The sequence below is a fragment of the Pseudophryne corroboree genome, unplaced genomic scaffold (genome assembly GCF_028390025.1).
Source record: "Pseudophryne corroboree isolate aPseCor3 unplaced genomic scaffold, aPseCor3.hap2 scaffold_1782, whole genome shotgun sequence".
NCBI lineage: Eukaryota > Metazoa > Chordata > Amphibia > Anura > Myobatrachidae > Pseudophryne > Pseudophryne corroboree.
This window is the reverse complement of record NW_026968420.1, coordinates 10,699-82,787: the sequence shown is the minus strand read 5'-3', so window position 1 is coordinate 82,787 and position 72,089 is coordinate 10,699. Positions and strand designations below refer to the sequence as shown.

The following is a 72,089-nucleotide window of genomic DNA, read 5'->3' as shown; positions in this document are numbered from 1 at the left end:
AATGCCTAAGGCCTTAGCCCAAGTTAAATCCATAAAGTTTCCTGCAGCTCCACTGTCAACAAAAGCCGACACCAAAGAACTGAGGCTGCCAAAGGAAACTTTAACTGGGACTAAAAGGGAGTTATTCGAGGAGATAAGCTGCAGACCTAGGTGAACCCCCTCACAATTCACCTGGTCAAAGCGTTTCCCGACTTGTTCGGACAATTACGAGCAAAATGTCCCTTACCCCCACAGTACAGACAAAGACCAGAATTTTGCCTTCTGGCTCTTTCTTCAGGAGACAGCCGGGAGAGACCCATCTGCATGGTCTCCTCTACGTCTTCAGGAATGGAATATACACACGGACTTGACCTTACAGGTGCTCCTTTTTCAGCCCTCCGCTCTCTGAGACGACGATCAATCTTAATAGAAAGCTCCATGAGTTTATCGAGAGTCTCAGGAGCGGGGTACTGAAGGAGACTGTCTTTTATAGACTCTGATAAGCCGAGGCGAAACTGACTGCGCAGGGCTGGGTCATTCCAGCCACAGTCGTTCGACCAACGGCGAAACTCCGTACAATAAACCTCTGCAGGATTTCTACCCTGTCTGAGAGCGCGCAACTGACTTTCAGCGGACGCCTCTCTATCAGGGTCATCATACAAGAGCCCTAAAGACTCAAAAAAAGCGTCAATTGACAACAATGCCGGATCCTCTGCTCTTAAACCAAATGCCCAGGTCTGAGGATCCCCCTGGAGCAAAGAAATAATAAACCCGACCCGCTGAGATTCAGTACCCGAGGAAGTCGGTCTTAAACGAAAATAAAGTTTACAGGATTCTTTAAAATTAAAAAATCTCTTTTCTATCACCAGAAAAACGGTCAGGCAAATGCATCTTTGGTTCAGGGACTACCCTTGGGGAAGCTCGCAAAAGATCTTCCTGCGACTTCACCCGAAGAGAAAGATCCTGAACCATCTGAGTAAGTTCTTGAATCTGGCTGACTAAGAGCTGACCAGGATTTGGCCCTAAACCTGTTGGATTCATGAGGCAGATAAACTCTCACAAAACTGAATGAGAAAAAATTAAACCCCGTTTAATTTTAAGTTTTGGTATGGCCGGTAATAATGTTATGATTCCAGCACTCTGGTCAGAGAAGATCTTATGGCAAGGACTGGAGCACTGGAACGGAATGCTGGGGAAGGGAGCAGGACAGGAAAATAGCCCCCGGCGCCCTAACTCTGTTGTCTCACCCGTGTTGTCAGAAATCCCCTGCGAGACTATGGTTTCTTGAGCCCTTGGCAGCCGCGTTTGAAGGGCGGATTATGTCTGCCCAACTTCGATGCCCCCCGGTCTTAATGAGAGACAAAGGGAAACCTGAGACAGGGTGATAACAAGAGGCCCTCTAACTAAACAACCAGGCCAGGGGCTAAGCAAACTCAAAACTATAATATGTGCGGAGAAACCGCCAGGAAAAAGGACAACCAAAATATCCACTTGTCCAATTCTCCTACCCGGCACCGCCAAGTACCAGAGAGGACTTGTGGAAGCGGAACTCTCCGCAAATGCTCCAAACACAAAATATAAAAGGTAAAGCGGCTGAGCCGCAACACACGGCAGAGCCGCAACTCACGAACACCACTGGATATAAAACGGTGATCAGTCAGGACTCCAGGGAACCAAACGACCTCTTGGGATGAGATGATAACTCCCGAATACCGGACTTCTGCGGACTGGAATGACCGGATACAGCAGGACTGGAAACAGACTCTCAGCAAACAAAGGCAGCATGCAGGAAGCTATTACCGGCGTCTGTGAGAAGCCCTGGGAGTGTATTTAACAAGGAGTCCTCCAATCAGCTGCTAAAGGCTGATTAGAATAAATGCCGTGCAGCTGCCTTGCTGCACGGCCAGAGAGCAGGTGAATATCTTAATTTCCTAAAGCCTAGCAACGGGGAACGCGGTCCGCCAGTGGCGTCCCCGTTGCTAGGGTCCGTGCGGCTCAGCGCGCCCGGCGTCTAGCGTTGCTAGGGAGCCGGCGGCTGTACGTGCACGGCGTCTCTAGTTGCTAGGCGCCGGGCCGCGCAGACCATCAAGCGGACCCCGGCGCCTAACAGTATGACTCCCAAAAACAACAACCGCGTCATTGGGACCAACTGCGATTTTGGCAAGTTTAGGAGCCAACCATGTTGTTGAAGAACTGTCAGGGAGAGTGCAATGTTTTGCACCAACTGGTCCCTGGATCTCGCCTTTATCAGGAGATCATCCAAGTACGGGATAATTGTGACTCCTTGCTTGCGAAGGAGAACCATAATTTCCGCCATCACCCTGGTGAAAATCCTCGGAGCCGTGGACAGACCAAACGGCAATGTCTGAAATTGGTAATGACAATCCTGAATTGCAAACCTTAGGTAGCTTGAGGCAGTGGCTAAATGGGAACATGTAAGTAGGCATCCTTTATGTCTACCAAAACCATGAAATCTCCGTCCTCCGGACTGGAGATCACTGCCCTGAGAAATTCCATCTTGAAATTGAATTTCTTTAGGAAGAAATTGAGGGATTTCAGATTTAAGATTGGTCTGACTGAGCAGTCCGGCTTCGGGACCACGAAGAGGCTTGAATAAAAACCTTCTCCCTGCTGACTAAGGCCAATTTGAACAATCGGTGAGGGGGAACGTCTTGAAACCCCAGTTTGTACCCTTGGGACACTATTTGTAAAACCCACGAGTCCAGGTCCGAATGAATCCAGAACTGACTGAAGAGTTTTAGACGTGCCCCCACTGGTGTGGGCTCCTGCAAGAAAGCCCCAGTGTCATGCAGTGGATTTGGCAGAAGCAGAGGACAATCTCTGGTCCTGCGATCTTGAAGAGGCTACAGACCTCTTCCTTTTCCTTCCTTTACCTGCAAAGAAAGGGGAATCTAAACTTCTTGCATATCTATTGGGCAAAAATGACTGCGGTAGATAATGATGCGTCTTCATCCGTTGACAGGGAACATAGGGCAAGAAGCTTGACTTACCATTGAAATGAGGATGCATCTTGCTGCCTTTCCAATGAAGCAAGTTTAATTTAGTAATAGGTGAAAAACCATCCTTACAAAGGTGTTAATCAGAGACTTGGCTTTGTGGACACTTTTCAGAGAACAAATTTGTTAGCATAAAAATAAAGCCAGAAAATGAAGAGCTGTTTAATCACTCAATTGGATTTTTCTGCCAGCATATTTTTTTTCTCTGCAACCCACTGCTAAATTGTGCTTTCTAGCTGTTTTTATAAAATCACTGAATCAAATCTAACTCTGATTACATCAGAGAAGGCCAGGTACCCTACACCATAACAGGGGGTTTGAAATTTTGACTTGTCTACTTAAAGATCACCAAAATCTGATAACAAGGTCAATTAGGTCCCTGGGTGGGATTGAACCACCAACCTTATGGTTAATAGCCGTACATACTAACTGATTGCGCCACAGAGACACTTTGCAAAAGTCCATACTGACAAAGGCTAATAAGCATTCATCTAAAACGTTTCCTAGAAAAACTTTAAAAAGTCAATAATCTGGAGAGTTTTAGTAAGATGTTTCTTCCATCAACCAACGAAGAAACACATTGGTACTTTCCCATGATGAGTGAGTGCTTCAGGATCTCTTGCACTTACATGTGCAGCAGAGTACTGCAATGGAAGCATGCTGGGCCCATAACCCAGAGGTAGGCAGATTGAAACTATCCTCTGCTATATGCATTTTTTTTTGTTAATTAAAGTAATCCAAAACTGGGATTGATATTTTGTCTCTTTTATTTTTACTTAAAGTACAATAACTTTTACCATTTTAATTTGTTTTAATAGTATATTGACAGTATTGTTTTCTTTCAAAAATCCACTTCATTTTCTTTACCCTATTATTAAAATGGTAATTGACAAAAACAAACTACATTGTCACCAGAAGAGCAATACAAAATGTACAAGTGATATATTAAAATCATCTTTCCAGCTTGAATTTCAATGATGCATTGGGTCAACAATTTTGTGAGAAACGTCTTCACCCTTAAATAAAGATTTTCTTAATTCCTTATCTGTGTGCTAATTAGATATCACCTTGTTTTAACATTAAACAGACTTCCACATGAGAAAGCAGCAAGGATGCAGTGGCGTTAATGTTTCCTGGTGTCAACCTGTATTATTTCAGTAGACATTGAAATGAGGATACATCTTGCTGCCTTTCCAATGAAGCAAGTTTAATTTAGTAATAGGTGAAAAACCATCCCTACAAAGGTGTTAATCAGAGACTTGGCTTTGTGGACACTTTTCAGAGAACAAATTTGTTAGCATAAAAATAAAGCCAGAAAATGAAGAGCTGTTTAATCACGCAATTTGATTTTTTTGCCAGCATATTTCTTTTTCTCTGCAACCCACTGCTAAATTGTGCTTCCTAGATGTTTTTATAAAATCACTGAATCAAATCTAACTCTGATTACATCAGAGAAGGCCAGGTACCCTACACCATAACAGGGGGTATGAAATTTGACTTGTCTACTTAAAGATCACCAAAATCTGATAACAAGGTCAATTACGTCCCTGGGTGGGATTGAACCACCAACCTTTTGGTTAATTGCCGTACACACTAACTGATTGCGCCACAGAGACACTTTGCAAAAGTACATACTGACAAATGCTAATAAGCATTCATCTAAAACGTTTCCTAGAAAAACTTAAAAAAGTCAATAATCTGGAGAGTTTTTGTAAGATGTTTCTTCTATCAACCAACGAAGAAACACATTGGTACTTTCCCATGATGAGTGAGTGCTTCAGGATCTCTTGCACTTACATGTGCAGCAGAGTACAGCAATGGAAGCATGCTGGGCCCATAACCCAGAGGTAGGCAGATTGAAACTATCCTCTGCTATATGCATTTTTTTGTTTGTTAATTAAAGTAATCCAAAACTGGGATTGATATTTTGGCTCTTTTATTTTTACTTAAAGTACAATAACTTTTACCATTTTAATTTGTTTTAATAGTATATTGACAGTATTGTTTTCTTTCAAAAATCCACTTAATTTTCTTTACCCTATTATTAAAATGGTAATTGACAAAAACAAACTACATTGTCACCAGAAGAGCAATACAAAATGTACAAGTGATATATTAAAATCATCTTTCCAGCTTGAATTTCAATGATGCATCGGGGCAACGATTTTGTGAGAAACATCTTCACCCTTAAATAAAGATTTTCTTAATTCCTTACCTGTGTGCTAATTAGATATCACCTTGTTTTCACATTAAACAGACTTCCACATGAGAAAGCAGCAAGGATGCAGTGGCGTTAATGTTTCCTGGTGTCAACCTGTATTATTTCAGTAGACATTGAAATGAGGATGCATCTTGCTGCCTTTCCAATGAAGCAAGTTTAATTTAGTAATAGGTGAAAAACCATCCTTACAAAGGTGTTAATCAGAGACTTGGCTTTGTGGACACTTTTCAGAGAACAAATTTGTTAGCATAAAAATAAAGCCAGAAAATAAAGAGCTGTTTAATCACTCAATTGGATTTTTCTGCCAGCATATTTTTTTTCTCTGCAAACCACTGCTAAATTGTGCTTCCTAGCTGTTTTTATAAAATCACTGAATCAAATCTAACTCTGATTACATCAGAGAAGGCCAGGTACCCTACACCATAACAGGGGGTTTGAAATTTTGACTTGTCTACTTAAAGATCACCAAAATCTGATAACAAGGTCAATTACGTCCCTGGGTGGGATTGAACCACCAACCTTTTGGTTAATAGCCGTACATACTAACTGATTGCGCCACAGAGACACTTTGCAAAAGTACATACTGACAAAGGCTAATAAGCATTCATCTAAAACGTTTCCTAGAAAAACTTTAAAAAGTCAATAATCTGGAGAGTTTTTGTAAGATGTTTCTTCCATCAACCAACGAAGAAACACATTGGTACTTTCCCATGATGAGTGAGTGCTTCAGGATCTCTTGCACTTACATGTGCAGCAGAGTACAGCAATGGAAGCATGCTGGGCCCATAACCCAGAGGTAGGCAGATTGAAACTATCTTCTGCTATATGCATTTTTTTTTTTGTTAATTAAAGTAATCCAAAACTGGGATTGATATTTTGGCTCTTTTATTTTTACTTAAAGTACAATAACTTTTACCATTTTAATTTGTTTTAATAGTATATTGACAGTATTGTTTTCTTTCAAAAATCCACTTCATTTTCTTTACCCTATTATTAAAATGGTAATTGACAAAAACAAACTACATTGTCATCAGAAGAGCAATACAAAATGTACAAGTGATATATTAAAATCATCTTTCCAGCTTGAATTTCAATGATGCATTGGGTCAACAAATTTGTGAGAAACATCTTCACCCTTAAATAAAGATTTTCTTAATTCCTTACCTGTGTGCTAATTAGATATCACCTTGTTTTCACATTAAACAGACTTCCACATGAGAAAGCAGCAAGGAAGCAGTGGCGTTAATGTTTCCTGGTGTCAACTTGTATTATTTCAGTAGACATTGAAATGAGGATGCATCTTGCTGCCTTTCCAATGAAGCAAGTTTAATTTAGTAATAGGTGAAAAACCATCCTTACAAAGGTGTTAATCAGAGACTTGGCTTTGTGGACACTTTTCAGAGAACAAATTTGTTAGCATAAAAATAAAGCCAGAAAATGAAGAGCTGTTTAATCACTCGATTGGATTTTTCTGCCAGCATATTTTTTTTCTCTGCAACCCACTGCTAAATTGTGCTTCCTAGCTGTTTTTTTATAAAATAACTGAATCAAATCTAACTCTGATTACTTCAGAGAAGGCCATGTACCCTACACCATAAGAGGGGGTTTGAAATTTTGACTTGTCTACTTAAATATCACCTATAAGAATGTACAAGGGCTGCAGCAGGCTAGGTCTAATAGACATCTTTACTGCAGCTCCATCACTCCCAGCGGCGCAGTATACTCCCGTGCCCTGGTTGCTGGGTCACTGCAGCGGAGGCTCCGGTTTCTTCCTAAGGTCAGTCACACACACACCGCCCTCCGGGATCACGAGGCCGCTGATGAAAGGGAGGTAAGGGGCTTCTGTGCCCACACTATACCGTGATCCAGCATGGCTGTAGGGGGCGGGCCGTGTGCGCACTGGCGTGGACACTGATTACTGGGCAGCCGCTCCACTAGCCACCAGGGACAGTTAAGGAGCACAGCTCTGGGGGGTTTTCTCCTATATTAACCCCATTTTGTACTACCTGCAGTGCATTGTGATAGGTAATAGAGCCTGATTCAGGTTGGATTGCAATCACAATAAGCAATCCAACTGCAAAAATTGCTAAGAGCATACGCATGCGCCTGCATTTTCTGTGACTGTCAATCGGTGCGGGGGGGGGGGGGTCAGCAACACTCCATTTCAAAGTCGGAGATGGAGCGGTGCGGGGGCAGGGCTTCAACGGAGAAACAGGAGGCGTGGTCAGAGCGGCTGCATGACATCACATGCAGCCGTTGCGATCACAAAAATGGTGGCGGCTTCCTGCGCACACGTACAGTCTGCACCAACAGGAGGCTAACTCATTTTTTATGATCACGCTGAACTGCACTGAGACTGCAATTTCAGCGTGGTAAAGAAGGGAGGCGGCATGCTGGGTGGCCATGCCCTGTGATGGGTGGCCCCAGCATGCGAACCAAAGGATTGCAAATTCTGTTACTTAGCAGAATTTGCAATCCTTACTGAATTAGGCCATTGATTACAAAATTGTAAACAATATTTGAAGTTTTTCTTCAGGGACTAACACAAAAGATGCTTGGGGCTACTAACACATGGGTAAGCCACGTAAAGCTTCCCATGGGTCAGTGGCATCACAACGGGGTTGCGGCACACACCCGAGTGTCACCCGCCAAGTGGGGTGACACCAAAGTGCCGGCTATTCTTCAGTGACAGAATATGGGTGTTTCACTGTGACATTACGTGCAACACCCAGTTTCTGTCACTGTGCAGGAGCCAGCACCACTCACACACTAGTCCCCGGGTACAGCCCCCAACCCCCGGGATACCCGCAGCAACAAAATGGTGATTCAGGCCACGCCCCTACCTATGAGACCATGCCTCCTTTTTACCATTGCGCTGCTTATCTGCGCGCACTGCATTACAATCTCCCTCGCCGCCTCTCTGGGTGTCACCAGTGATAGTGACACCTCTGCCATGCTTGTAGCAGCTGGTCCTAAGATCTACGCCTCCAGCCCTGAGTGTTTTCCCTTGTGACTTGTTGATCATCATAGCGAAGCAGATGCTTACAGAAAACTGCAGGGGTTTAGATTGAAAAGAAAAACATTGACGAACCCATCATTTCAGCGACAGGGTCTGCCACACGACTGACTGAAATGACTGGTTGGTTTGGGCCCCCACCAAAAAAGAATCAATCAATCTCTCCTTGCACAAACTGGCTCTACAGAGGCAAGATGTCCACCTCATCATCCTCCGATTCCTCACCCCTTTCACTGTGTACATCCCCCTCCTCACAGATTATTAATTTGTCCCCACTGGAATCCACCATCTCAGATCCCTGTGTACTTTCTGGAGGCAATTGCTGGTGAATGTCTCCACGGAGGAATTGATTATAATTAATTTTGATGATCATCATCTTCTCCACATTTTCTGGAAGTAACCTTGTACGCCGATTGCTGACAAGGTGAGCGGCCGCACTAAACACTCTTTCGGAGTACACACTGGAGGGAGGGCAACTTAGGTAGAATAAAGCCAGTTTGTGCAAGGGCCTCCAAATTGCCTCTTTTTCTCCACCATTCTTTCAAAGGTGACAGAATCATATGCAGTGACAGTAGACGACATGTCAGTAATCGTTGCCAGGTCCTTCAGTCTGGACCAGATGTTAGCACTCACTCCAGACTGCCCTGCATCACCGCCAGCGGGTGGGCTCGGAATTCTTAGCCTTTTCCTCGCACCCCCAGTTGCGGGAGAATGTGAAGGAGGAGCTGTTGACGGGTCACGTTCCGCTTGACTTGACAATTTTCTCACCAGCAGGTCTTTGAACCTCTGCAGACTTGTGTCTGCCGGAAAGAGAGATACAATGTAGGTTTTAAATCTAGGATCGAGCACGGCGGCCAAAATGTAGTGCTCTGATTTCAACAGATTGAATCCTGGTTAAGCAAATTAAGGGCTCCATCCACAAGTCCCACATGCCTAGTTGAATCGCTCTGTTTTAGCTCCTCCTTCAATGTCTCCAGCTTCTTCTGCAAAAGCCTGATGAGGGGAATGACCTGACTCAGGCTGGCAGTGTCTGAACTGACTTCACGTGTGGAAAGTTCAAAGGGTTGCAGAACCTTGCACAACGTTGAAATCATTCTCCACTGCGCTTGAGTCTGGTGCATTCCCCCTCCTTTGCCTATATCGTGGGCAGATGTATAGGCTTGAATGGCCTTTTGCTGCTCCTCCATCCTCTGAAGCATATAGAGGGTTGAATTCCACCTCGTTACCACCTCTTGCTTTAGATGATGGCAGGGCAGGTTCAGGAATGTTTGGTGGTGCTCCAGTCTTCGGCATGCGGTGGCTGAAGGCAGAAAGTGGCCCGCAATTCTTCGGGCCACCGACAGCATCTCTTGCACGCCCCTGTCGTTTTTTAAATAATTCTGCACCACCAAGTTCAATGTATGTGCAAAACATGGGACGTGCTGGAATTTGCCCAGATGTAATGCACGCACAATATTGGTGGCGTTGTCCGATGTCACAAATCCCCAGGAGAGTTCAATTGGGGTAAGCCATTCTGCGATGATGTTCCTCAGTTTCCGTAAGAGGTTGTCAGCTGTGTGCCTCTTATGGAAAGCGGTGATACAAAGCGTAGCCTGCCTAGGAACGAGTTGTCAATTGCGAGATGCTGCTACTGGTGCCGCCGCTGCTGTTCTTGCTGCGGGAGGCAATACATCTACCCAGTGGGCTGTCACAGTCATATAGTCCTGAGTCTGCCCTGCTCCACTTAACCACAGACAAGTGGACATTGGGTACAACTGCATTTTTTAGGACACTGGTGACTCTTTTTCTGAGGTCTGTGTACATTTTCGGTATCGCCTGCCTAGAGAAATGGAACCTAGAGGGTATTTGGTACCGTGGACACAGTACCTCAATCAAGTCTCTAGTTGCCTCTAAATTAACGATGGATACCGGAACCACGTTTTTCACCACCCAGACCTGAGTTATCCGCTTTGCAGCAGGATGACTGCTGTGATATTTCATCTTCCTCGCAAAGGACTGTTGGACAGTCAATTGCTTACTGGAAGAAGTACAAGTGGTCTTCCGACTTCCCCTCTGGGATGATGATCGACTCCCAGCAGCAACAACAGCAGCGCCAGCAGCAGTAGGCGTTACACTCAAGGATGCATCGGAGGAATCCCAGGCAGGAGAGGACTCGTCAGACTTGCCAGTGACATGGCCTGCAGGACTATTGGCTCTCCTGTCTAAGGAGGAAATTGACACTGAGGGAGTTGGTGGTGTGGTTTGCAGGAGCTTGGTTACAAGAGGAAGGGATTTAGTGGTTAGTGGACTGCTTCCGCTGTCATCCAAAGTTTTTGAACTTGTCACTGACTTATGATGAATGCGCTGCAGGTGACGTATAAGGGAGGATGTTCCGAGGTGGTTAACGTCCTTATCCCTACTTATTACAGCTTGACAAAGGCAACACACGGCTTGACACCTGTTGTCCGCATTTGTGTACAGGATGCATACCTTCATGTCCCCATTTATCCACCTCATCAGGCGTAACTCAGATTTGCGGTACAGGACTGTCATTGCCAATTTCAGACGTTGCTGTTTGGTCTCTCCATGGCCCTGAGAATTTTCACCAAGGTAATGGCGGAAATGATGGTGCTCCTGTGCAAGCAAGGTGTCACAATTATCCCGTACTTGGGCGATCTCATAAAAGCGAGATCAAGAGAGCAGTTGCTGAACAGCGTATCACTTTCACTGAAAGTGTTACAGCAACACGGCTGGATTCTCAATTTCCCGAAGTCGCAGTTGATTCCTACTACTCGTCTGTCTTTCTTGGGCATGATTCTGGACACAGACCAGAAGAAGGTTTATCTCCTGATAGAAAAGGCCCAGGAACTCATGACTCTTGTCAGGAACCTATTGAAACCAAAACAGGTGTCAGTGCATCACTGCACTCGAGTCCTGGGAAAGATGGTGGCATCATACGAGGCCATTCCATTCGGCAGGTTCCATGCGAGGACTTTCCAATGGGACCTACTGGACAAGTGGTCCGGGTCACATTTACAGATGCATTGGTTGATCACCCTGTCCCCCAGGGTCAGGGTATCACTCTTGTGGTGGCTGCAGAGTGCTCACCTTCTCGAGGGATGCAGATTCAGCATTCAGGGCTGGATCCTGGTGACCACAGACGCAAGCCTCCAAGGTTGGGGAGCAGTCACACAGGGAAGAAATTTCCAAGGTCTTTGGTCAAGTCAAGAGACTTGTCTTCACATCAACATCCTGGAACTAAGGGCCATATACAATGCCCTACGTCAAGCGGAGACCTTACTTTGCGACCAACCGGTTCTGATCCAGTCAGGCAACGTCACCGCAGTGGCTCATGTAAACCGCCAAGGCGGCACAAGAAGCAGAGTGGCGATGGCACAAGCCACCAGAATTCTTCGCTGGGTGGAGAATCACGCAAGCGCACTGTCAGCAGTGTTCATTCCGGGAGTGGACAACTGGGAAGCAGACATCCTCAGCAGACACGACCTACATCCGGGAGAGTGGGGACTTCATCAGGAAGTCTTTGCACAGATTACAAGTCGGTGGGAACTGCCACAGATAGACATGATGCCGTCCCGGCTCAACAAAAAGCTACAGAGGTATTGCGCAAGGTCAAGAGACCCTCAGGCAGTAGCTGTAGACGCCCTAGTGACACCGTGGGTGTTCCGGTCGGTATTTCCTCCTCTTCCTCTCATACCCAAGGTGTTGAGGATAATAAGACAAAGAGGAGTGAGAACAATCCTCATTGTTCCAGATTGGCCACGGAGGACCTGGTATCCGGATCTGCAGGAAATGCTCACAGAAGATCTGTGGCCTCTCCCTCTAAGACAGGACCTGTTGCATCAGGGGCCCTGTCTGTTCCAAGACTTACCGCGGCTGCGTTTGACGGCATGGCGGTTGAATGCCGGATCCTAGCATTCCGGTTGAGGTCATCCCTACGCTGATAAAGGCTAGGAAGGATGTAACGTTAAAACATTACACCGTATATGGCGAAATTATGTTTCTTGGTGTGAGGCCAGGAATGCTCCTACGGAAGAATTCCATCTGGGCCATTTCCTTCACTTCCTACAAACTGGAGTGAATTTGGGCCTAAAATTAGGCTCTATTAAGGTCCAGATTTCGGCCTTATCCATTTTCTTTCAAAAAGAATTGGCTTCTCTTCCAGAAGTTCAGACTTTTGTAAAAGGAGTGCTGCATATTCAGCCTCCTTTTGTGCCTCCGGTGGCACCTTGGGACCTTAACGTGGTGTTAAGTTTTCTAAAATTACACTGGTTTGAACCACTTAAAACAGTGGAGTTAAAATATCTCACATGGAAGGTGGTCATGTTATTAGCCTTGGCTTCGGCTAGGCGAGTGTCGGAATTAGCGGCTTTGTCACATAAAAGCCCATATTTGGTATTCCATGTGGATAGAGCGGAATTGCAGACCCGTCCTCAATTCCTACCAAAAGTGGTCTCATCTTTTCATATGAACCAACCTATTGTGGTGCCTGTGGCTACGCGTGACTTGGAGGATTCCGAGTTACTTGATGTGGTTAGGGCTTTGAAAATTTACGTGGCCAGGACGGCTAGAGTCAGGAAAACTGAAGCGCTGTTTGTCCTGTATGCAACCAACAAGATTGGTGCCCCTGCTTCAAAGCAGGCTATTGCTCACCGGATTTGTAACACGATTCAGCAAGCGCATTCTATGGCTGGATTGCAGTTACTGAAATCGGTCAAGGCCCATTCCACGAGGAAAGTGGGCTCTTCTTGGGCGGCTGCCCGAGGGGTCTCGGCACTACAGCTGTGTCAAGCTGCTACTTGGTCGGGTTCACGCACCTTTGCAAAATACTATAAGTTTGATACCCTGGCTGAGGAGGAACTCATGTTTGCTCAATCGGTGCTGCAGAGTCATCCGCACTCTCCCGCCCGTTTTGGAGCATTGGTATAATCCCCATGGTCCTTACGGAGTCCCCAGCATCCTCTAGGACGTTAGAGAAAATAAGATTTTAAACCTACTGGTAAATCTTTTTCTCGTAGTCCGTAGAGGATGCTGGGCGCCCGTCCCAAGTGCGGACTACTTCTGCAATACTTGTATATAGTTATTGCTTCAATAAGGGTTATGTTATAGTTGCATCGGTCCTGCACTGATGCTATGTTGTTTTTTCATACTGATAACTGGGTAGTTTATCACAAGTTATACGGTGTGATTGGTGTGGCTGGTATGAATCTTGCCCTGGATTAACAAAATCCTTTCCTCATACTGTCCGTCTCCTCTGGGCACAGTTTCTCTAACTGTGGCATAGAGGGAGGAGCCAGTGCACACCCAGAACTAAAGTCTTTCTTAAAGTGCCCATGTCTCCTGTGGAGCCCGTCTATCCCCATGGTCCTTACGGAGTCCCCAGCATCCTCTACGGACTACGAGAAAAAGATTTACCGGTAGGTTTAAAATCTTATTTTCTACTTTATTCTTTTCTATCCTAGTTTATTACGACCAACTCTCATCCAAGGAGTTTGATATTCTACTACCTGCATGCAATTTAAATTGCTTAAATTGTTTATATGGTTGATTTGTCCTTCACAATCCATAATCTGCAACTTGGATGTACTTGTGTCATTGAAAATCTTATAATAAAAATGTATATACAGATACTCAACCTGTATATTGAAAAAAAAAAAGTTATAAGACATATGCATTCAATATTTGAAGAAACAAAATAAAATAAAGCTATCTATTGGGTTTCACTAACAAGCACATTGGAAGACTTGACTACTGTTAAAATACATGCATTACATGGTATAGAGCCACAAACCACAATGTAGTAAAATAAAAACAAACTTACATGTGTATCAAACCTATGTGAGGCTTACATTGATAGTGCAAGATCAACACTCTATCAACTGTGCAAACTAGACTGCACATAAATGCCATAAAATTTATCTGAGATTTTAGTAAATAAGGCCCGTTGCTGTCCGGGTCACGCAGCCGTCACGGCCCGCCCCCATACGGTCCGGTCATGTCTGCGTTGTCCTGACTGTGCCCCCAAAATGGCGGCACAACGCCGCTGGCCCGACTCCTCCTGCCCAGTGACCGCCTCTGCCTGTCAATCAGGCAGAGGCGCTCACTGGGCAGAGATGCTGATCGCATCTCTGGCATGTGCCGGTGCACTGCGGCACCAGCACACACGCACTTCAGACCTGATCTCCTGTTGTGTGAATATGCACAGCAGGGATCAGGTCTGAATTAGGCCCTATATACAGCTGTCAGTAAGGCAGGGATGTGCTGCTGCCAGTGAGGCAGGGATGTGCTGCTGGTAGTGAAGCAGTGATGTGCTGCTGTCAGCGAAGCAGTGCTGTGCTGCTGTCAGCGAGACAGGGATGTGCTGCTGTCAGCGAGGCAGGGATGTGCTGCTGTCAGCGAAGCAGGGATGTGCTGCTGTCAGCGAAGCAGGGATGTGCTGCTGTCAGTGAAGCAGGGATGTGCTGCTGTCAGCGAGGCAGGGATGTGCTGCTGTCAGCGAGGCAGGGATGTGCTGCTGTCAGCGAGGCAGGGATGTGCTGCTATAAGTGAGGTAGGGATGTGCTGCTGTCATTGAAGCAGGAATGTGCTGCTGCAGTGAGGCAGAGATATGCAGCCCACTATCTCCCTATCACCCCTGCCTGAGTCACACACTTTCCCTGTCACCCATGCCTCAGTTACCCACTATCTCCCAGTCACCGCTGCCTCAGTCAACCACTATATCTGCGATCCCTGCCTCAGTCACCCACTATACCAGTCACCCCTGCTTTAGTCACCCACTGTCACCCTATCACCCCTGCTTCAGTCACCCACTATCCCTGTCAACCCTGCCTCAGTCACCCACTATCTCCCAGTCACCCCTGCCTCAGTCAGCCACTATCCCTGTCACCCCTGCCTCAGTCTCTTACTGTCCCTGTCACCCCTGCCACAGTCATCCACTATCTCCCTATCACCCCTGCCTTAGTCATTTATTATACCTGTCACCCACTTTCTTCCCATACTTACCCAACCCCTTCCTATCACCCCTCCCTCAGTAACCCACTATCTCCCTGTCACCCACTATCTCCCAGTCACCCCGGCCTCAGTCACCCACTATCTCCCACTCATACATGCTTCAGTCACCCACTATCTCCCAGTCATCCCTGCCTCAGTCACCTACTGACACCAGTGCAGACATTTCTGCTGCGGCCTCTCCACTCTCCAGCGTGAACGTCCTGACGACTGAGGAAATCCGCTTCCTAGTTGAGGACTCCGGGAATGAACACTGCCGATATTGCTGTCAGATGACTTTCTACCCAACGGAGGATTTTTGATACTTCCAGCTTTGCCATGCAGTTTCGAGTGCCGCCTTGATGATTTGTGTACACTACCGTGGTGGCGTTGTCAGATTGTACTTGAACAGGCCTGTTCTGTACTAGAGGCAGGGCCAGTGTCAATTAATTGAACACTGCCTGCAATTCCAGAATGTATATCAGGAGGAGAGATTCCTCCCTGGTCCACCGACCCTGGAGAAAGTGTTGCTCCAACACCATGGCCCAGCCCAAAAGACTGGCATCCATTGTCAGGAGGACACAGTTGGAGATCCAGAAGGGATGGCCCCTGCTCAACTGTTGGTCCTGTAGCCACCAGCTCAGTGTCAGACGAACCTCCGGAGTCAAGGAGATCATTTGAGACATCATCCGATGAGGCAGGCCGTCCCACTTGGAGAGGATTAACCTCTGCAGAGGGCGGTAATGAAATTGAGCGTACTCTACCATATCGAAAGCCGACACCATGAGGTCTAGTACTTGCATCGCTGTGTGTATCAACACTCTTGGGCGAGAGAGGACGATACTGTCCTGAATTTTCAGGACTTTCTCTGGAGACAGAAACAATTGTTGGCTGTGTGTGTCCAGCAGTGCCCCTAGGTGCACAATGTTCCGAGCAGGGACCAGCGAGGACTTTTTTCAGTTGATGAGCCACCCGTGGACTTTTAGGAATTGGACCGCCAGTTCCAGATAACTGTGGAGAACCTCTTGGGAGTTCACCAGGATCAGCAAGTCGTCCAGATTTGGCAGGATCCTGATTCTCTGATGGTGAAGGGTCGTCATCACGGCCATGACCTTGGTGAATATCCGAGGTGCCGTGGCCAAACCAGAAGTCAGGACTTGAAATCCAAAAACAAACCAGGCACAACACTGCTTAGCTTCCATCATCAGATGAGATTGGACCAGTGGCGTAACTACTGCCCCCGCAGTCCTCGCGGTGGCTTGGGGGCGAGGGGCTGCGGGGGCGCCACTGATTTACAGCAGACTGACATGCGGACGAGCGTCCGCATGTCAGTCTGCAGTCTCCTTCCCTCCGCCGCTTTTTGGAGGGACACGGAGGGCACACAGCGCGCCTCCCTGTGTCCCTCCTGCTGCATCATCTCCGGCGGCCGCGGGTCTAATAGGGGGAAGTGCCATCCGTGAGCTCTAATTGGCTCACGAACCGGCACTTCCCCCTATTAGACCCGCGGCCGCTGGAGATGATGCAGCAGGAGGGACACAGGAGAGACGAGCTGTGCCCTCCGTGTCCCTCCAAAAAGCGACGGCGGGGGGGGGGGGGGTAAATATCTGGCACTGGGGGCATATATGGCACGGGGGGGGGGAGGGAGGAATATCTGGCACTGGGGCATTTCTGGCACTGGGGGGAATATCTGGCACTGGGGGCATATCTGGCACTGGGGGGGATATCTGGCACTGGGGCATATATGGCACTGGGGGGGAATATCTGGCACTGGGGGCATATATGGCACTGGGGGGGGGTATCTGGCACTGGGGGCATATATGGCACGGGGGGCATATATGGCACTGGGGGGAATATCTGGCACTGGGGGCATATATGGCACTGGGGGGGAATATCTGGCACTGGGGGCATATGTGTACCTGGCACATGGGGGGGACGACTATATTTGGCACTGGGGCATGTAAGTACCTGGCACCGTGGGGGAATATCTGGCACTGGGGACATATGTGGCACTGGGAGCACAGCCCTAGCAACAAGGACTACCTCCTAGCAACTAGCATGACACCCAGTGCATGAAACATCTGGCAACGAGCATGACACCCAGTGCATGAAACACCTGGCAACGAGCATGACACCCAGTGCATGAAACCCCTGGCAACGAGCATGACACCCTGAGCATGAAAACCCCTGGCACCGTGCATGGAACCAAGAGCATGAAACCCCTGGCAACGAGCATGACACCCAGTGCATGAAACCCCTGACAACGAGCAGGTAATTGAAAAGTAATTAGAAGCCTTACTGTAGGACTTAATGTGTAATGGGCATTACGGTGTGTGGCATAATGTATCACGGACATTGCGGTGTGTGTCATAATGTGTCGCAGGCATTACGGTGTATGGTATACTATATCGCAGGCATTGTGATAAGTGGTATAATGTCTCAGGGTCATTGCAGTGTGTGGCATAATGTATCACGGACATTGCGGTGTGTGTCATAATGTGTCAGGCATTACGGTGTGTGGTATACTATATCACGGGCATTGTGGTATGTGGTATAATGTCTCAGGGTCATTGCAGTGTGGCATAATACATAACGGGCATTGCGATGTGTGGCATAGGGTATAACGGGCAGGGCATTGCGGTATGTGTCACAGGCATTACGGTGTATGGTATACTATATCACGGGCATTGTGGTATAATGTCTCAAGGTCATTGCAGTGTGTGGCATAATGTGTCACAGGCATTGTATGTGCTATAATGTATCGGGCATTGCAGTGTGTGGCATAATGTATCACGGACATTGCGGTGTGTGTCATAATGTGTCACAGACATTGTATGTGCTATAATGTATCAGGGGCATTGCAGTGTGTAGCATAATGTATAACGGGCATTGCGATTCCTGTCATAATGTGTCACAGGCATTACGGTGTGTGGCATAATGTGTCACAGACATTACGGTGTGTGGCATAATGTGTCGGGGGCATTACAGTGTGTGCATATTGTGTCGTGCATTATTGTGTGCGGCATAATGTCTAAGGGCCATTGCAGTATGTGGCATAATGTATACTGGGCATTACTATAAGGAGGAAAAATGACAAATAATGTAAGGGGCATGAATCAGGATTATTTTTCTTTCCTGTGGTGGCCAACGTATGGGCGTGCAGGTTGCAAAACTGGGGTATAAGGTAGTCTTTTCCTGCAATGCCACGCCCCTTTATGCGAAACCACGCCCACTCCAACAAAACCACGCCCCTTTTTTGACGCGCGCACCTTAGGCGCGCGCATATTTATCCCTTTCTTGCTCCCAATTATGGAGCATGAAGGGGGGGGGGGGGGGGGCGCCGAAGAATTTTTTGGCTTGGGGGAGAAAAATTTCTAGTTACGCCACTGGATTGGACATATCCAGTGTGATGCGGCTGTAGATGATTTTTGCTGTTTCTAACTTCTACATCAATGAATAAGTTTCAAAATAGAATGCATCAAGAGAACGGTGTTGGTAGTATAAAACTACCTACAGCACCTGGTATTCCCAGGTGGTCTCACATCCAAGAACAAACCAGGCCTAAGATCAGGTGATATTGGGCATATACAGTGTGGTGTGGCTGTAGATGAGCTTAGTGGTTTCTGTTAGAGTTCTTCTACTTCTAACTACTCGTACATAAATGAATAAGCGGATGATTTATTAAACCTGGTGAAATGATAATTTGCATGGTGATAAAGTACCAGCCAATCAGCTCCTAATTGCCATGTCACAGGCTGGGTTTGAAAAATGACAGTTAGGAGCTGACTGGCTGGTACTTTATCACCTTGCACTTTATCAGTTCACCAGGCTTAATAGATCTGCCCCAATGTTTCAAAATGGAATGCATCAAGAGAACGGTGTTGGTATTGTAAAAATACACACAGCTCCTGGTATTTCCTGGTGGTCTCCCATCCAAGTACTAAAACCAGGACCAACACTGCTCAGCTTCCATGATCAGGAGAGATTGGGCAAATCCAGTGTGCTGTGGCTGTAGATGAGCTCGTGGTTTCTGTTAGAGCTCTTCTACTTCTAACTTCTGGTACATAAAAGAATATGTGTAAAAATTAAATGTACAGTACCAAGAAAAGGGTGTTGGTAGTTTAAAAACACCTAAAGAATCTGATAATACATGGATGGGAGACTGCTTGGTAGTAACAAAGTCCAATACTGCTTTGCTTCAAAGATCAAATGAGATTGGGCATATCCAGTGTGGTGTGGCTTTAGATAAGCTTTGTGGTTTCTGTTAGAGCTCTTCTACTTCTAACTACTGGTACATTAATGAATATGTATAAGGTTGTAGTTTATCCAATATCCCTTTACTACATTACCTCCCCCCCCCCCCCTCCCCTCCCCTCCCCTCCTTATAGCTTCCTTTGTTCTCTCCTCCTCGTGTGTGCGTTATTTGTTTTCTCATACGTCCTAGAGGATGCTGGGATCACATTAAGAACCATGGGGTATAGACGGGATCCGCAGGAGACATGGGCACTTTAAGACTTTCAAAGGGTGTGAACTGTCTCCTCTCTCTATGCCCCTCCTCCAGACTCCAGTTTTAGAATTGTGCCCAGTGAGACTGGATGCACTACAGGGGAGCTCTACTGAGTTTCTCTAAAAAGACTTATGTTAGTTTTTCTTATTTTCAGGGAGGCTGCTGGCAACAGTCTCCCTGCTTCGTGGAACTTAGGGGAGAGAAGTATGACCAACTTCTAGTGAGTTCAATGGCTCTGCTTCTGGCTGACAGGACACCATTAGCTCCTGAGGGTGCTGATCGCTGGGTACGCCTAGATGCCCACTCCCGTAGCCTGCCATCACCCCCTTACAGAGCCAGAAGTCAGAAGACAGGCGAGTAGCAGAAGAACAGAAGACTTCTTCTCCAGTGACGGCATTCTGAGGTACCATGCAGCGAGCGGAATGCTGTGCGCCATGCTTCCACACAAACACAGGCACTGCAGGGTGCAGGGCATGTGGGTGGGGGGGGGGGGGCACCCTGGGCAGCATAAATTCCTCACAAAAGGCTGGCAAAAGTGGACATTAGTGCCTGGGCACTGTCCTTACCCCGCCAGCGTAATTAATTATTTGTTTCTGAGCGGGACAGAAGTGTGCCATTACAGCGGCGGGGCTTCTTCCTCACCTCACCAGCACATCTATAGAGCGTTACAAGTCTATCACTATAGAGTTTATTATTTCCCAGACTGTGTACTTTTGGCGCTGGGTTGTGAGCTGAAAAATCCTCTCTGTCCCTCTGACAGATTTACTGTAGGTCTATCCCCGATAAGCCGATGTGTCTGTGGGTACTTGGTACATGTGTGTCAACATGTCGGTGGCTGAATGTTTTTCCCAAGAGGAAACTATATTAGGAATGCAGACATATGATGGTGGCCCTGTTGGCACCACCAATAACTGACTGGGTGAAAGTTTCAATAATATCAGAGTGAGGTTGGATAAATCTGTGTCCCAGACACAGACGTAGAGAATAGATGTGATGTTCATGGCTATGCTTCTTTTCCCTCAGGCCCGCAAAAATGTTACTACACACTGATACTGACTCGGATACTGATTCCTATGTCGACCATAATATTTCCTGATTAGATCCAATATTGGCAAGGAGCATTCAGTACATGATTGTGGATATTAAGGACATATTAACATCACTGAGGACCCTGCTGTTCCTGACAAAGGGGTCTATATGTATGTATATATAGATATATAATGAAAGCTGATGTAACGTTCCTCCATCTCTGTTTGAGAAAGTCTGGGCCAGCTCGACAAGATGGTTTCAAATCCCCAAAAGGTTTCCGATTGTTTATTCATTTCCTGCTGCGGACAGAATAAAGTGGGAGTCACCCCCTGTTCTGCACGGGGCCCTGTCACAAATCCAGCGGATCATATGCAGGAAGCTACATTATTTCTAGTTATGTAACCATGGGTACATTACTTAGACCTGCCATTACATGCGCATGGGTGAGTAGTAGTATTCAAGAATTGGTCGAATACCTTGTCTTCCGATATAGATATCTTGGAGAGATGGGATACTCCTTACGTTGGATCATATCAAGGACACTGCAGCATACTTACGACTGCAAGGGATATAGGACTCTTGAGTTCACGGGCCAATTTCATGGCAGTCTCGGATAGGAGGGCATTGTGGATTCACCAAGGGAATGCTGATGCTGACTCCAAGAAGAAAGGGAGTCTCTTCCCTATGAAGGTGAAGCCTTGTTTGGCAACGGCCTAGTTAATTTGATCTCGGCAGCTCCCGCAGGTAAGTCAACCTTCTTGCCCTATGTTCCCTCTCAACGGATGAAGACGCATCATTGTCTAACGCAGTCATTTTGTCCCAATAGATATGCAAGAAGTTAAGATTCCCCTTTCTTTGCAGGTAGAGGAAGGAGAAGAGGGAAGAGGTCTGTAGCCTCTTCAAGATCGCAGGAGCAGAGATCGTCCTCTGCTTCTGCCAAATCCACTGCATGACGCTGGGGCTCTCTTGCAGGAGCCCACACCAGTGGGGGCACGTCTAAAACACTTCAGTCAGTTCTGGATTAATTTGGACCTGGACTCGTGGGTTTTACAAATAGTGTCACAAGGGTACAAACTGGGGTTTCAAGACGTTCCCCCTCACCGATTGTTCAAATCGGCCTTAGTCAGCAGGGAGAAGGTTTTTATTCAAGCCTCTTCGTGCTCCCGAAGCCGGACGGCTCAGTCAGACCAATCTTAAATCTGAAATCCCTCAATTTCTACCTGAAGAAATTCAATTTCAAGATGGAATCTCTCAGGGTAGGGATCTCCAGTCCGGAGGAAGGAGATTTCATGGTTTTGGTAGACATAAGGAAGCCTAATTACATGTTCCCGTTTAGCCACTGCATCAAGCTACCTAAGGTTTGCAATTCTGGATTGTCATTACCAATTTCAGACGTTGCCGTTTGGTCTGTCCACGGCTCCGAGGATTTTCACCAGGGTGATGGTGGAAATGATGGTTCTCCTTCGCAAGCAAGGAGTCACAATTATGCCGTACTTGGATGATCTCCTGATAAAGGCGAGATCCAGGGACCAGTTGGTGCAAAACATCTACTCTCCCTGACAGTTCTTCAACAACATGGTTGGCTCCTAAACTTGCCAAAATCGCAGTTGGTCCCAATGACGCGGTTGTTGTTTCTGGGAGTCATACTGGACACAGAAGAGGCTTTCTTCCAGTGGAAAGGCTATGGAGTTCCAGAGTCTGGTCAAACAAATTCTGAAACCAGCAAGAGTGTTAATCCATCAATGCATTCTGTTGCTGGGGAAGATGGTTGCGGCCTACGAGGCCATTCAGTTTGGCAGGTTCCATGCCAGAGTGTTCCAGTGGGACCTGTTGGACAAGTGGTCCGGATCCCACCTACACATGCACCGGAGGATAATCCTGTCTTCCAAGACCAGAATCTTACTCCATTGGTGGCTGCACAGTTCTCACCTCCTAGAGGGGCGATGGTTCGGGATCCAGGACTGGATCCTAGGGACCATGGATGCAACCCTCCGAGGCTGGGGAGCAGTCACACAGGGGGAAAACATCCAAGGAAGATGGTCAAGTCAGGAAAGTTTTCTCCACATAAATGTTCTGGAGTTAAGGGCCATTTAATAACTGCAGACACAGTACGCACTGGGACGGGTGCCCAGCATCCTCTACGGACTAAGAGAAAAGGATTTACCGGTAGGTATTAAAATCCTATTTTCTCTAACGTCCTAGAGGATGCTGGGGACTCCGTAAGGACCATGGGGATAGATAGGCTCCGCAGGAGACATGGGTACTTTAAGAAAGACTTTAGTTCTGGGTGTGCACTGGCTCCTCCCTCTATGCCCCTCCTCCAGACCTCAGTTTGATACTGTGCCCAGTGGAGACTGGGTGCTTTTCAGGAGCTCTCCTGAGCTTTCTGACAGAAAGTATTTTGTTAGGTTTTTAATTTTCAGGGAGCACTGCTGGCAACAGACTCCCTCATCGAGGGACTGAGGGGAGAGAAGCAGCCCTACTCTCTGAGTTGCAAGGTCCTGCTTCTTAGGCTACTGGACACCATTAGCTCCAGAGGGATTGGTACGCAGGATCTCACCCTCGCCGTCCGTCCCAGAGCCGCGCCTCCGTCCCCCTTGCAGAGCCGGAAGATAGAAGCCGGGTGAGTATGAGAAGAAAAGAAGACTTCAGAGGCGGCAGAAGACTTCATGATCTTCACTGAAGTAACGCACAGCACTGCAGCTGTGCGCCATTGCTCCCATACACCTCACACACTCCGGTCACTGTAAGGGTGCAGGGCGCAGGGGGGGGGGGGGGGGGCACCCTGGGCAGCAATATAAACCTCTTTTTGGCAAAAATATAACACATATACAGCGGGGCACTGTATATATGTATGAGCCCCCGCCAATTTTACAGTTTAAGCGGGACAGAAGCCTGCCGCCGAGGGTGCGGGGCTTCTCCCTCAGCACTCACCAGCGCCATTTTTTCTTCACAGCACCGCTGAGAGGAAGCTCCCCGGACTCTCCCCTGCTTATACCACGGTAGACAAGAGAGTTGAAAAGAGGGGGGGGGGGGCACATAATTTGGCGCAAATTACATGCTGCAGTACTACTGGGCAAACATTAAGTTACTGTGTATTCCTGGGTTATATAGCGCTGGGGTGTGTGCTGGCATACTCTCTCTCTGTCTCTCCAAAGGGCCTTGTGGGGAAACTGTCTTCAGAAAAAGCATTCCCTGTGTGTGTGGTGTGTCGGTACACATGTGTCGACATGTCTGAGGAAGAAGGCTATATTAGAGAGGAGCAGGAGCAAATGAATGTGGTGTCTCCGCCGACAGCTGATTGGATGGATATGTGGAATGTTTTAAATGCTAGTGTAAACTCATTGCACAAAAGATTAGACAAGGCTGAAGCTTTGGGACAGTCAGGGTCTCAACCCATGCCTGATCCTATGTTGCAGGGACTGTCAGGGTCTCATAAGCGCCCACTATCCCAGATTGTTGACACAGATACAGACACGGACTCTGACTCCAGTGTCGATTACGATGATGCAAAGTTACAGCCAAAATTGGCAAAATCCATTCGATATATGATTATGGCAATAAAAGATGTTTTGCACATCAGAGAGGAACCCCCTGTCCCTGACAAGAGGGTACATATGTACAAGGTGAAAAAGCCTGAGGTAACCTTTGAGGGGGTCACACGAGCTGAACGAGTTATGTGAAAAAGCTTGGGAATCTCCAGATAAAAGACTGCAGATTTCCAAAAGGATTCTTATGGCGTATCCTTTCCCATCAATGGATAGGTTACGATGGGAATCCTCCCCTAGGGTGGACAAAGCATTAACACGCTTATCCAAGAAGGTAGCCCTCCCGTCCCAGTATACGGCTACCCTCAAAGAGTCTGCTGACCGCAAACAGGAGATTACCCTGAAGTCCATTTATACACATTCAGGTACCTTACTCAGACCGGCAATTGCGTCGGCCTGGGTGTGTAGTGCTGTAGCGGCATGGACGGATACCTTATCTGTGGGGATGGATACCCTAGATAAGGATACTATTTTATTGACCCTGGGGCATATAAGAGATGCTGTCCTATATATGTGTGTATGCAAACTACAGGTGGTGCTGCAGGGCTCATACCCTTTTACTTGTCTTTTAGAGCAACTCTGGAGCTGTTTCTGGGTCCAGCTGCTGCAAGAAATCAGCTTGAATGCTTCAGGGGCTGGGGCATGGCCAACATGAGCCCACACTGATGGGGGGTGGGGGTGTATAAAGCGATTTAGGGGTCATCCAAGCGCAACCCCACAAAGGCCGCCATGCCCTGCGTGACCCTTTTCTCTTTTCATATGCAGACGAGGGTTGCAGCCAACTATGCCCACTGCTTGGATGACATCACTATATGCAAATCCATCTGCTGCAGGCCTTCCCCCAGGAATGCTTGCAGTAGTTGTTGCATTTGGTTTGTTGTTTGGGGGTGCTTCAGTATTAGGCAGCCTTCTGCCCTCCCACATTCGTCTGAAAATGTGTTCTCCCTGCAGTTGTTGTTCCCAGATGAGAGTTCCCTTGTGCTTCCTCAGTTGAATCTCCTTAACTTGACAGGGGTGTGCCCGAGCAGCCGCCCTCCACAGCCCTATCCCAACACATACTTATCTTGCATATGAGATCTCTTGATCATGAAGATAGTTCTCACAGGGTGAGGTTCATCCATTACATTTTAAAGTAGGAAGGTACAAATTACATATTCAAATTACATATATGTGCTGGATTCAAATGTTTTCCCCCCTTCCTTTCTCAATTGTGCCCATCAGCAGCTATTCTAATGTTGCTGCCAATGGGTGTGACGCATTCATTTCTTCTGTGGGGTACACTGGACTCCACAAGGATTCACATTGTATATGTACACCAGAGTAGGATCTTGATCTGAGGCACCAACAGGCTCAAAGCTTTTGACTGTTCCCAAGATGCTCAGCGCCCCCTCCTCTATAACCTCGCTTCCATGAACAGGGAGCTCAGTTTGTAGTTGGTGCCTTCAGTAGCAGGCCACTTAACAGGGGGCTTCCTCAGGCAGCCTATTCTTAGCTATTAATTTTGGCAAGAAAAGAAGAACTTTTTTTATAAGAATCTACAAGGGCTGCAGCAGGCTAGGTCTAATAGACCTCTTTACTGCAGCTCCATCACTCCCAGTGGCGCAGTATACTCCCGTGCCCCGGTTGCTGGGTCACTGCAGCGGAGGCTCCGGTTTCTTCCTAAGGTCAGTCACACACACACCGCCCTCCGGGATCACGAGGCCGCTGATGGGGGCGGGCCGTGTGCGCACTGGCGTGGACACTGATTACTGGGCAGCCGCTCCACTAGCCACCAGGGACAGTTAAGGAGCACAGCTCTGGGGTTTTTTCTCCTATATTAACCCCATTTTGTACTACCCGCAGTGCATTGTGATAGGTAATGGGGCCTGATTCAGGTTGGATCGCAATCCAACTGCAAAAACTGCTAAGAGCATACGCATCCGCCTGCATTTTCTGCGGCACCCCGCAGATAATGCGATCACCTCTGCCTGTGAATCGGTGAAGGGGGGGGGGGAGGGGGGTCAACAACACTCCATTTCCAAGTCGGAGATGGAGCGGTGCGGGGGCACGGTTTCAAAATGGGGTCGGCAACGGAGAAACAGGAGGCGTGGTCAGAGCAGCTGCATGACATCACATGGGCCGGACTCTGCCAGTGGAGCCCCAGCGTCATGAGGTAGATTTTGTAGAGGCCGGGGAGGACTTCTGTTCCTGGGAACTAGCTGTGTTGTGCAGCTTTATTCCTCTGCCCCTACCTCTGGCAAGAAAGGACGCACCTCGCACTTTCTTGTTTCTTTGTGACCGAAAGGACTGCATTTGATAATGCGGAGCTTTCTTATGCTGTGAGGGAACATAAGGTAAAAAATTTGATTTTCCAACTGTAGCTGTGCGTGTTAATGCTTTGTCCATCCTACGGGAGGATTTCCATCGTAACCTATCCGTTGATGGAAAAGGATACGCCATAAGAATCCTTTTGGAAATCTGCAGTCTTTTATCTGGAGATTCCCAAGCTTTTTCACATAACTCGTTCAGCTCGTGTGACCCCCTCAAAGGTTACTTTCCCTTGTACATATGTACCCTCTTGTCAGGGACAGGGGGTTCCTCTGTGATGTGCAAAACATCTTTTATTGCCATAATCATATATCGAATGGATTTTGCCAATTTTGGCTGTAACTTTGCATCATCGTAATCGACACTGGAGTCAGAATCCGTGTCGGTATCTGTGTCAACAATCTGGGATAGTGGGCGCTTATGAGACCCTGACAGTCCCTGCAACATAGGATCAGGCATGGGTTGAGTCCCTGACTGTCCCAAAGCTTCAGCCTTGTCTAATCTTTTGTACAATGAGTTTACACTAGCATTTAAAACATTCCACATATCCATCCAATCAGGTGTCAGCGGAGACACCACATTCATTTGCTCCCGCTCCTCTCTAATATAGCCTTCTTCCTCAGACATGTCGACACACGTGTACCGACACACCACACACACAGGGAATACTTTTTCTGAAGACAGTTTCCCCACAAGGCCCTTTGGAGAGACAGAGAGAGAGTATGCCAGCACACTCCCCAGCGCTATATAACCCAGGAATAACACAGTAACTTAATGTTTGTCCAGTAGCGCTGCTGTATGTAATTTGCGCCGAATTATGTGCCCCCCTCTCTTTTCAACCCTCTTCTCTACCGTGGTATAAGCAGCGGAGAGTCCGGGGAGCTTCCTCTCAGCGGTGCTGTGGAGAAAAAATGGCGCTGGTGAGTGCTGAGGGAGAAGCCCCGCCCCCTCGGCGGCGGGCTTCTGTCCCGCTTAAACTGTAAAATTGGTGGGGGCTCATACATATATACAGTGCCCAGCTGTATATATGTTATATTTTTGCTAAAAAGAGGTTTATATTGCTGCCCAGGGCGCCCCCCCTGCGCCCTGCACCCTTACAGTGACCGGAGTATGTGAGGTGTATGGGAGCAATGGCGCACAGCTGCAGTGCTGTGCGCTACCTCAGTGAAGATCATGAACTCTGTGGAGCCCGACTATCCCCATGGTCCTTACGGAGTCCCCAGCATCCTCTAGGACGTTAGAGAAACTAGGATTTTAATACCTACCGGTAAATCCTTTTCTCTTAGTCTGTTGAGGATGCTGGGCACTCGTCCCAGTGTGTACTGTGTCTGCAGTTATTAAATGGCCCTTAACTCCAGAACATTTATGTGGAGACAACTTTCCTGACTTGACCATCTTCCTTGGACGTTTTCCCCCTGTGTGACTGCTCCCCAGCCTCGGAGGGTTGCATCTGTGGTCCCTAGGATCCAGTCCTGGATCCCGAACCATCGCCCCTCTAGGAGGTGAGAACTGTGCAGCCACCAATGGAGTGAGATTCTGGTCTTGGAAGACAGGATTATCCTCCGGTGCATGTGTAGGTGGGATCCGGACCAATTGTCCAACAGGTCCCACTGGAACACTCTGGCATGGAACCTGCCAAACTGAATGGTCTCGTAGGCCACAACCATCTTCCCCAGCAACTGAATGCATTGATGGATTAACACTCTTGCTGGTTTCAGAATTTGTTTGACCAGACTCTGGATCTCCATAGCCTTTCCACTGGAAGAAAACCTCTTCTGTGTCCAGTATGTGTTATGATTCCAGCACTCTGGTCAGAGAAGATCTTATGGCAAGGACCGGTGCACTGGAACGGAATGCTGGGGAAGGGAGCAGGACAGGAAAATAGCCCCTGGCGCCCTAACTCTGTTGTCTCACCCGTGTTGTCAGAAATCCCCTGCGAGACTATGGTTTCTTGAGCCCTTGGCAGCCGCGTTTGAAGGGCGGATTATGTCTGCCCAACTTCGATGCCCCCCGGTCTTAATGAGAGACAAAGGGAAACCCGAGACAGGGTGATAACAAGAGGCCCTCTAACTAAACAACCAGGCCAGGGGCTAAGCAAACTCAAAACTATAATATGTGCGGAGAAACCGCCAGGAAAAAGGACAACCAAAATATCCACTTGTCCAATTCTCCTACCCGGCACCGCCGAGTACCAGAGAGGACTTGTGGAAGCGGAACCCTCCGCAAATGCTCCAAACACAAAATATAAAAGGTAAAGCGGCTGAGCCGCAACACACGGCAGAGCCGCAACTCACGAACACCACTGGATATAAAACGGTGATCAGTCAGGACTCCAGGGAACCAAACGACCTCTTGGGATGAGATGACAACTCCCGAATACCGGACTTCTGCGGACTGGAATGACCGGATACAGCAGGACTGGAAACAGACTCTCAGCAAACAAAGGCAGCATGCAGGAAGCTATTACCGGCATCTGTGAGAAGCCCTGGGAGTGTATTTAACAAGGAGTCCTCCAATCAGCTGCTAAAGGCTGATTAGAATAAATGCTGTGCAGCTGCCTTGCTGCACGGCCAGAGAGCAGGTGAATATCTTAATTTCCTAAAACCTAGCAACGGGGAACGCGGTCCACCAGTGGCGTCCCCGTTGCTAGGGTCCGTGCGGCTCAGCGCGCCCGGCGTCTAGCGTTGCTAGGGAGCCGGCGGCTGTACGTGCACGGCATCTCTAGTTGCTAGGCGCCGGGCCGCGCAGACCATCAAGCGGACCCCGGCGCCTAACAGTACCCCCCCCTTGAGGAGGGGTCAAGGAACCCCTAAAGCCAGGTTTCTGAGGAAATTCCCGAAAAAATGCCCTCTTGAGCCTCGGGGCATGAAGATCCTTATCCAGGACCCAAGACCTTTCCTCCGGACCATAGCCTTTCCAGTGAACCAGAAAATACAGCCGATCCCGGGACAATTTGGAATCGAGAACCTTCTCTACCAAGAACTCCTGTTGTCCCTGTACATCCACTGGAGATCTACCCTGAGAGATCTTCCGAGGAAATCTACTGGAAGAAACGTATTGTTTCAACAGGGAACAATGAAACGTATTTCCAATCCTGAGAGATCTTGGTAAACGTAACCGAAAGGCAACTGGGTTGACTCTTTTAATAATAAGAAATGGCCAAATAAATTTGGGTCCCAGTCTAGCTGAGGATTGTCGAAGCCTGATGTTGCGAGTCGACAACCACACCCTATCTCCCACCTTAAAAGTGCAAGGACGTCGGAGCCTGTCAGAAAATTTCTTCTCTCGAAAGGCCGCTTTTCTGAGAGCAAGGTGCACCTTTTTCCAAATGGCTCTGAGATGGGAGGTTAAGGTAAGCGAGGAGACTGAGGAATGATGAAAAAAAGAATTAGCTCTGGGGTGAAAACCAAAAACTGAAAAGAATGGAGACTCTTTAGTGGAGGAATGACAAGAATTATTGTAAGCAAATTCAGCCAACGGAAGAAACTCGGACCAATCATTCTGGAGTTTGGCTGAATACAAGCGCAAATATTGTTTCAATGATTGGTTAACTCGTTCGGTTTGCCCGTTGGATTGTGGGTGGTAACCGGATGTTAACGACAATTTCATCTTCAATGAGGCACAAAAACATTTCCAGAATTGTGCGATGAATTGTGGACCCCGATCAGAAACAATATCAGTAGGCAACCCATGAAGCCTGAATACATGGCGGAGAAACAAAACTGCCAACCCTTGGGCAGAAGGCAATCGGGGAAGAGCAATAAAATGAGCCATTTTACTAAAACGGTCCACTACCACCCATATGACTCGGAATCCGGCTGAAAGGGGAAGGTCAACCACAAAATCCATGGAAATATGAGACCATGGCCTGAGAGGAACATTTAAGGGCATAAGTTGCCCGATGGGCAAGGAACGGGGAACCTTATGCTGTGCACAAACCTGACATGAATAAACAAATTCCTTGACGTCTTTAGAAAGACCAGGCCACCATACTGAGCGAGAGACTAACTCCAATGTCTTAGAGACTCCTGGATGCCCTGAAACTTTGTTATCATGGAATTCCGTTAAAACAGTAACTCTCAAAAACTCAGGGACGTAAAGACGACCAGCAGGAGTAATTCTAGGAGCTTGGTGTTGAAGCTGTTTTAACTGGGTAAATAAATCTTGTGTGAGGCCCGCCCAGATGACCGAAGATGGAAGTATGGGGGTAACAGGATTGTTATTGTGAACCGGAAGAAAGCTATGTGACAGGGCATCAGCCTTAGTATTCTTGGAACCAGGCCTGAAAGTGATTATAAATTTGAAACGCGTAAAAAAAATAATGCCCAACGTGCCTGCCGGGCATTAAGCCGCTTAGCCGATTCAATCTATTGCAGGTTCTTATGGTCAGTCAATACCGAAATAGTATGTTTTGCTCCCTCCAGCCAATGCCTCCACTCCTCGAAAGCCCATTTTACCGCCAGTAACTCCCGATTACCAACGTCATAGTTGGATTCAGCGGAGGAGAATTTCCTGGACATAAAGGCACAAGGATGTAACTCCAGAGACTCCGGATCCTTTTGAGAAAGGATAGCCCCCACTCCAACCTCCGAGGCATCAACCTCCACCACAAAGGGCAATTCCGGATTAGGATGTCTGAGGACTGGAGCCGAGACAAAGGCTTGTTTCAAGGCCCGAAAGGACAACTCAGCTTCACGCGACCAGTTGGTAGGATCCGCTCCTTTCTTTGTCAGAGCTACAATGGGAGCAACCAGGTCAGAAAAAGAATGAATGAACCTTCTATAATAATTCGCAAACCCTAAAAAACGCTTAATTGCTTTTAAATTGGTGGGTTGCGCCCAACTAAGGATGGCCTGGAGTTTCTTTGGTTCCATGGAAAATTATGTACCCTAAAAAAGATACTTCCGTGACATGAAACTCACACTTCTCCAGCTTGGCATATAAATGATTCTCACATAAATTTTGAAGAACCAGACGCACCTGGGTAACATGTTGTTCCATTGATTTAGAAAAAATCAGGATGTCGTCTAAGTAAACGACCACGAATTTCCCTAGGAAGTCACGGAGCACATCGTTAATGAGGTCTTGAAAAACTGCCGGAGCATTGGACAGGCCGAACGGCATCACCAGGTATTCGTAGTGACCCGACTGAGTACTGAAGGCCGTTTTCCACTCATCTCCAGATTTAATTCGGATGAGGTTGTACGCTCCTCTAAGGTCAATTTTAGAAAAAATCACAGCAGAACGTAACTGATCAAAGAGTACAGAAATCAACGGCAAAGGATAGGTGTTTTTAACTGAGATCTTATTCAGGGCTCTAAAATCAATGCAAGGTCTAAGCGAGCCATCCTTTTTCTCCACAAAGAAGAAGCCTGCACTTAAAGGAGATTTTGATGGTCTAATAAATCCTTTCTCAAGGCTCTCCTTTACATAATCATTCATAGCCGCAGTTTCTGGCCCGGATAATGCATATAATCTTCCCTTTGGCAATGCGGCACCAGAAATTAACTCAATAGCACAATCATAAGGCCGATGGGGAGGCAGAATGTCCGCATTGCCTTTGGAGAAAACATCAGCAAACTCCTGGTATTCCACCGGAATGAGTTCTGGAATGATAGCTGCTACTCTGACTGGAAACGTGATACATTCCTTATCACAAAAAGTACCCCAATGTGAAATCTCCCCCGACCGCCAATCAATGGTGGGATTATGAAAGGCCAGCCAAGGGTGACCCAGAACAACTGGAACTGCTGGGCAATGTGTAAGAAAGAACTCGATTTTCTCGGAATGTAGAGCTCCTACTGTAAGTAGTACAGGGGGTGTACGGAGAGAAATAATCCCATTAGACAGCGGACTCCCATCTAAGCCATGCATGGTGACACACCTACCCAAAGGTAACTGAGGAATGCCTAAGGCCTTAGCCCAAGTTAAATCCATAAAGTTTCCTGCAGCTCCACTGTCAACAAAAGCCGACACCAAAGAACTGAGGCTGCCAAAGGAAACTTTAACTGGGACTAAAAGGGAGTTATTCGAGGAGATAAGCTGCAGACCTAGGTGAACCCCCTCACAATTCACCTGGTCAAAGCGTTTCCCGACTTGTTTGGACAATTACGAGCAAAATGTCCCTTACCCCCACAGTACAGACAAAGACCAGAATTTTGCCTTCTGGCTCTTTCTTCAGGAGACAGCCGGGAGAGACCCATCTGCATGGTCTCCTCTACGTCTTCAGGAATGGAATATACACACGGACTTGACCTTACAGGTGCTCCTTTTTCAGCCCTCCGCTCTCTGAGACGACGATCAATCTTAATAGAAAGCTCCATGAGTTTATCGAGAGTCTCAGGAGCGGGGTACTGAAGGAGACTGTCTTTTATAGACTCTGATAAGCCGAGGCGAAACTGACTGCGCAGGGCTGGGTCATTCCAGCCACAGTCGTTCGACCAACGGCGAAACTCCGTACAATAAACCTCTGCAGGATTTCTACCCTGTCTGAGAGCGCGCAACTGACTTTCAGCGGACGCCTCTCTATCAGGGTCATCATACAAGAGCCCTAAAGACTCAAAAAAAGCGTCAATTGACAACAATGCCGGATCCTCTGCTCTTAAACCAAATGCCCAGGTCTGAGGATCCCCCTGGAGCAAAGAAATAATAAACCCGACCCGCTGAGATTCAGTACCCGAGGAAGTCGGTCTTAAACGAAAATAAAGTTTACAGGATTCTTTAAAATTAAAAAACTCTTTTCTATCACCAGAAAAACGGTCAGGCAAATGCATCTTTGGTTCAGGGACTACCCTTGGGGAAGCTCGCAAAAGATCTTCCTGCGACTTCACCCGAAGAAAAAGATCCTGAACCATCTGAGTAAGTTCTTGAATCTGGCTGACTAAGAGCTGACCAGGATTTGGCCCTAAACCTGTTGGATTCATGAGGCCGATAAACTCTCACAAAACTGAATGAGAAAAAATTAAACCCCGTTTAATTTTAAGTTTTGGTATGGCCGGTAATAATGTTATGATTCCAGCACTCTGGTCAGAGAAGATCTTATGGCAAGGACTGGAGCACTGGAACGGAATGCTGGGGAAGGGAGCAGGACAGGAAAATAGCCCCTGGCGCCCTAACTCTGTTGTCTCACCCATGTTGTCAGAAATCCCCTGCGAGACTATGGTTTCTTGAGCCCTTGGCAGCCGCGTTTGAAGGGCGGATTATGTCTGCCCAACTTCGATGCCCCCCGGTCTTAATGAGAGACAAAGGGAAACCTGAGACAGGGTGATAACAAGAGGCCCTCTAACTAAACAACCAGGCCAGGGGCTAAGCAAACTCAAAACTATAATATGTGCGGAGAAACCGCCAGGAAAAAGGACAACCAAAATATCCACTTGTCCAATTCTCCTACCCGGCACCGCCAAGTACCAGAGAGGACTTGTGGAAGCGGAACCCTCCGCAAATGCTCCAAACACAAAATATAAAAGGTAAAGCGGCTGAGCCGCAACACACGGCAGAGCCGCAACTCACGAACACCACTGGATATAAAACGGTGATCAGTCAGGACTCCAGGGAACCAAACGACCTCTTGGGATGAGATGACAACTCCCGAATACCGGACTTCTGCGGACTGGAATGACCGGATACAGCAGGACTGGAAACAGACTCTCAGCAAACAAAGGCAGCATGCAGGAAGCTATTACCGGCGTCTGTGAGAAGCCCTGGGAGTGTATTTAACAAGGAGTCCTCCAATCAGCTGCTAAAGGCTGATTAGAATAAATGCCGTGCAGCTGCCTTGCTGCACGGCCAGAGAGCAGGTGAATATCTTAATTTCCTAAAGCCTAGCAACGGGGAACGCGGTCCGCCAGTGGCGTCCCCGTTGCTAGGGTCCGTGCGGCTCAGCGCACCCGGCGTCTAGCGTTGCTAGGGAGCCGGCGGCTGTACGTGCACGGCGTCTCTAGTTGCTAGGCGCCGGGCCGCGCAGACCATCAAGCGGACCCCGGCGCCTAACAGTATGACTCCCAAAAACAACAACCGCGTCATTGGGACCAACTGCGATTTTGGCAAGTTTAGGAGCCAACCATGTTGTTGAAGAACTGTCAGGGAGAGTGCAATGTTTTGCACCAACTGGTCCCTGGATCTCGCCTTTATCAGGAGATCATCCAAGTACGGGATAATTGTGACTCCTTGCTTGCGAAGGAGAACCATAATTTCCACCATCACCCTGGTGAAAATCCTCGGAGCCGTGGACAGACCAAACGGCAATGTCTGAAATTGGTCATGACAATCCTGAATTGCAAACCTTAGGTAGCTTGAGGCAGTGGCTAAATGGGAACATGTAAGTAGGCATCCTTTATGTCTACCAAAACCATGAAATCTCCGTCCTCCGGACTGGAGATCACTGCCCTGAGAAAATTCCATCTTGAAATTGAATTTCTTTAGGAAGAAATTGAGGGATTTCAGATTTAAGATTGGTCTGACTGAGCCGTCCGGCTTCGGGACCACGAAGAGGCTTGAATAAAAACCTTCTCCCTGCTGACTAAGGCCAATTTGAACAATCGGTGAGGGGGAACGTCTTGAAACCCCAGTTTGTACCCTTGGGACACTATTTGTAAAACCCACGAGTCCAGGTCCGAATGAATCCAGAACTGACTGAAGAGTTTTAGACGTGCCCCCACTGGTGTGGGCTCCTGCAAGAAAGCCCCAGTGTCATGCAGTGGATTTGGCAGAAGCAGAGGACAATCTCTGGTCCTGCAATCTTGAAGAGGCTACAGACCTCTTCCTTTTCCTTCCTCTACCTGCAAAGAAAGGGGAATCTAAACTTCTTGCATATCTATTGGGCCAAAATGACTGCGGTAGATAATGATGCGTCTTCATCCGTTGACAGGGAACATAGGGCAAGAAGGTTGACTTACCATTGAAATGAGGATGCATCTTGCTGCCTTTCCAATGAAGCAAGTTTAATTTAGTAATAGGTGAAAAACCATCCCTACAAAGGTGTTAATCAGAGACTTGGCTTTGTGGACACTTTTCAGAGAACAAATTTGTTAGCATAAAAATAAAGCCAGAAAATGAAGAGCTGTTTAATCACGCAATTTGATTTTTTTGCCAGCATATTTCTTTTTCTCTGCAACCCACTGCTAAATTGTGCTTCCTAGATGTTTTTATAAAATCACTGAATCAAATCTAACTCTGATTACATCAGAGAAGGCCAGGTACCCTACACCATAACAGGGGGTATGAAATTTGACTTGTCTACTTAAAGATCACCAAAATCTGATAACAAGGTCAATTACGTCCCTGGGTGGGATTGAACCACCAACCTTTTGGTTAATAGCCGTACACACTAACTGATTGCGCCACAGAGACACTTTGCAAAAGTCCATACTGACAATTGCTAATAAGCATTCATCTAAAACGATTCCTAGAAAAACTTAAAAAAGTCAATAATCTGGAGAGTTTTTGTAAGATGTTTCTTCTATCAACCAACGAAGAAACACATTGGTACTTTCCCATGATGAGTGAGTGCTTCAGGATCTCTTGCACTTACATGTGCAGCAGAGTACAGCAATGGAAGCATGCTGGGCCTATAACCCAGAGGTAGGCAGATTGAAACTATCCTCTGCTATATGCATTTTTTTGTTTGTTAATTAAAGTAATCCAAAACTGGGATTGATATTTTGGCTCTTTTATTTTTACTTAAAGTACAATAACTTTTACCATTTTAATTTGTTTTAATAGTATATTGACAGTATTGTTTTCTTTCAAAAATCCACTTAATTTTCTTTACCCTATTATTAAAATGGTAATTGACAAAAACAAACTACATTGTCACCAGAAGAGCAATACAAAATGTACAAGTGATATATTAAAATCATCTTTCCAGCTTGAATTTCAATGATGCATTGGGGCAACGATTTTGTGAGAAACATCTTCACCCTTTAATAAAGATTTTCTTAATTCCTTACCTGTGTGCTAATTAGATATCACCTTGTTTTCACATTAAACAGACTTCCACATGAGAAAGCAGCAAGGATGCAGTGGCGTTAATGTTTCCTGGTGTCAACCTGTATTATTTCAGTAGACATTGAAATGAGGATGCATCTTGCTGCCTTTCCAATGAAGCAAGTTTAATTTAGTAATAGGTGAAAAACCATCCTTACAAAGGTGTTAATCAGAGACTTGGCTTTGTGGACACTTTTCAGAGAACAAATTTGTTAGCATAAAAATAAAGCCAGAAAATAAAGAGCTGTTTAATCACTCAATTGGATTTTTCTGCCTGCATATTTTTTTTCTCTGCAAACCACTGCTAAATTGTGCTTCCTAGCTGTTTCTATAAAATCACTGAATCAAATCTAACTCTGATTACATCAGAGAAGGCCAGGTACCCTACACCATAACAGGGGGTTTGAAATTTTGACTTGTCTACTTAAAGATCACCAAAATCTGATAACAAGGTCAATTAGGTACCTGGGTGGGATTGAACCACCAACCTTTTGGTTAATAGCCGTACATACTAACTGATTGCGCCACAGAGACACTTTGTAAAAGTATATACTGACAAAGGCTAATAAGCATTCATCTAAAACGTTTCCTAGAAAAACTTTAAAAAGTCAATAATCTGGAGAGTTTTTGTAAGATGTTTCTTCCATCAACCAACGAAGAAACACATTGGTACTTTCCCATGATGAGTGAGTGCTTCAGGATCTCTTGCACTTACATGTGCAGCAGAGTACAGCAATGGAAGCATGCTGGGCCCATAACCCAGAGGTAGGCAGATTGAAACTATCTTCTGCTATATGCATTTTTTTTGTTAATTAAAGAAATCCAAAACTGGGATTGATATTTTGGCTCTTTTATTTTTACTTAAAGTACAACAACTTTTACCATTTTAATTTGTTTTAATAGTATATTGACAGTATTGGTTTCTTTCAAAAATCCACTTCATTTTCTTTACCCTATTATTAAAATGGTAATTGACAAAAACAAACTACATTGTCACCAGAAGAGCAATACAAAATGTACAAGTGATATATTAAAATCATATTTCCAGCTTGAATTTCAATGATGCATTGGGGCAACGATTTTGTGAGAAACATCTTCACCCTTAAATAAAGATTTTCTTAATTCCTTACCTGTGTGCTAATTAGATATCACCTTGTTTTCATATTAAACAGACTTCCACATGAGAAAGCAGCAAGGATGCAGTGGCGTTAATGTTTCCTGGTGTCAACTTGTATTATTTCAGTAGACATTGAAATGAGGATGCATCTTGCTGCCTTTCCAATTAAGCAAGTTTAATTTAGTAATAGGTGAAAAACCATCCTTACAAAGGTGTTAATCAGAGACTTGGCTTTGTGGACACTTTTCAGAGAACAAATTTGTTAGCATAAAAATAAAGCCAGAAAATGAAGAGCTGTTTAATCACTCGATTGGATTTTTCTGCCAGCATATTTTTTTTCTCTGCAATCCACTGCTAAATTGTGCTTCCTAGCTGTTTTTTTATAAAATCACTGAATCAAATCTAACTCTGATTACATCAGAGAAGGCCATGTACCCTACACCATAAGAGGGGGTTTGAAATTTTGACTTGTCTACTTAAATATCACCAAAATCTGATCACAAGTTTAATTACGTCCCTGGGTGGGATTGAACCACCAACCTTTCGGTTAATAGCCGAACACACTAACCGATTGCGCCACAGAGACACTTTGCAAAAAGTGCTTACTGACAAAGGTTAATAAGCATACATCTAGAACGTTTCCTAGAAAAACATAAAAAAATCAATAATCTGGAGAGTTTTTGTAAGATGTTTCTTCCATCAACCAACGAATAAACACATTGGTACTTTCCCATGATGAGTGAGTGCTTCAGGATCTCTTGCACTTACATGTGCAGCAGAGTACTGCAATGGAAGCATGCTGGACCCATAACCCAGAGGTAGGCAGATTGAAACTATCCTTTGCTATATGCATTTTTTTTGTTAATTTAAGTAATCAAAACTGGGATTGATATTTTTGCTCTTTTATTTTTACTTAAAGTACAATAACTTTTACCATTTTAATTTGTTTTAATAGTATATTGACAGTATAGTTTTCTTTCAAAAATCCACTTAATTTTCTTTACCCTGTTATTAAAATGGTAATTGACAAAAAAAACTACATTGTCACCAGAAGAGCAATACAAAATGTACAAGTGATATATTAAAATCATCTTTCCAGCTTGAATTTCAATGATGCATTGGGGCAACAATTTTGTGAGAAACATCTTCACCCTTAAATAAAGATTTTCGTAATTCCTTACCTGTGTGCTAATTAGATATCACCTTGTTTTCACATTAAACAGACTTCCACATGAGAAAGCAGCAAGGATGCAGTGGCGTTAATGTTTCCTGGTGTCAACCTGTATTATTTCAGTAGACATTGAAATGAGGATGCATCTTGCTGCCTTTCCAATGAAGCAAGTTTAATTTAGTAATAGGTGAAAAACCATCCCTACAAAGGTGTTAATCAGAGACTTGGCTTTGTGGACACTTTTCAGAGAACAAATTTGTTAGCATAAAAATTAAGCAAGAAAATTAAGAGCTGTTAAATCAAGCAATTTGATTTTTTTGCAAGCATATTTCTTTTTCTCTGCAACCCACTGCTAAATTGTGCTTCCTAGATGTTTTTATAAAATCACTGAATCAAATCTAACTCTGATTACATCAGAGAAGGCCAGGTACCCTACACAATAAGAGGGGGTTTGAAATTTTGACTTGTCTACTTAAATATCACCAAAATCTGATGACAAGGTCAATTACGTCCCTGGGTGGGATTGAACCACCAACCTTTTGGTTAAAAGCCGTACACACTAACTGATTGTGCCACAGAGACACTTTGCAAAAGTACATACTGACAAAGGCTAATAAGCATTCATCTAAAACGTTTCCTAGAAAAACTTAATAAAGTCAATAATCTGGAGAGTTTTTGTAAGATGTTTCTTCTATCAACCAACGAAGAAACACATTGGTACTTTCCCATGATGAGTGAGTGCTTCAGGATCTCTTGCACTTACATGTGCAGCAGAGTACAGCAATGGAAGCATGCTGGGCCCATAACCCAGAGGTAGGCAGATTGAAACTATCCTCTGCTATATGCATTTTTTTGTTTGTTAATTAAAGTAATCCAAAACTGGGATTGATATTTTGGCTCTTTTATTTTTACTTAAAGTACAATAACTTTTACCATTTTAATTTGTTTTAATAGTATATTGACAGTATTGTTTTCTTTCAAAAATCCACTTAATTTTCTTTACACTATTATTAAAATGGTAATTGACAAAAACAAACTACATTGTCACCAGAAGAGCAATACAAAATGTACAAGTGATATATTAAAATCATCTTTCCAGCTTGAATTTCAATGATGCATTGGGGCAACGATTTTGTGAGAAACATCTTCACCCTTAAATAAAGATTTTCTTAATTCCTTACCTGTGTGCTAATTAGATATCACCTTGTTTTCACATTAAACAGACTTCCACATGAGAAAGCAGCAAGGATGCAGTGGCGTTAATGTTTCCTGGTGTCAACCTGTATTATTTCAGTAGACATTGAAATGAGGATGCATCTTGCTGCCTTTCCAATGAAGCAAGTTTAATTTAGTAATAGGTGAAAAACCATCCTTACAAAGGTGTTAATCAGAGACTTGGCTTTGTGGACACTTTTCAGAGAACAAATTTGTTAGCATAAAAATAAAGCCAGAAAATAAAGAGCTGTTTAATCACTCAATTGGATTTTTCTGCCAGCATATTTTTTTTCTCTGCTACCCACTGCTAAATTGTGCTTCCTAGCTTTTTTTATAAAATCACTGAATCAAATCTAACTCTGATTACATCAGAGAAGGCCAGGTACCCTACACAATAACAGGGGGTATGAAATTTGACTTGTCTACTTAAAGATCACAAAAATCTGATAACAAGGTCAATTACGTCCCTGGGTGGGATTGAACCACTAACCTTTTGGTTAATAGCCGTACATACTAACTGATTGCGCCACAGAGACACTTTGCAAAAGTACATACTGACAAATGCTAATAAGCATTCATCTAAAACGTTTCCTAGAAAAACTTAAAAAAGTCAATAATCTGGAGAGTTTTTGTAAGATGTTTCTTCTATCAACCAACGAAGAAACACATTGGTACTTTCCCATGATGAGTGAGTGCTTCAGGATCTCTTGCACTTACATGTGCAGCAGAGTACAGCAATGGAAGCATGCTGGGCCCATAACCCAGAGGTAGGCAGATTGAAACTATCCTCTGCTATATGCATTTTTTTTTGTTAATTAAAGTAATCCAAAACTGGGATTGATATTTTGTCTCTTTTATTTTTACTTAAAGTACAATAACTTTTACCATTTTAATTTGTTTTAATAGTATATTGACAGTATTGTTTTCTTTCAAAAATCCACTTAATTTTCTTTACCCTATTATTAAAATGGTAATTGACAAAAACAAACTACATTGTCACCAGAAGAGCAATACAAAATGTACAAGTGATATATTAAAATCATCTTTCCAGCTTGAATTTCAACGATGCATTGGGGCAACGATTTTGTGAGAAACATCTTCACCCTTAAATAAAGATTTTCTTAATTCCTTACCTGTGTGCTAATTAGATATCACCAAACAAGGCTTCACCTTCATAGGGAAGAGACTCCCTTTCTTCTTGGAGTCAGCATCAGCATTCTCTTGGTGAATCCACAATGCCCTCCTATCCGACACTGCCATGAAATTGGCCCGTGAACTCAAGAGTCCTATATCCCTTGCAGTCTCACGTAAGTATGCTGCAGTGTCCTTGATATGATACAACGTAAGGAGTATCCCATCTCTCCAGGGTATCTATATCGGATGACAAGGTATTCGACCAATTCTTGAATACTACTACTCACCCATGCACATGTATTTGTATTCTGTCCGCGGCGGGAAATGAATAAACAACCAGAATCCTTTTGGGGATTTGAAACCATTTTGTCGAGCTGGCCCAGACTTTCTCAAACAGAGATGGAGGAACGTTACATCAGCTTTCATTATATATCTATATATACATACATATAGACCCCTTTGTCAGGAACAGCAGGGTCTTCAGTGATTTTAATATGTCCATAATATCCACAATCATGTACTGAATGCTCCTTGCCAATATTGGATCTAATCAGGAAACTTATGGTCGACATAAGTATCAGTATCCGTGTCAGTATCAGTGTGTAGTAACTGGGCAAAATAACATTTTTGCGACCCAGCGGGGCCTGAGGGAAAAGAAACATAGCCATGAATATCACATCTATTCTCTACGTCTGTGTCTGGGACACAGATTTATCCAACCTTACTCTGATATTACTGAAACATTTACCCAGTCAGTTATCGGTGGTGCCAACAGGGCCACCATCATATGTCTGCATTCCTAATATAGTTTCCTCTTGGGAAAAACAGGTCAGATTTCTTTGTCTCAGATCTTCCTCTAGCCTTGTTCTTCTTTTGAGAGTTCCCTTGTGCTGCCTCAGTTGGATCTCCTTCACTTGACAGGGGGGTGCCCGAGCAGCGACCCTCCCCAGCTCTAGCCCAACTCCTACTTACGTGCCAAGTGAGATACTATGATCAGGAAGGTGCTTCTCCCAGGGCAAGGCTCACCCATTGCACTCTGGGTGTGCTGCTCCTGCGATTTCCCCAAATGTGGGACACTTGACTGCATAATTTGTGTTTCCACTGGTCTGCTTTCATATAATTCAGATCTCTTTGTCTCAGGTCTCTCTCCAGCCTAGTTTGCTGTCTGTTTCCACTTCTTTTTTTTTTGAGCCCCTCCCTTCTATACCCTTGTGCACTATCCTGACTTCTCCTCCTGTCTGCTTACTTTGTGCCTTCCAACGCACAATGCGAACTACAGGTAGTGCTGCAGTGCCCACACCCTTTTACTTGCCTTACAGAGCAGCTCTGGAGCTGTTACAGTGCCCAGCTGCTGCAAGAAATCAGCTTGAATGCTTCAGGGGCTGGGGCATAGCCAACATGAGCCCCACACCGAAGGAGGGTGGAGGTGTTTAATGCGAACTAGGGGTCATCCAAGCGCCGCAAAAGGCCGCCATGCCCTGCACGCCCCTTTTCTCTTTTCATATGCAGATGAGGGTTGAAGCCAACTTTGACCCACTGCTTGGATGACATCACCGTATGCAAATCCATCTGCTGCAGGCCTTCCCCCAGGAATGCTTGTACTAGTTGTTGCATTTGGTTTGTTGTTTGGGGGTGCTTCAGTATTAGGCAGCCTTCTGCCCTCCCATGTTCATCTGAAAATATGTGTTCTCCCTGCAGTTGTTGTCCCCAGATGAGAGTTCCCTTGTGCTGCCTCAGTTGAATCTCCTTTACTTGACAGAGATGTGCCTGAGCAGCGGCCCTCCCCAGCTCTATCCCAAATCATACTTATTTTGCATAGGAGATACCATGGTCATGAAGATTGTTCTCCCAGGGTGAGGTTCATTCATTGCATTCTGAGTATGCTAACCCCTGTGATTTCCCCAAATGTGGGAAACTCGACTGCATTATTTGTGGTAGTGGGGGACTGTGTTTGTGCTTTCCTCTGGTCAGCTCTGGTAAAAGTCAGATTTCTTTGTCTCAGATCTTCCTCTAGCCTTGTTCTTCTTTCGAGAGTTCCCTTGTGCTGCCTCAGTTGGATCTCCTTCATTTGACAGGGGGGTGCCCGAGCAGCGACCCTCCCCAGCTCTAGCCCAACTCCTACTTACCTGCCAGGTGAGATACTATGATCATGAAGGTGCTTCTCCCAGGGCAAGACTCACCCATTGCACTCTGGGTGTGCTGCCCCTGTGATTTCCCCAAATGTGGGAAACTTGGCTGCATAATTTGTGTTTCCACTGGTCGGCTTTCATATAATTCAGATTTCTTTGTCTTAGGTCTCTCTCCAGCCTAGTTTGCTGTCTGCTGGCATACTCTCTCTCTGTCTCTCCAAAGGGCCTTGTGGGGAAACTGTCTTCAGAAAAAGCATTCCCTGTGTGTGTAGTGTGTCGGTACACGTGTGTCGACATGTCTGAGGAAGAAGGCTATATTAGAGAGGAGCGGGAGCAAATGAACGTGGTGTCTCCGCCGACACCTGATTGGATGGATATGTGGAATGTTTAAAATGCTAGTGTAAACTCATTGCACAAAAGATTAGACAAGGCAGAAGCTTTGGGACAGTCAGGGTCTCAACCAATGCCTAATCCTATGTCGCAGGGACTGTCAGGGTCTCATAAGCGCCCACTATCCAGATTGTTGACACAGATACCGACACGGATTCTGACTCCAGTGTCGATTACGATGATGCAAAGTTACAGCCAAAATTGGCAAAATACATTTGATATATGATTATGGCAATAAAAGATGTTTTGCACATCACAGAGGAGCCCCCTATCCCTGACAAGAGGGTACATATGTACAAGGGAAAGAAGCCTGAGGTAACCTTTCCCCCCTCACACGAGCTGAACGAGTTATGTGAAAAAGCTTGGGAATCTCCTGCAGATTTCCAAAAGGATTCCCCTTTCCCATCAACGGATAGGTTACGATGGGAATCCTCCCCTTGGGTGGACAAAGCATTAACACGCTTATCCAAGAAGGTAGCCCTCCCGTCCCAGGATACGGCTACCCTCAAAGAGTCTGCTGACCGCAAACAGGAGATTACCCTGAAGTCCATTTATACACATTCAGGTACCTTACTCAGACCGGCAATTGCGTCGGCCTGGGTGTGTAGTGCTGTAGCGGCATGGACGGATACCCTAGATAAGGCTACTATTTTATTGCCCCTGGGGCATATAAGAGATGCTGTCCTATATATGTGTGTATGCAAACTACAGGTGGTGCTGCAGGGCTCACACCCTTTTACTTGTCTTGTAGAGCAACTCTGGAGCTGTTACTGGGTCCAGCTGCTGCAAGAAATCAGCTTGAATGCTTCAGGGGCTTGGGCATGGCCAACATGAGCCCCACACTGATGGGGGTGTATAAAGCGATCTAGGGGTCATCCAAGCGCAACCCCACAAAGGCCGCCATGCCCTGCGTGACCATTTTCTCTTTTCATATGCAGACGAGGGTTGCAGCCAACTATGCCCATTGCTTGGATGACATCACCGTATGCAAATCCGTCTGCTGCAGACCTTTCCCCAGGAATGCTTGTACTAGTTGTTGCATATGGTTTGATGTTTGAGGGTGCTTCAGTATTAGGCAGCCTTCCGCCCTCTCATGTTCATCTGAAAATATGTGGTCTCCCTGCAGTTCCCTTGTGCTTCCTCAGTTGAATCTCCTTAACTTGACGGGTGTGTGCCCGAGCAGCCGCCCTCCACAGCCCTATCCCAGCACATGCTTTTCTTGCGTATGAGATCTCTTGATCATGAAGATAGTTCTCACAGGGTGAGGTTCATCCATTACATTTTAAAGTAGGAAGGTACAAATTACATATTCAAATTACATATATGTGCTGGATTCAAATGTTTTCCCCCCTTCCTTTCTCAATTGTGCCCATCAGCAGCTATTCTAATGTTGCTGCCAATGGGTGTGACACATTCATTTCTTCTGTGGGGTACACTGGACTCCACAAGGATTCACATTGGGGTGTAGAGTAGGATCTTGATCTGAGGCACCAACAGGCTCAAAGCTTTTGACTGTTCCCAAGATGCTCAGCGCCCCCTCCTCTATAACCTCGCTTCCATGAACAGGGAGCTCAGTTTGTAGTTGGTGCCTTCAGTAGCAGGCCACTTAAGAGGGGGCTGCCTCAGGCAGCCTATTCTTAGCTATTAATTTTGACAAGAAAAGAAGAACTTTTATTTATAAGAATCTACAAGGGCTGCAGCGGCCCTCCCCAGCCCTATCCCAAATCATACTTATTTTGCATAGGAGATACCATGGTCATGAAGATTGTTCTCCCAGGGTGAGGTTCATTCATTGCATTCTGGGTATGCTGACCCCTGTGATTTCCCCAAATGTGGGAAACTCAACTGCATTATTTGTGGTAGTGGGGGACTGTGTTTGTGCTTTCTTCTGGTCAACTCCCCCCTCTTCCTGCTGTGTTCGGCCACCCCCTACCCCCTCCCCTCCCTGCCGTGTGTCCGGTCACCCTCCCCTCTCTGCTGTGTGTCCAGCCACCCCCCCCCCCTCTCAGCTGTGTGTCCGGCCACCCCCCCCAGACACGCAGCGCCTGACACACACAGACATGCAACGCCTGACACGCATACGCATATGCAGCGCTGGACGCACACGCACACAGCACCTGACACACACACACACACACACAGCACCTGACACACACGCACACACACAGCACCTGACACACACACACACAGCACCTGACACTCACACGGACCTGACACACGCGCACACACTCACACGCAGCACCTGACACACGCACACACAGACGCAGCACCTGACACTCACACGGACCTGACACACACGCACACACTCACACGCGGCGCCTGACGCACATAGACACGCGGCGCCTGACGCACATAGACACGCGGCGCCTGACGCACACGCGGCGCCTGACGCACACGCGGCGCCTGACGCACACGCGGCGCCTGACAGACACGCGGCGCCTGACACACACGCACAGGCAGCGCCTGGCACACACGCACAGGCAGCGCCTGACACACACGCAGCGCCTGACACACACAGACACGCAGCGCCTGACACACACAGACACGCAGCGCCTAACGCACAGGCAGCGCCTGACACACGCAGCGCCTGACACACGCAGCGCCTGACACACGCAGCGCCTGACACATGCAGCGCCTGACACACACACGCACCTGACACTCACATGCTCCTGACACACGAAGCATGATGGCCTAACAGGAGGCTTTAAAATTTTCTTTCTAGTGACCTTCGTTTGGGAGAAAAATGCAAAGGTACAAGACAGCTTTTCCTTGCCAATATCTCTCTTTTGCAAAGAGCTGCGCATTGGAAAATTCAGGGCTATGTCGTGTAGATGATGGCCTAACAGGAGGCTTTAAAATTATCTTTCTAGTGTCCTTCGTTTGGGAGAAAAATGCAAAGGTACAAGACAGCTTTTCCTTGCCAATATCTCTCTTTTGCAAAGAGCTGCGCATTGGAAAATTCAGGGCTATGTCGTGTAGATGATGGCCTAACAGGAGGCTTTAAAATTATCTTTCTAGTGTCCTTCGTTTGGGAGAAAAATGCAAAGGTACAAGACAGCTTTTCCTTGCCAATATCTCTCTTTTGCAAAGAGCTGCGCATTGGAAAATTCAGGGCTATGTCGTGTAGATGATGGCCTAACAGGAGGCTTTAAAATTTTCTTTCTAGTGTCCTTCGTTTGGGAGAAAAATGCAAAGGTACAAGACAGCTTTTCCTTGCCAATATCTCTCTTTTGCAAAGAGCTGCGCATTGGAAAATTCAGGGCTATGTCGTGTAGATGATGGCCTATCAGGAGGCTTTAACATTTTCTTTCTAGTGTCCTTCGTTTGGGAGAAAAATGCAAAGGTACAAGACAGCTTTTCCTTGCCAATATCTCTCTTTTGCAAAGAGCTGCGCATTGGAAAATTCAGGGCTATGTCGTGTAGATGATGGCCTAACAGGAGGCTTTAAAATTTTCTTTCTAGTGTCCTTCGTTTGGGAGAAAAATGCAAAGGTACAAGACAACTTTTCCTTGCCAATATCTCTCTTTTGCAAAGAGCTGCGCATTGGAAAATTCAGGGCTATGTCGTGTAGATGATGGCCTAACAGGAGGCTTTAAAATTTTCTTTCTAGTGACCTTCGTTTGGGAGAAAAATGCAAAGGTACAAGACAGCTTTTCCTTGCCAATATCTCTCTTTTGCAAAGAGCTGCGCATTGGAAAATTCAGGGCTATGTCGTGTAGATGATGGCCTAACAGGAGGCTTTAAAATTATCTTTCTAGTGTCCTTCGTTTGGGAGAAAAATGCAAAGGTACAAGACAGCTTTTCCTTGCCAATATCTCTCTTTTGCAAAGAGCTGCGCATTGGAAAATTCAGGGCTATGTCGTGTAGATGATGGCCTAACAGGAGGCTTTAAAATTATCTTTCTAGTGTCCTTCGTTTGGGAGAAAAATGCAAAGGTACAAGACAGCTTTTCCTTGCCAATATCTCTCTTTTGCAAAGAGCTGCGCATTGGAAAATTCAGGGCTATGTCGTGTAGATGATGGCCTAACAGGAGGCTTTAAAATTTTCTTTCTAGTGTCCTTCGTTTGGGAGAAAAATGCAAAGGTACAAGACAGCTTTTCCTTGCCAATATCTCTCTTTTGCAAAGAGCTGGGCATTGGAAAATTCAGGGCTATACCGTGTAGATGAAGCACTAACAGGAGGCTTTAAAATTTTCTTTCTAGTGTCCTTCGTTTGGGAGAAAAATGCAAAGGTACAAGACAGCTTTTCCTTGCCAATATCTCTCTTTTGCAAAGAGCTGCGCATTGGAAAATTCAGGGCTATGCCGTGTAGATGATGGCCTAACAGGAGGCTTAAAAATTTTCTTTCTAGTGTCCTTCGTTTGGGAGAAAAATGCAAAGGTACAAGACAGCTTTTCCTTGCCAATATCTCTCTTTTGCAAAGAGCTGCGCATTGGAAAATTCAGGGCTATGTCGTGTAGATGATGGCCTAACAGGAGGCTTTAAAATTTTCTTTCTAGTGACCTTCGTTTGGGAGAAAAATGCAAAGGTACAAGACAGCTTTTCCTTGCCAATATCTCTCTTTTGCAAAGAGCTGCGCATTGGAAAATTCAGGGCTATGTCGTGTAGATGATGGCCTAACAGGAGGCTTTAAAATTTTCTTTCTAGTGTCCTTCGTTTGGGAGAAAAATGCAAAGGTACAAGACAGCTTTTCCTTGCCAATATCTTTCTTTTGCAAAGAGCTGCGCATTGGAAAATTCAGGGCTATGTCGTGTAGATGATGGCCTAACAGTAGGCTTTAAAATTATCTTTCTAGTGTCCTTCGTTTGGGAGAAAAATGCAAAGGTACAAGACAGCTTTTCCTTGCCAATATCTCTCTTTTGCAAAGAGCTGCGCATTGGAAAATTCAGGGCTATACCGTGTAGATGAAGCACTATCAGGAGGCTTTAAAATTTTCATTCTAGTGTCCTTCGTTTGGGAGAAAAATGCAAAGGTACAAGACAGCTTTTCCTTGCCAATATCTCTCCTTTGCAAAGAGCTGCGCATTGGAAAATTCAGGGCTATGCCGTGTAGATGATGGCCTAACAGGAAGCTTTAAAATTTTCTTTCTAGTGTCCTTCGTTTGGGAGAAAAATGCAAAGGTACAAGACAGCTTTTCCTTGCCAATATCTCTCTTTTGCAAAGAGCTGTGCATTGGAAAATTCAGGGCTATGTCGTGTAGATGATGGCCTAACAGGAGGCTTTAAAATTATCTTTCTAGTGTCCTTCGTTTGGGAGAAAAATGCAAAGGTACAAGACAGCTTTTCCTTGCCAATATCTCTCTTTTGCAAAGAGCTACGCATTGGAAAATTCAGGGCTATGTCTTGTAGATGATGGCCTAACAGTAGGCTTTAAAATTTTCTTTCTAGTGTCCTTCGTTTGGGAGAAAAATGCAAAGGTACAAGACAGCTTTTCCTTGCCAATATCTCTCTTTTGCAAAGAGCTACGCATTGGAAAATTCAGGGCTATGTCTTGTAGATGATGGCCTAACAGTAGGCTTTAAAATTTTCTTTCTAGTGTCCTTCTTTTGGGAGAAAAATGCAAAGGTACAAGACAGCTTTTCCTTGCCAATATCTCTCTTTTGCAAAGAGCTGCGCATTGGAAAATTCAGGGCTATGTCGTGTAGATGATGGCCTAACAGGAGGCTTTAAAATTATCTTTCTAGTGTCCTTCGTTTGGGAGAAAAATGCAAAGGTACAAGACAGCTTTTCCTTGCCAATATCTCTCTTTTGCAAAGAGCTACGCATTGGAAAATTCAGGGCTATGTCGTGTAGATGATGGCCTAACAGGAGGCTTTAACATTTTCTTTCTAGTGTCCTTCGTTTGGGAGAAAAATGCAATGGTACAAGACAGCTTTTCCTTGCCAATATCTCTCTTTTGCAAAGAGCTGCGCATTGGAAAATTCAGGGCTATGTCGTGTAGATGATGGAATAACAGGAGGCTTTAGAATTTTCTTTCTAGTGTCCTTCGTATGGGAGAAAAATGCAAAGGTACAAGACAGCTTTTCCTTGCCAATATCTCTCTTTTGCAAAGAGCTGCGCATTGGAAAATTCAGGGCTATGCCGTGTAGATGATGGCCTAACAGGAGGCTTTAAAATTTTCTTTCTAGTGTCCTTCGTTTGGGAGAAAAATGCAAAGGTACAAGACAGCTTTTCCTTGCCAATATCTCTCTTTTGCAAAGAGCTGCGCATTGGAAAATTCAGGGCTATGTCGTGTAGATGATGGCCTAACAGGAGGCTTTAAAATTATCTTTCTCTATCGTCCTAAGTGGATGCTGGGGTTCCTGAAAGGACCATGGGGAATAGCGGCTCCGCAGGAGACAGGGCACAAAAGTAAAGCTTTTACAGGTCAGGTGGTGTGTACTGGCTCCTCCCCCTATGACCCTCCTCCAGACTCCAGTTAGATTTTTGTGCCCGGCCGAGAAGGGTGCAATTCTAGGTGGCTCTCATAAAGAGCTGCTTAGAGAGTTTAGCTTAGGTTTTTTATTTTACAGTGATTCCTGCTGGCAACAGGATCACTGCAACGAGGGACAGAGGGGAGAAGAAGTGAACTCACCTGCGTGCAGGATGGATTGGCTTCTTGGCTACTGGACATGAAGCTCCAGAGGGACGATCACAGGTACAGCCTGGATGGTCACCGGAGCCACGCCGCCGGCCCCCTCACAGATGCTGAAGCAAGAAGAGGTCCAGAATCGGCGGCTGAAGACTCCTGCAGTCTTCTTAAGGTAGCGCACAGCACTGCAGCTGTGCGCCATTTTCCTCTCAGCACACTTCACACGGCAGTCACTGAGGGTGCAGGGCGCTGGGGGGGGGGCGCCCTGGGAGGCAAATGAAAACCTTCAAAAAGGCTAAAAATACCTCACATATAGCCCCAGAGGCTATATGGAGATATTTACCCCTGCCTAAATGTACTAAATAGCGGGAGACGAGCCCGCCGAAAAAGGGGCGGGGCCTATCTCCTCAGCACCCGGCGCCATTTTCTGTCACAGCTCCGCTGGTCAGGAAGGCTCCCAGGTCTCTCCCCTGCACTGCACTACAGAAACAGGGTATAACAGAGAGGGGGGGCAAAATAAATGGCAATATATTAATATAAAAGCAGCTATAAGGGAGCACTTAATCATAAGGCTATCCCTGTCATATATAGCGCTTTTTGGTGTGTGCTGGCAGACTCTCCCTCTGTCTCCCCAAAGGGCTAGTGGGTCCTGTCTTCGTATAGAGCATTCCCTGTGTGTCTGCTGTGTGTCGGTACGTGTGTGTCGACATGTATGAGGACGTTATTGGTGTGGAGGCGGAGCAATTGCCAAATATGAGGATGTCACCTCCTAGGGGGTCGACACCAGAATGGATGCCTTTATTTGTGGAATTACGGGATAGCGTCAACTCGCTTAAGCAGTCGTTTGCCGACATGAGGCGGCCGGACACTCAATTAGTGCCTGTCCAGGCGCCTCAAACACCGTCAGGGGCTGTAAAACGCCCCTTGCCTCAGTCGGTCGACACAGACCCAGACACAGGCACTGATTCCGGTGGTGAAGGTGACGAATCAACCGTATTTTCCAGTAGGGCCACACGTTATATGATTTTGGCAATAAAGGAGATGTTACATTTAGCTGATACTACAGGTACCACTAAACAGGGTATTATGTGGGGTGTGAAAAAACTACCAGTAGTTTTTACCGAATCAGAAGAATTAAATGACGTGTGTGATGAAGCGTGGGGTGCCCCGATAAAAAACTGCTAATTTCAAAGAAGTTATTGGCTTTATACCCTTTCCCGCCAGAGGTTAGGGAGCGCTGGGAAACACCTCCTAGGGTGGACAAAGCGCTAACACGCTTATCAAAACAAGTGGCGTTACCCTCTCCTGAGACGGCCGCACTTAAAGATCCATCAGATAGGAGGATGGAAAATATCCAAAAAGGTATATACACACATGCAGGTGTTATACTACGACCAGCTATTGCGACTGCCTGGATGTGCAGTGCTGGGGTAGTTTGGTCAGAGTCCCTGATCGAAAATATTGATACCCTGGACAGGGACAATATTTTACTGTCGTTAGAACAAATAAAGGATGCATTTCTTTATATGCGTGATGCACAGAGAGATATCTGCACACTGGCATCACGGGTAAGTGTGCTATGTCCATTTCGGCCAGAAGAGCTTTATGGACACGACAGTGGACAGGCGATGCATAGAGGAGTTATTTGGGGTCGGTCTATCGGATTTGGTGGCCACGGCTACGGCCGGGATATCCACCTTTCTACCTCAAGTCACTCCCCAACAGAAAAAGGCACCGACCTTTCAACCGCAGCCCTTTCGTTCCTTTAAAAATAAGAGAGCAAAGGGCTATTCATATCTGCCACGAGGCAGAGGACGAGGGAAGAGACAGCAACAGGCAGCTCCTTCCCAGGAACAGAAGCCCTCCCCGGCTTCTACAAAAGCCTCAGCATGACGCTGGGGCTTCGCAAGCGGACTCGGGGGCGGTAGGCGGTCGTCTCAAGAATTACAGCGCGCAGTGGGCTCACTCGCAGGTAAATCCCTGGATCCTGCAGATAATATCTCAGGGGTACAGGTTGAAATTAGAGACAGAGCCACCTCGCCGTTTCCTGAAGTCTGCTTTACCAACGTCCCCCTCAGAAAGGGAGACGGTTTTGGAAGCCATTCACAAGCTGTATTCTCAGCAGGTGATAGTCAAGGTACCTCTTCTACAACAAGGGAAGGGGTATTATTCCACTCTTTTTGTGGTACCGAAGCCGGATGGCTCGGTAAGGCCTATTCTAAATCTGAAGTCCTTGAACCTGTACATAAAGAAGTTCAAGTTCAAGATGGAGTCACTCAGAGCAGTGATAGCGAACCTGGAAGAAGGGGACTTTATGGTATCCTTGGACATCAAGGATGCGTATCTCCACGTTCCAATTACCCCTCACACCAGGGGTACCTCAGGTTCGTTGTACAAAACTGTCACTATCAGTTTCAGACGCTGCCGTTTGGTTTGTCCACGGCACCTCGGGTCTTTACAAAGGTAATGGCCGAGATAATATTTCTTCTTCGAAGAAAAGGCGTATTAATTATCCCATACTTGGACGATCTCCTAATAAGGGCAAGGTCCAGAGAACAGCTAGAGATGGGTTTAGCACTATCTCAAGAGGTGCTAAAGCAGCACGGATGGATTCTGAATATTCCAAAATCCCAATTAATGCCGACAACTCGTCTGCTGTTCCTGGGGATGATTCTGGACACAGTTCAGAAAAAGGTTTTTCTTCCCGAAGAAAAAGCCAAGGAGTTATCTGACCTGGTCAGGAACCTCCTAAAACCAGGAAAGGTGTCTGTACATCAATGCACAAGAGTCCTGGGAAAAAATGGTAGCTTCTTACGAAGCAATCCCTTTCGGCAGATTCCATGCAAAGGGATCTGTTGGACAAATGGTCAGGGTCGCATCTTCAGATGCACCTGCGGATAACCCTGTCGCCGAGGACAAGGGTATCCCTTCTGTGGTGGTTGCAGGAGGCTCATCTATTGGAGGGCCGCAGATTCGGCATGCAGGATTGGATCCTGGTGACCACGGATGCCAGCCTGAGAGGCTGGGGAGCAGTCACACAGGGAAGAAATTTCCAGGGAGTGTGGTCGAGCCTGAAAAAGTCTCTTCACATAAGCATTCTGGAACTAAGAGCAATCTACAATGCTCTAAGCCAGGCGGAACCTCTGCTTCAAGGAAGACCGGTGTTGATCCAGTCGGACAACATCACGGCAGTCGCCCATGTAAACAGACAGGGCGGCACAAGAAGCAGGAGGGCAATGGCAGAAGCTGCCAGGATCCTTCGCTGGGCGGAGAATCACGTGATAGCACTGTCAGCAGTATTCATCCCGGGCGTGGACAACTGGGAAGCAGACTTCCTCAGCAGACACGACCTTCACCCGGGAGAGTGGGGACTTCATCCAGAAGTTTTCCACATGCTATTAAACCGTTGGGTAAAACCAATGGTGGACATGATGGCGTCTCGCCTCAACAAAACACTGGACAGGTATTGCGCCAGGTCAAGAGATCCGCAGGCAATAGCTGTGGACGCGCTGGTAACACCTTGGGTGTACCAGTCGGTATATGTGTTTCCTCCTCTGCCTCTCATACCAAAGGTATTGAGGATTATACGGCAAAGAGGAGTAAGACTAGTGGCTCCGGATTGGCCAAGAAGGACTTGGTACCCGGAACTTCAAGAGATGGTCACGGACGATCCGTGGCCTCTAGTTCTGAGAAGGGACCTGCTTCAGCAGGGTCCTTGTCTTTTTCAAGACTTACCGCGGCTGCGTTTTGACGGCATGGCGTTTGAATGCCAGATCCTAAAAGGAAAAGGCATTCCAGAAGAAGTCATTCCTACCTTGATAAAGGCAAGGAAGGAAGTCACCGCGAAGCATTATCGCCGTATTTGGCGAAAATATGTTGCGTGGTGCGAGCAGCGGAGTGCTCCGATGGAGGAATTTCAACTGGGTCGTTTTCCTACATTTCCTGCAATCAGGATTGTCTATGGGTCTCAAATTGGGATCTATTAAGGTTCAAATTTCGGCCCTATCAATATTCTTCCAAAAAGAATTGGCCTCAGTCCCTGAGGTCCAGATTTTTATCAAAGGAGTACTGCATATACAGCCTCCTGTGGTGCCTAAGGTGGCACCGTGGGATCTAAATGTAGTTTTAGATTTCCTCAAATCCAATTGGTTTGAACCACTAAAGAATGTGGATTTGAAATATCTCACATGGAAAGTGACTATGTTACTGGCCCTGGCTTCGGCCGGGAGAGTATCTGAACTGGCGGCTTTGTTTTATAAAAGCCCATATTTAATTTTCCATTCGACATAGGGCAGAGCTGCGGACGCGTCCGCATTTTCTCCCTAAGGTGGTATCAGCGTTTCACCTGAACCAGCCTATTGTAGTGCCTGCGGCTACAGACGACTTGAAGGACTCCAAGTTGTTGGACGTTGTCAGAGCCTTAAAAATATACATTTAAAGGACGGCTGGAGTCAGAAAATCTGACTCGCTGTTTATACTGTATGCACCCAACAAGTTGGGTGCACCTGCTTCTAAGCAGTCGATTGCTCGTTGGATTTGTAACAAAATTCAACTTGTACATTCTGTGGCAGGCCTGCCACAGCCTAAATCTGTTAAGGCCCATTCCGCAAGGAAGGTGGGCTCATCTTGGGCGGCTGCCCGAGGGGTCTCGGCATTACAACTCTGCCGAGCAGCTACGTGGTCAGGGGAGAACACGTTTGTAAATTTTTACAAATTTGATACCCTGGCAAAGGAGGACCTGGAGTTCTCTCATTCGGTGCTGCAGAGTCATCCGCACTCTCCCGCCCGTTTGGGAGCTTTGGTATAATCCCCATGGTCCTTTCAGGAACCCCAGCATCCACTTAGGACGATAGAGAAAATAAGAATTTACTTACCGATAATTCTATTTCTCGGAGTCCGTAGTGGATGCTGGGCGCCCATCCCAAGTGCGGATTATCTGCAATACTTGTACATAGTTATTGTTAACTAATTCGGGTTATTGTTTAGGAAGCCATGTTTCAGAGGCTCCTCTGTTATCATACTGTTAACTGGGTTTAGATCACAAGTTGTACGGTGTGATTGGTGTGGCTGGTATGAGTCTTACCCGGGATTCAAAATCCTCCCTTATTGTGTACGCTCGTCCGGGCACAGTACCTAACTGGAGTCTGGAGGAGGGTCATAGGGGGAGGAGCCAGTACACACCACCTGACCTGTAAAAGCTTTACTTTTGTGCCCTGTCTCCTGCGGAGCCGCTATTCCCCATGGTCCTTTCAGGAACCCCAGCATCCACTACGGACTCCGAGAAATAGAATTATCGGTAAGTAAATTCTTATTTTCTAGTGTCCTTCGTTTGGGAGAAAAATGCAAAGGTACAAGACAGCTTTTCCTTGCCAATATCTCTCTTTTGCAAAGAGCTGCGCATTGGAAAATTCAGGGCTATGTCGTGTAGATGATGGCCTAACAGGAGGCTTTAAAATTATCTTTCTAGTGTCCTTCGTTTGGGAGAAAAATGCAAAGGTACAAGACAGCTTTTCCTTGCCAATATCTCTCTTTTGCAAAGAGCTACGCATTGGAAAATTCAGGGCTATGCCGTGTAGATGAAGCACTAACAGGAGGCTTTAAAATTATCTTTCTAGTATCCTTCGTTTGGGAGAAAAATGCAAAGGTACAAGACAGCTTTTCCTTGCCAATATCTCTCTATTGCAAAGAGCTACGCATTGGAAAATTCAGGGCTATGCCGTGTAGAGGAAGCACTAACAGGAGGCTTTAAAATTATCTTTCTAGTGTCCTTCGTTTGGGAGAAAAATGCAAAGGTACAAGACAGCTTTTCCTTGCCAATATCTCTCTATTGCAAAGAGCTACGCATTGGAAAATTCAGGGCTATGCCGTGTAGATGAAGCACTAACAGGAGGCTTTAAAATTATCTTTCTAGTGTCCTTCGTTTGGGAGAAAAATGCAAAGGTACAAGACAGCTTTTCCTTGCCAATATCTCTCTTTTGCAAAGAGCTGCGCATTGGAAAATTCAGGGCTATGTCGTGTAGATGACGGCCTAACAGGAGGCTTTAAAATTATCTTTCTAGTGCCCTTCATTTGGGAGAAAAATGCAAAGGTACAAGACAGCTTTTCCTTGCCAATATCTCTCTTTTGCAAAGAGCTACGCATTGGAAAATTCAGGGCTATGTCGTGTAGATGATGGCCTAACAGGAGGCTTTAAAATTATCTTTCTAGTGCCCTTTGTTTGGGAGAAAAATGCAAAGGTAAAGACAGCTTTTCCTTGCCAATATCTCTCTTTTGCAAAGAGCTGCGCATTGGAAAATTCAGGGCTATGCCGTGTAGATGATGGCCTAACAGGAGGCTTTAAAATTTTCTTTCTAGTGTCCTACGTTTGGGAGAAAAATGCAAAGGTACAAGACAGCTTTTCCTTGCCAATATCTCTCTTTTGCAAAGAGCTGCGCATTGGAAAATTCAGGGCTATGTCGTGTAGATGATGGCCTAACAGGAGGCTTTAAAATTATCTTTCTAGTGTCCTTCGTTTGGGAGAAAAATGCAAAGGTACAAGACAGCTTTTCCTTGCCAATATCTCTCTTTTGCAAAGAGCTACGCATTGGAAAATTCAGGGCTATGTCTTGTAGATGATGGCCTAACAGTAGGCTTTCAAATTTTCTTTCTAGTGTCCTTCGTTTGGGAGAAAAATGCAAGGTACAAGACAGCTTTTCCTTGCCAATATCTCTCTTTTGCAAAGAGCTACGCATTGGAAAATTCAGGGCTATGTCGTGTAGATGATGGCCTAACAGTAGGCTTTAAAATTTTCTTTCTAGTGTCCTTCGTTTGGGAGAAAAATGCAAAGGTACAAGACAGCTTTTCCTTGCCAATATCTCTCTTTTGCAAAGAGCTACGCATTGGAAAATTCAGGGCTATGTCGTATAGATGATGGCCTAACAGGAGGCTTTAAAATTTTCTTTCTAGTGTCCTTCGTTTGGGAGAAAAATGCAAAGGTACAAGACAGCTTTTCCTTGCCAATATCTCTCTTTTGCAAAGAGCTACGCATTAGAAAATTCAGGGCTATGCCGTGTAGCTGAAGCACTAACAGGAGGCTTTAAAATTTTCATTCTAGTGTCCTTCGTTTGGGAGAAAAATGCAAAGGTACAAGACAGCTTTTCCTTGCCAATATCTCTCTTTTGCAAAGAGCTGCGCATTGGAAAATTCAGGGCTATACCGTGTAGATGAAGCACTAACAGGAGGCTTTAAAATTTTCTTTCTAGTGTCCTTCGTTTGGGAGAAAAATGCAATGGTACAAGACAGCTTTTCCTTGCCAATATCTCTCTTTTGCAAAGAGCTACGCATTGGAAAATTCAGGGCTATGTCGTGTAGATGATGGCCTAACAGGAGGCTTTAACATTTTCTTTCTAGTGTCCTTCGTTTGGGAGAAAAATGCAAAGGTACAAGACAGCTTTTCCTTGCCAATATCCCTCTTTTGCAAAGAGCTGCGCATTGGAAAATTCAGGGCTATGTCGTGTAGATGATGGCCTAACAGGAGGCTTTAAAATTTTCTTTCTAGTGACCTTCGTTTGGGAGAAAAATGCAAAGGTACAAGACAGCTTTTCCTTGCCAATATCTCTCTTTTGCAAAGAGCTGCGCATTGGAAAATTCAGGGCTATGTCGTGTAGATGATGGCCTAACAGGAGGCTTTAAAATTTTCTTTCTAGTGACCTTCGTTTGGGAGAAAAATGCAAAGGTATAAGACAGCTTTTCCTTGCCAATATCTCTCTTTTGCAAAGAGCTGCGCATTGGAAAATTCAGGGCTATGTCGTGTAGATGATGGCCTAACAGGAGGCTTTAAAATTTTCTTTCTAGTGTCCTTCGTTTGGGAGAAAAATGCAATGGTACAAGACAGCTTTTCCTTGACAATATCTCTCTTTTGCAAAGAGCTGCGCATTGGAAAATTCAGGGCTATGTCGTGTAGATGATGGCCTAACAGGAGGCTTTAAAATTTTCTTTCTAGTGTCCTTCGTTTGGGAGAAAAATGCAAAGGTACAAGACAGCTTTTCCTTGCCAATATCTCTCTTTTGCAAAGAGCTGCGCATTGGAAAATTCAGGGCTATGTCGTGTAGATGATGGCCTAACAGGAGGCTTTAAAATTTTAATTCTAGTGTCCTTCGTTTGGGAGAAAAATGCAAAGGTACAAGACAGCTTTTCCTTGCCAATATCTCTCTATTGCAAAGAGCTACGCATTGGAAAATTCAGGGCTATGCCGTTTAGATGAAGCACTAACAGGAGGCTTTAAAATTTTAATTCTAGTGTCCTTCGTTTGGGAGAAAAATGCAAAGGTACAAGACAGCTTTTCCTTGCCAATATCTCTCTTTTGCAAAGAGCTACGCATTGGAAAATTCAGGGCTATGTCGTGTAGATGATGGCCTAACAGGAGGCTTTAAAATTATCTTTCTAGTGTCCTTCGTTTGGGAGAAAAATGCAAAGGTAAAGACAGCTTTTCCTTGCCAATATCTCTCTTTTGCAAAGAGCTGCGCATTGGAAAATTCAGGGCTATGCCGTGTAGATGATGGCCTAACAGGAGGCTTTCAAATTTTCTTTCTAGTGTCCTTCGTTTGGGAGAAAAATGCAAAGGTACAAGACAGCTTTTCCTTGCCAATATCTCTCTTTTGCAAAGAGCTACGCATTGGAAAATTCAGGGCTATGTCATATAGATGATGGCCTAACAGGAGGCTTTAAAATTTTCTTTCTAGTGTCCTTCGTTTGGGAGAAAAATGCAAAGGTACAAGACAGCTTTTCCTTGCCAATATCTCTCTTTTGCAAAGAGCTGCGCATTGGAAAATTCAGGGCTATGTCGTGTAGATGATGGCCTAACAGGAGGCTTTAAAATTATCTTTCTAGTGTCCTTCGTTTGGGAGAAAAATGCAAAGGTACAAGACAGCTTTTCCTTGCCAATATCTCTCTTTTGCAAAGAGCTACGCATTGGAAAATTCAGGGCTATGCCGTGTAGATGAAGCACTAACAGGAGGCTTTAAAATTATCTTTCTAGTATCCTTCGTTTGGGAGAAAAATGCAAAGGTACAAGACAGCTTTTCCTTGCCAATATCTCTCTATTGCAAAGAGCTACGCATTGGAAAATTCAGGGCTATGCCGTGTAGAGGAAGCACTAACAGGAGGCTTTAAAATTATCTTTCTAGTGTCCTTCGTTTGGGAGAAAAATGCAAAGGTACAAGACAGCTTTTCCTTGCCAATATCTCTCTTTTGCAAAGAGCTGCGCATTGGAAAATTCAGGGCTATGTCGTGTAGATGACGGCCTAACAGGAGGCTTTAAAATTATCTTTCTAGTGCCCTTCGTTTGGGAGAAAAATGCAAAGGTACAAGACAGCTTTTCCTTGCCAATATCTCTCTTTTGCAAAGAGCTACGCATTGGAAAATTCAGGGCTATGTCGTGTAGATGATGGCCTAACAGGAGGCTTTAAAATTATCTTTCTAGTGCCCTTCGTTTGGGAGAAAAATGCAAAGGTAAAGACAGCTTTTCCTTGCCAATATCTCTCTTTTGCAAAGAGCTGCGCATTGGAAAATTCAGGGCTATGCCGTGTAGATGATGGCCTAACAGGAGGCTTTAAAATTTTCTTTCTAGTGTCCTACGTTTGGGAGAAAAATGCAAAGGTACAAGACAGCTTTTCCTTGCCAATATCTCTCTTTTGCAAAGAGCTGCGCATTGGAAAATTCAGGGCTATGTCGTGTAGATGATGGCCTAACAGGAGGCTTTAAAATTATCTTTCTAGTGTCCTTCGTTTGGGAGAAAAATGCAAAGGTACAAGACAGCTTTTCCTTGCCAATATCTCTCTTTTGCAAAGAGCTACGCATTGGAAAATTCAGGGCTATGTCTTGTAGATGATGGCCTAACAGTAGGCTTTCAAATTTTCTTTCTAGTGTCCTTCGTTTGGGAGAAAAATGCAAGGTACAAGACAGCTTTTCCTTGCCAATATCTCTCTTTTGCAAAGAGCTACGCATTGGAAAATTCAGGGCTATGTCTAGTAGATGATGGCCTAACAGTAGGCTTTAAAATTTTCTTTCTAGTGTCCTTCGTTTGGGAGAAAAATGCAAAGGTACAAGACAGCTTTTCCTTGCCAATATCTCTCTTTTGCAAAGAGCTACGCATTGGAAAATTCAGGGCTATGTCGTATAGATGATGGCCTAACAGGAGGCTTTAAAATTTTCTTTCTAGTGTCCTTCGTTTGGGAGAAAAATGCAAAGGTACAAGACAGCTTTTCCTTGCCAATATCTCTCTTTTGCAAAGAGCTACGCATTAGAAAATTCAGGGCTATGCCGTGTAGCTGAAGCACTAACAGGAGGCTTTAAAATTTTCATTCTAGTGTCCTTCGTTTGGGAGAAAAATGCAAAGGTACAAGACAGCTTTTCCTTGCCAATATCTCTCTTTTGCAAAGAGCTGCGCATTGGAAAATTCAGGGCTATACCGTGTAGATGAAGCACTAACAGGAGGCTTTAAAATTTTCTTTCTAGTGTCCTTCGTTTGGGAGAAAAATGCAATGGTACAAGACAGCTTTTCCTTGCCAATATCTCTCTTTTGCAAAGAGCTACGCATTGGAAAATTCAGGGCTATGTCGTGTAGATGATGGCCTAACAGGAGGCTTTAACATTTTCTTTCTAGTGTCCTTCGTTTGGGAGAAAAATGCAAAGGTACAAGACAGCTTTTCCTTGCCAATATCCCTCTTTTGCAAAGAGCTGCGCATTGGAAAATTCAGGGCTATGTCGTGTAGATGATGGCCTAACAGGAGGCTTTAAAATTTTCTTTCTAGTGACCTTCGTTTGGGAGAAAAATGCAAAGGTACAAGACAGCTTTTCCTTGCCAATATCTCTCTTTTGCAAAGAGCTGCGCATTGGAAAATTCAGGGCTATGTCGTGTAGATGATGGCCTAACAGGAGGCTTTAAAATTTTCTTTCTAGTGACCTTCGTTTGGGAGAAAAATGCAAAGGTATAAGACAGCTTTTCCTTGCCAATATCTCTCTTTTGCAAAGAGCTGCGCATTGGAAAATTCAGGGCTATGTCGTGTAGATGATGGCCTAACAGGAGGCTTTAAAATTTTCTTTCTAGTGTCCTTCGTTTGGGAGAAAAATGCAATGGTACAAGACAGCTTTTCCTTGACAATATCTCTCTTTTGCAAAGAGCTGCGCATTGGAAAATTCAGGGCTATGTCGTGTAGATGATGGCCTAACAGGAGGCTTTAAAATTTTCTTTCTAGTGTCCTTCGTTTGGGAGAAAAATGCAAAGGTACAAGACAGCTTTTCCTTGCCAATATCTCTCTTTTGCAAAGAGCTGCGCATTGGAAAATTCAGGGCTATGTCGTGTAGATGATGGCCTAACAGGAGGCTTTAAAATTTTAATTCTAGTGTCCTTCGTTTGGGAGAAAAATGCAAAGGTACAAGACAGCTTTTCCTTGCCAATATCTCTCTATTGCAAAGAGCTACGCATTGGAAAATTCAGGGCTATGCCGTTTAGATGAAGCACTAACAGGAGGCTTTAAAATTTTAATTCTAGTGTCCTTCGTTTGGGAGAAAAATGCAAAGGTACAAGACAGCTTTTCCTTGCCAATATCTCTCTTTTGCAAAGAGCTACGCATTGGAAAATTCAGGGCTATGTCGTGTAGATGATGGCCTAACAGGAGGCTTTAAAATTATCTTTCTAGTGTCCTTCGTTTGGGAGAAAAATGCAAAGGTAAAGACAGCTTTTCCTTGCCAATATCTCTCTTTTGCAAAGAGCTGCGCATTGGAAAATTCAGGGCTATGCTGTGTAGATGATGGCCTAACAGGAGGCTTTCAAATTTTCTTTCTAGTGTCCTTCGTTTGGGAGAAAAATGCAAAGGTACAAGACAGCTTTTCCTTGCCAATATCTCTCTTTTGCAAAGAGCTACGCATTGGAAAATTCAGGGCTATGTCATATAGATGATGGCCTAACAGGAGGCTTTAAAATTTTCTTTCTAGTGTCCTTCGTTTGGGAGAAAAATGCAAAGGTACAAGACAGCTTTTCCTTGCCAATATCTCTCTTTTGCAAAGAGCTACGCATTAGAAAATTCAGGGCTATGCCGTGTAGCTGAAGCACTAACAGGAGGCTTTAAAAAATTCTTTCTAGTGACCTTCGTTTGGGAGAAAAATGCAAAGGTAAAGACAGCTTTTCCTTGCCAATATCTCTCTTTTGCAAAGAGCTGCGCATTGGAAAATTCAGGGCTATGCCGTGTAGATGATGGCCTAACAGGAGGCTTTAAAATTTTCTTTCTAGTGTCCTTCGTTTGGGAGAAAAATGCAAAGGTACAAGACAGCTTTTCCTTGCCAATATCTCTCTTTTGCAAAGAGCTACGCATTGGAAAATTCAGGGCTATGTCGTATAGATGATGGCCTAACAGGAGGCTTTAAAATTTTCTTTCTAGTGTCCTTCGTTTGGGAGAAAAATGCAAAGGTACAAGACAGCTTTTCCTTGCCAATATCTCTCTTTTGCAAAGAGCTACGCATTAGAAAATTCAGGGCTATGCCGTGTAGCTGAAGCACTAACAGGAGGCTTTAAAATTTTCATTCTAGTGTCCTTCGTTTGGGAGAAAAATGCAAAGGTACAAGACAGCTTTTCCTTGCCAATATCTCTCTTTTGCAAAGAGCTGCGCATTGGAAAATTCAGGGCTATACCGTGTAGATGAAGCACTAACAGGAGGCTTTAACATTTTCTTTCTAGTGTCCTTCGTTTGGGAGAAAAATGCAATGGTACAAGACAGCTTTTCCTTGCCAATATCTCTCTTTTGCAAAGAGCTACGCATTGGAAAATTCAGGGCTATGTCGTGTAGATGATGGCCTAACAGGAGGCTTTAACATTTTCTTTCTAGTGTCCTTCGTTTGGGAGAAAAATGCAAAGGTACAAGACAGCTTTTCCTTGCCAATATCTCTCTTTTGCAAAGAGCTGCGCATTGGAAAATTCAGGGCTATGTCGTGTAGATGATGGCCTAACAGGAGGCTTTAAAATTTTCTTTCTAGTGACCTTCGTTTGGGAGAAAAATGCAAAGGTACAAGACAGCTTTTCCTTGCCAATGTCTCTCTTTTGCAAAGAGCTGCGCATTGGAAAATTCAGGGCTATGTCGTGTAGATGATGGCCTAACAGGAGGCTTTAAAATTTTCTTTCTAGTGACCTTCGTTTGGGAGAAAAATGCAAAGGTACAAGACAGCTTTTCCTTGCCAATATCTCTCTTTTGCAAAGAGCTGCGCATTGGAAAATTCAGGGCTATGTCGTGCAGATGATGGCCTAACAGGAGGCTTTAAAATTTTCTTTCTAGTGTCCTTCGTTTGGGAGAAAAATGCAATGGTACAAGACAGCTTTTCCTTGCCAATATCTCTCTTTTGCAAAGAGCTGCGCATTGGAAAATTCAGGGCTATGTCGTGTAGATGATGGCCTAACAGGAGGCTTTAAAATTTTCTTTCTAGTGTCCTTCGTTTGGGAGAAAAATGCAAAGGTACAAGACAGCTTTTCCTTGCCAATATCTCTCTTTTGCAAAGAGCTGCGCATTGGAAAATTCAGGGCTATGTCGTGTAGATGATGGCCTAACAGGAGGCTTTAAAATTTTAATTCTAGTGTCCTTCGTTTGGGAGAAAAATGCAAAGGTACAAGACAGCTTTTCCTTGCCAATATCTCTCTATTGCAAAGAGCTACGCATTGGAAAATTCAGGGCTATGCCGTTTAGATGAAGCACTAATAGGAGGCTTTAAAATTTTAATTCTAGTGTCCTTCGTTTGGGAGAAAAATGCAAAGGTACAAGACAGCTTTTCCTTGCCAATATCTCTCTTTTGCAAAGAGCTGCGCATTGGAAAATTCAGGGCCATGTCGTGTAGATGATGGCCTAACAGGAGGCTTTAAAATTATCTTTCTAGTGTCCTTCGTTTGGGAGAAAAATGCAAAGGTACAAGACAGCTTTTCCTTGCCAATATCTCTCTTTTGCAAAGAGCTGCGCTTTGGAAAATTCAGGGCTATGTCGTGTAGATGATGGCCTAACAGGAGGCTTTAAAATTTTAATTCTAGTGTCCTTCGTTTGGGAAAAAAATGCAAAGGTACAAGACAGCTTTACCTTGCCAATATCTCTATTTTGCAAAGAGCTGCGCATTGGAAAATTCAGGGCTATGTCGTGTAGATGATGGCCTAACAGGAGGCTTTAAAATTTTCTTTCTAGTGTCCTTCGTTTGGGAGAAAAATGCAAAGGTACAAGACAGCTTTTCCTTGCCAATATCTCTCTTTTGCAAAGAGCTACGCATTGGAAAATTCAGGGCTATGTCGTGTAGATGATGGCCTAACAGGAGGCTTTAAAAATTTCTTTCTAGTGACCTTCGTTTGGGAGAAAAATGCAAAGGTACAAGACAGCTTTTCCTTGCCAATATCTCTCTTTTGCAAAGAGCTGCGCATTGGAAAATTCAGGGCTATGTCGTGTAGATGATGGCCTAACAGGAGGCTTTAAAATTTTCTTTCTAGTGACCTTCGTTTGGGAGAAAAATGCAAAGGTACAAGACAGATTTTCCTTGCCAATATCTCTCTTTTGCAAAGAGCTGCGCATTGGAAAATTCAGGGCTATGTCGTGTAGATGATGGCCTAACAGGAGGCTTTAAAATTTTCTTTCTAGTGTCCTTCGTTTGGGAGAAAAATGCAATGGTACAAGACAGCTTTTCCTTGCCAATATCTCTCTTTTGCAAAGAGCTGCGCATTGGAAAATTCAGGGCTATGTCGTGTAGATGATGGCCTAACAGGAGGCTTTAAAATTTTCTTTCTAGTGTCCTTCGTTTGGGAGAAAAATGCAATGGTACAAGACAGCTTTTCCTTGCCAATATCTCTCTTTTGCAAAGAGCTGCGCATTGGAAAATTCAGGGCTATGTCGTGTAGATGATGGCCTAACAGGAGGCTTTAAAATTTTCTTTCTAGTGTCCTTCGTTTGGGAGAAAAATGCAAAGGTACAAGACAGCTTTTCCTTGCCAATATCTCTCTTTTGCAAAGAGCTGCGCATTGGAAAATTCAGGGCTATGTCGTGTAGATGATGGCCTAACAGGAGGCTTTAAAATTTTCTTTCTAGTGTCCTTCGTTTGGGAGAAAAATGCAAAGGTACAAGACAGCTTTTCCTTGCCAATATCTCTCTTTTGCAAAGAGCTACGCATTGGAAAATTCAGGGCTATGTCGTGTAGATGATGGCCTAACAGGAGGCTTTAAAATTTTCTTTCTAGTGACCTTCGTTTGGGAGAAAAATGCAAAGGTACAAGACAGCTTTTCCTTGCCAATATCTCTCTTTTGCAAAGAGCTGCGCATTGGAAAATTCAGGGCTATGTCGTGTAGATGATGGCCTAACAGGAGGCTTTAAAATTTTTATTCTAGTGTCCTTCGTTTGGGAGAAAAATGCAAAGGTACAAGACAGCTTTTCCTTGCCAATATCTCTCTTTTGCAAAGAGCTGCGCATTGGAAAATTCAGGGCTATGTCGTGTAGATGATGGCCTAACAGGAGGCTTTAAAATTTTCTTTCTAGTGTCCTTCGTTTGGGAGAAAAATGCAAAGGTACAAGACAGCTTTTCCTTGCCAATATCTCTCTTTTGCAAAGAGCTACGTATTGGAAAATTCAGGGCTATGTCGTGTAGATGATGGCCTAACAGGAGGCTTTAAAAATTTCTTTCTAGTGACCTTCGTTTGGGAGAAAAATGCAAAGGTACAAGACAGCTTTTCCTTGCCAATATCTCTCTTTTGCAAAGAGCTGCGCATTGGAAAATTCAGGGCTATGTCGTGTAGATGATGGCCTAACAGGAGGCTTTAAAATTTTCTTTCTAGTGACCTTCGTTTGGGAGAAAAATGCAAAGGTACAAGACAGCTTTTCCTTGCCAATATCTCTCTTTTGCAAAGAGCTGCGCATTGGAAAATTCAGGGCTATGTCGTGTAGATGATGGCGTAACAGGAGGCTTTAAAATTTTCTTTCTAGTGTCCTTCGTTTGGGAGAAAAATGCAATGGTACAAGACAGCTTTTCCTTGCCAATATCTCTCTTTTGCAAAGAGCTGCGCATTGGAAAATTCAGGGCTATGTCGTGTAGATGATGGCCTAACAGGAGGCTTTAAAATTTTCTTTCTAGTGTCCTTCGTTTGGGAGAAAAATGCAAAGGTACAAGACAGCTTTTCCTTGCCAATATCTCTCTTTTGCAAAGAGCTGCGCATTGGAAAATTCAGGGCTATGTCGTGTAGATGATGGCCTAACAGGAGGCTTTAAAATTTTAATTCTAGTGCTACTCCGATCAACAACTGTTCCTTGGACCTCGCCTTTATCTGGAGATCGTCCAAGTACGGGATAATTATAACTCCCTTTTTTCGCAGGAGTATCATCATCTCGGCCATTACCTTGGTAAACACCCTCGGTGCCGTGGACAGACCAAACGGCAGCGTCTGGAATTGGTAATGACAGTCCTGTACCACAAATCTGAGGTACTCCTGGTGAGGAGAGTAAATGGGGACATGCAGGTAAGCATCCTTGATGTCCAGTGATACCATGTAATCCCCTTCCTCCAGGCTTGAGATAACCGCCCTGAGCGATTCCATCTTGAACTTGAACCGTTTTATATACGTGTTCAAAGATTTAAAATTTAAAATGGGTCTCACCGAACCGTCCGGTTTCGGTACCACAAACCTTATTATTTCAAAACTTGTAACCATGCCAATCACAGACAGAAGGTTTCCATTAGACACAGATCTGAGAATATACTTAACTGAACATTATGTCCCACACACAAAACCATAACACACAAATTTAAATACAGTTTGCAAACTTCAATTTCTTGCAGATTTCAACAGTTTTGCCGATTTCAAAATACGCTTAGTATTGGTTGATCAGGCCAATATTATACAGCATGATTTAAATGCAAAACATATACTGTACCCTTTGTCACAGTACTATACAAAATTTGTGCTTCTATGGAATATTTCTTCCATACATGATATGCACACTTAGGGTTAATCCTCCCTGCCCTTCCCATACGCTGGAAAAATTCGCAATCCCTGCAATTTTTCACACACGCGACACGTCTGTCAACTGGGAAGCTGCAGTAGATCCTCTTATCACAACTACAATCACAAAGCAACATGCTTAGGTTATGCTTAAAACAACCAGCAGCTCTTAGCAGCTCAGTATTGCAATATATACTTACACTCAGTTACATATAATCCCTATAACCTCGGGTTGTTCACTCTATTTTTTTCTAATGTACCCTTCTTATACACGTGTAGCTGACTAACAAGTGGAGGTGATCTATGTGCTTTTTACTTTATTTGGCTCTTGGTCCAAAGCACTTATTCATGCAATCATTCATAGAGTGAAAAACACAGGTCACTGTTTCTTTGCTCAAATCTTTGAATTAATTTTGGTATTCTTATTTACATGCAACAGCATCTGTCAATCATCATTTCCGAGTTACTTGGTCCTTCAACCGATTTGGACATAATTTTGGTATTCATTTTACAAACAAGCAACAACAAACAGGTCCCTGAGTTATTTTACTAGTTTTTTTTCAATCTCTCCACTTCTCATTCTCATATTATAAAAAATACAATCACACAGACAGCTGGCAGGTATAGAAACAGCATGTACTGGAATACAGCACATACCATGGTATTCTATACTTACCAGTGCTGTTATGACTTGGGATGTTCCTTCCATCATCAGCTGCTGGCTGGCTGGCACACCCCTTTGAGAATTTGATGAAGAGATCGAGATCTATAGTTCCAAGGACATAGCCCCCATCTGTTGAATTCTCTTGGATTAACTAAATTAACCATCTTGTTGCTGTTTGGGTTGTTAGGTAAAAGAATGAATTGAAAATGGATTTATAAAAATCAATTATTATTTATTCAAAGGGCCACGCCCGTATACAGGGGAGAAGTAGCATTCTCTCGTCCTGTGTCAAATCATTTAACAACAACATACACGTATCAACAATGAGTTTTATATAATACACAGTTACACCCCTTTTGTATATTCCTCCCATATGATTTCATACCCCAGGAATACAATGTTAGGCAATAGAGTTATGCAATATTGGGACAATTGTCAAGAATACTAAAAAGATACTCGTGAGCTTCAACTGTGTCCATATTAGGAATTACATCTGGTCTCTATGAGCTTTTAGAAAGTGCGTATGTGGAAACAATACTTAGCCAACAAAGTTGTTTTTCTCTCAGGGTGTGTAAAAAGTTCAAGATGAATTTGCTATATCATCTAGCTAGAATCAAAATGGATTCTGTTATGCTTTCATATTATACTAGTGAATATGAGAACCCTTTGCTTATTGGATGTATACATAATATACGTACTATCCCGTAGTGCACACACATAACTGTTAGGCCTTCAGCAGGTTGCCTCTGTCACAGTATTCAACACATCTTATAAAACTCTCCAGATTATTGACTTTTTAAAGTTTTTCTAGGAAACGTTTTAGATGAATGCTTATTAGCCTTTGTCAGTATGCACTTTCGCAAAGTGTCTCTGTGGCGCAATCAGTTAGTGTGTACGGCTGTTAACTAAAAGGTTGGTGGTTCAATCCCACCCAGGGATGTAATTGATCTTGTTATCAGATTTTGGTGATCTTTAAGTAGACAAGTCAAAATTTCAAACCGCCTCTTATGGTGTAGGGTACCTGGCCTTCTCTGATGTAATCAGAGTTAGATTTGATTCATTGATTTTATAAAAACAGCTAGGAAGCACAATTTAGCAGTGGTTTGCAGAGAAAAAAAATATGCTGGCAGAAAAATCCAATTGAGTGATTAAACAGCTCTTCATTTTCTGGCTTTATTTTTATGCTAACAAATTTGTTCTCTGAAAAGTGTCCACAAAGCCAAGTCTCTGATTAACACCTTTGTAAGGATGGTTTTTCACCTATTACTAAATTATACTTGCTTCATTGGAAAGGCAGCAAGATGCATCCTCATTTCAATGTCTACTGAAATAATACAGGTTGACACCAGGAAACATTAACGCCACTGCATCCTTGCTGCTTTCTCATGTGGAAGTCTGTTTAATGTGAAAACAAGGTGATATCTAATTAGCACACAGGTAAGGAATTCCGAAAATCTTTATTTAAGGGTGAAGATGTTTCTCACAAAATTGTTGCCCCAATGCATCATTGAAATTCAAGCTGGAAAGATGATTTTAATATATCACTTGTACATTTTGTATTGCTCTTCTGGTGACAATGTAGTTTTTTTTTCAATTACCATTTTAATAACAGGGTAAAGAAAATTAAGTGGATTTTTGAAAGAAAACTATACTGTCAATATACTATTAAAACAAATTAAAATGGTAAAAGTTATTGTACTTTAAGTAAAAATAAAAGAGCAAAAATATCAATCCCAGTTTTGATTACTTAAATTAACAAAAAAAATGCATATAGCAAAGGATAGTTTCAATCTGCCTACCTCTGGGTTATGGGTCCAGCATGCTTCCATTGCAGTACTCTGCTGCACATGTAAGTGCAAGAGATCCTGAAGCACTCACTCATCATGGGAAAGTACCAATGTGTTTATTCGTTGGTTGATGGAAGAAACATCTTACAAAAACTCTCCAGATTATTGATTTTTTAATGTTTTTCTAGGAAACGTTCTAGATTTATGCTTATTAGCCTTTGTCAGTATGCACTTTTTGCAAAGTGTCTCTGTGGCGCAATCGGTTAGTGTGTTCGGCTATTAACCGAAAGGTTGGTGGTTCAATCCCACCCAGGGATGTAATTAAACTTGTGATCAGATTTTGGTGATATTTAAGTAGACAAGTCAAAATTTCAAACCCCCTCTTATGGTGTAGGGTACATGGCCTTCTCTGATGTAATCAGAGTTAGATTTGATTCAGTTATTTTATAAAAAAACAGCTAGGAAGCACAATTTAGCAGTGGGTTGCAGAGAAAAAAAAATATGCTGGCAGAAAAATCCAATCGAGTGATTAAACAGCTCTTCATTTTCTGGCTTTATTTTTATGCTAACAAATTTGTTCTCTGAAAAGTGTCCACAAAACCAAGTCTCTGATTAACACCTTTGTAAGGATGGTTTTTCACCTATTACTAAATTAAACTTGCTTCATTGGAAAGGCAGCAAGATGCATCCTCATTTCAATGTCTACTGAAATAATACAAGTTGACACCAGGAAACATTAACGCCACTGCTTCCTTGCTGCTTTCTCATGTGGAAGTCTGTTTAATGTGAAAACAAGGTGATATCTAATTAGCACACAGGTAAGGAATTAAGAAAATCTTTATTTAAGGGTGAAGATGTTTCTCACAAATTTGTTGACCCAATGCATCATTGAAATTCAAGCTGGAAAGATGATTTTAATATATCACTTGTACATTTTATATTGCTCTTCTGATGACAATGTAGTTTGTTTTTGTCAATTACCATTTTAATAATAGGGTAAAGAAAATGAAGTGGATTTTTGAAAGAAAACAATACTGTCAATATACTATTAAAACAAATTAAAATGGTAAAAGTTATTGTACTTTAAGTAAAAATAAAAGAGCCAAAATATCAATCCCAGTTTTGGATTACTTAAATTAAAAAAAAAAAGCATACAGCAGAGGATAGTTTCAATCTGCCTACCTCTGGGTTATGAGCCCAGCATGCTTCCATTGCTGTACTCTGCTGCACATGTAAGTGCAAGAGATCCTGAAGCACTCACTCATCATGGGAAAGTACCAATGTGTTTCTTCGTTGGTTGATGGAAGAAACATCTTACAAAAACTCTCCAGATTATTGACTTTTTAAAGTTTTTCTAGGAAACGTTTTAGATGAATGCTTATTAGCCTTTGTCAGTATGTACTTTTGCAAAGTGTCTCTGTGGCGCAATCAGTTAGTATGTACGGCTATTAACCAAAAGGTTGGTGGTTCAATCCCACCCAGGGACCTAATTGACCTTGTTATCAGATTTTGGTGATCTTTAAGTAGACAAGTCAAAATTTCAAACCCCCTGTTATGGTGTAGGGTACCTGGCCTTCTCTGATGTAATCAGAGTTAGATTTGATTCAGTGATTTTATAAAAACATCTAGGAAGCACAATTTAGCAGTGGGTTGCAGAGAAAAAGAAATATGCTGGCAAAAAAATCAAATTGCGTGATTAAACAGCTCTTCATTTTCTGGCTTTATTTTTATGCTAACAAATTTGTTCTCTGAAAAGTGTCCACAAAGCCAAGTCTCTGATTAACACCTTTGTAGGGATGGTTTTTCACCTATTACTAAATTAAACTTGCTTCATTGGAAAGGCAGCAAGATGTATCCTCATTTCAATGTCTACTGAAATAATACAGGTTGACACCAGGAAACATTAACGCCACTGCATCCTTGCTGCTTTCTCATGTGGAAGTCTGTTTAATGTTAAAACAAGGTGATATCTAATTAGCACACAGGTAAGGAATTAAGAAAATCTTTATTTAAGGGTGAAGATGTTTCTCACAAAATTGTTGACCCAATGCATCATTGAAATTCAAGCTGGAAAGATGATTTTAATATATCACTTGTACATTTTGTATTGCTCTTCTGGTGACAATGTAGTTTGTTTTTGTCAATTACCATTTTAATAATAGGGTAAAGAAAATGAAGTGGATTTTTGAAAGAAAACAATACTGTCAATATACTATTAAAACAAATTAAAATGGTAAAAGTTATTGTACTTTAAGTAAAAATAAAAGAGACAAATTATCAATCCCAGTTTTGGATTACTTTAATTAACAAAAAAAAATGCATATAGCAGAGGATAGTTTCAAT

The 72,089-nt window shown here is 44.6% G+C and overlaps 6 non-coding genes across 6 annotated transcripts; 5 read left to right on the top strand and 1 right to left on the bottom strand.

Annotated features, from left to right (window-relative positions):
- Positions 1-38,218: 38,218 nt before the first annotated feature.
- TRNAN-AUU (transfer RNA asparagine (anticodon AUU)) lies at positions 38,219-38,292 on the bottom strand. The gene has a single exon. It is a non-coding gene; the product is annotated as a tRNA-Asn (tRNA).
- Positions 38,293-42,190: 3,898 nt separating this feature from the next.
- LOC135002404 (U1 spliceosomal RNA) lies at positions 42,191-42,353 on the top strand. The gene has a single exon (XR_010203603.1). It is a non-coding gene; the product is annotated as a U1 spliceosomal RNA (small nuclear RNA).
- A 675-nt stretch (positions 42,354-43,028) lies between these two features.
- Positions 43,029-43,192, top strand: LOC135002402 (U1 spliceosomal RNA). Its single transcript, XR_010203601.1, has one exon. It is a non-coding gene; the product is annotated as a U1 spliceosomal RNA (small nuclear RNA).
- Positions 43,193-43,344: 152 nt separating this feature from the next.
- LOC135002401 (U1 spliceosomal RNA) lies at positions 43,345-43,507 on the top strand. Its single transcript, XR_010203600.1, has one exon. It is a non-coding gene; the product is annotated as a U1 spliceosomal RNA (small nuclear RNA).
- Positions 43,508-45,472: 1,965 nt separating this feature from the next.
- LOC135002403 (U1 spliceosomal RNA) lies at positions 45,473-45,636 on the top strand. The gene has a single exon (XR_010203602.1). It is a non-coding gene; the product is annotated as a U1 spliceosomal RNA (small nuclear RNA).
- A 24,354-nt stretch (positions 45,637-69,990) lies between these two features.
- On the top strand, positions 69,991-70,064 carry TRNAN-AUU (transfer RNA asparagine (anticodon AUU)). Its single transcript has one exon. It is a non-coding gene; the product is annotated as a tRNA-Asn (tRNA).
- The last annotated feature ends 2,025 nt before the right edge of the window (positions 70,065-72,089 follow it).